General features: G+C 34.1%; 3 protein-coding genes and 1 long non-coding RNA gene across 5 annotated transcripts; 3 read left to right on the top strand and 1 right to left on the bottom strand.

The window, feature by feature from the left end:
- Nucleotides 1-30,158: 30,158 nt before the first annotated feature.
- On the top strand, nucleotides 30,159-31,833 carry LOC113500712. The gene is made up of 2 exons (XM_026881595.1): nucleotides 30,159-30,940; nucleotides 31,275-31,833. The coding sequence occupies exons 1-2, from the start codon at nucleotides 30,614-30,616 to the stop codon at nucleotides 31,791-31,793; spliced, it is 846 nt and encodes a 281-aa protein (XP_026737396.1). The 5' UTR covers nucleotides 30,159-30,613; the 3' UTR covers nucleotides 31,794-31,833.
- Nucleotides 31,834-41,662: 9,829 nt separating this feature from the next.
- Nucleotides 41,663-45,623, top strand: LOC113500603. Its single transcript, XR_003401220.1, has 2 exons — nucleotides 41,663-42,177; nucleotides 44,427-45,623. It is a non-coding gene; the product is annotated as an uncharacterized LOC113500603 (long non-coding RNA).
- A 3,137-nt stretch (nucleotides 45,624-48,760) lies between these two features.
- Nucleotides 48,761-53,466, top strand: LOC113500602 (peptidoglycan recognition protein). The gene is made up of 4 exons (XM_026881456.1): nucleotides 48,761-48,865; nucleotides 49,731-49,929; nucleotides 51,710-51,828; nucleotides 52,861-53,466. The coding sequence occupies exons 1-4, from the start codon at nucleotides 48,808-48,810 to the stop codon at nucleotides 53,058-53,060; spliced, it is 576 nt and encodes a 191-aa protein (XP_026737257.1). The 5' UTR covers nucleotides 48,761-48,807; the 3' UTR covers nucleotides 53,061-53,466.
- Nucleotides 53,467-54,143: 677 nt separating this feature from the next.
- LOC113500601 lies at nucleotides 54,144-57,582 on the bottom strand. 2 transcript variants are annotated; one of them, XM_026881454.1, is made up of 4 exons: nucleotides 57,373-57,582; nucleotides 55,983-56,790; nucleotides 54,978-55,151; nucleotides 54,144-54,346 (listed from the first exon to the last, which is right to left on the bottom strand). In XM_026881454.1, the coding sequence occupies exons 1-4, from the start codon at nucleotides 57,456-57,458 to the stop codon at nucleotides 54,233-54,235; spliced, it is 1,182 nt and encodes a 393-aa protein (XP_026737255.1). In that variant the 5' UTR covers nucleotides 57,459-57,582; the 3' UTR covers nucleotides 54,144-54,232. The 2 variants fall into 2 exon arrangements, with proteins under 2 accessions (XP_026737255.1, XP_026737256.1); XM_026881455.1 differs by having other exon boundaries at nucleotides 54,978-55,133.
- Nucleotides 57,583-72,089: the final 14,507 nt, after the last annotated feature.

Below are 72,089 nucleotides of genomic sequence, written 5' to 3'. Positions count from 1 at the left end.
TGAAAAATCTATAAAAATAAAAAAAAAACCTAACATACAAAAGCAAAATTCAGATACTTGCGAAGTTACGCTTGTAACGTCATACGCTTCATGTATAACGTCACAAGCGTAACTTTAAGATGCCTATCAAATTTTGTAATCATTTCTGCAGGTGTATGGAAAATTTCAACAACAACCAGTAAAATTACTTCGAATGGAATGAGATTAAACGTCAAACTTTCAATATCAGTCATTCATTTGTTTTGGGAATATTGATATTTGTGTTCATTGTATAAACGCTTTTTGATTTACATACTTCACATGATATGGAAGGCTAAGGTTAAAATAACGCCTGCAAAGAATTAAAAAAATATCATTTTGTAAGAAGTGTGGTTAATAATTTATACTAATATTTTAAGGACGTATTTTTTTTAGTATGTGTCGAAGTAGGAAGTTCTGACCAATTTTGGAAATAATTTAATTTAATGAAAGCCACAATTTTGTGAGTTGCATTAACCTTAAAAAGACGTCCCAGCAAAATGAGCGTGGATCAGTTAGTTTATTTTTCATCGTTTTCACACACTTTTGACTGCCAATATCAGTTAGGTACCTCTCTCACAAGGGTTTGCTTGTACCTAGAGATTTTTTGAAATAAAAAAGAAACCTTTATTATTTGAAATTCATTGCTCCAAAAGCACAATAACAAAATTCAAAGACACGAATAATGTTTCCAAGGAAATATTTCCTACTTAATTTAAATACATACGCAATAGATTACAGGGGTCCCAAATGTACAATTAAATTCAAAACAATGTCAGCCAACTAAATCTTATCAAAAAGACGAATGTGCAAACCTGTTTCCGTATTTATAACGTATGTGAGATAGTAGGATAAAAGCTATAATTTACCAATGGTAAGTTCATTTTATTCACCACATTCTAATTTAGACTTTAACACTTTAAGTTAGGCTCCAATTTACAATACACAATGTTCAATCTTGGGAGAGTAAATATTCCAAGTAAGTAAAACGCTTGAAAGCTGTAAGATATTAGACATATTATATTTATTTTCGATACTCAATTTAAAGTTGTTCTAAGTTATGAAAATACCTTTGCTATACAGGGAGCATTATGAAAAAGTAAATAATAAGATATATGTGAGAAACACCATCGTTAGGTCCCACTAATTGGCACAGTTTTCTTCACTTAAACATACAACTTGATGAATAGGGTGATAAAAAGGTTATTATTTTAAGAGTAATGTCATTGTAATCATGCCTTTTAAATCACTCAGCTGCTTTGGCATTCTTATAGACATTAACAACTTATACAATTATCATACATGTTACACACATTTGTCAATTTTACTAAATTTAAATGCAGTATCTAAGTCCTTAACTCTAACTAACTTAAATAAGATATTTTTTATATAGCCTGTGTAAGCTCTTCACACCCTTCCGAACTTTTCTGTCCACGTGACCCCTCAACTCAATGCAACCTATAAATAGTCAGAATTCAATTAAATTCATTCATTTCAAAATTCATAATCCTAAAACAATTATCTCTCGGCTTTGTTTCAACATTTCAATAAAACCTTTTTATCGAGTTAACTTTAAATACGCTCATAATTAATCCACATTAATATACTGTTAAATAGAGTTTCTGAAAATTTTAAACAAAGGCTAGAGCTAGTTCAGAATATATTAGTTATAGTTTTGTAAAATTTTGTACCAAATTGTATTAATAAATATCTCTTAACTGCAAAAATAAAATTCACGATGTCGACGTATCAAAGATATCATAACAACAGGAGGCTTACTCCTGATAGAATCGATATAGAGTTTGAGTAAAATTAAATTAAAATAGAGTTGGAAATTTGCTACTCAACACTTGGCCCTAAATTCTAATCCTAAATCCGTGCAATGTCACTAGTTGAAACGCTAATATCACTTCGTCGTCACGGTACGATTCGGAAGAGAGCCAGTCAACAGCAGTATCTATCTAACGCTGTAGGTGACCAATAGCTTTAATAGATCCATGAACCACCCTCAATGGCCTATATACTACATGAGCAGTGACTCTATTGTATGAAGTCTCAGTACCCTTACCCATTTCCTATCGATTTAAGTCATTGAATAATGAAAGGCTCTATCTACCATCCTTTATAGAGCCTTCTAATGGACAGCGTACTGATTAATTGATGAGGGTATATTGGTTTAACAATACACAACAACATCTCTGATGATAACAATATGAGCAGAGATAGAGAGATATCAAATACCCGATAGATGCCAGTTTGGTATATTTAATATCCCGCGTAAATGTTTAGCATTTTGCACACCCTATGGTGTAGGAAGCCGCCAAACATACTATGCACGAAGAGTCGCTTGTTAGACAAAATATTGTGTGATCCATGCACAGTGCACACTAATTCTGTGTTTTCGTGTCTATGTGTCTAAGGAATAAATTTATTTAAATACTGACACCTTACGAATTCATCTGCACTATCCAGTCTTCCGAAATTCGGAATTATGTGTTTCAACTCCAACAGTTACCAGTGAATCATTGTTTAAATTTTGATTTAATCTAATCATTTTTCTAGTTAACGCTCTTTGAATTATTGAAATGTAATGAGTACAAAATAAAAGTCACGTGACTTAATACCAGGGACCGGACAACCCCACTTTAGAGTTAAGCCGTTTGACAGGGTAACCCGTACGCGGGGTAACTCATATCGCAGTGTTACCTTTTGTTCGAGTTACATCCTCGAAACCCAGCGAAATGGTTAACACCTTCATTATGGTAACCACGTGAAGGGGTTAACCCCTTCAATAACTTAACCCTTTGAAGTGGTTACCTTTACGAAAGGCTTTTATTCGTGTTACCCTGAATTACCCACTAAACTTGAGCTGCATACTTGCACCCTAGCGGCCCCTCATTGCTTTACTAAGACTACAACTGATTTTCTTCTATCGCCGAGGCGTCGCGCCTCGACTCGCGCCTCTCGGACAAACTACCTACGCGCGAAACGTCGCGTCATGTCAGCATGATAAGAAAACCAGCCATATAGGTAACTAGCTGATGCCCGCGACTTCGTCCGCGTGGTTAGAAGATATAAGTTAGGAATATTTGAACGAATGCCCTCGAAGATTAATATTTTTCCCCGTATTTGCCACATTTTCCATTAAATCTTCGCTCCTATTAGTTGCAGCGTAATTTTATATAAATAGCCTTAAACCTTCCTCAATTATTGGTCTATTGAACACAAAATGAGATAAAATTTTTAGATGAAATTATTTATAATAATTTTAAAAAAAATCGAGTACAAGTTTTTTTTCATTTTTTGCATTTTCTGAGAAGATTTGACGGGTGAATTTTCGATTGAAAATTAGAGTGTTTTTTTATATTAATTCAAAATAAGGTGAAAAATAAATATTTTTAATCAAATAAATTACAGCGTATTTGGGACACAAAAAAGTAAGTTTTCACCAAATTTCGTTACAAAAATAAATTTGGTAAAATAAAAGGTTTTTTGGATTTTTCACATAAATTTTGAGGTTATGTGAAAAAAATGTAAACACAAAAGTTTTAGATCTTTTTATTACCTACAACTTTGCCATTTGACTTTTTTCGATACGAATTTTAGTTTTGCCGGAAATCGAGAAAAACCGTTTTTTACTCTTCAAACGTCACTCCCACCCCCTTCCCGACCTCAGATCGCCCGTAAATTATTTTTCCTTTCATATTTATAATATTCCCCTCCTTTTCTAATGGGTTTTAAAAATTATCGACCCTGGTCTACAAGTATAGACACGAAAAATATATATCACAACGTTTGAAATGTGCGACAAGCAAAATTAAACTGTAAGATCATATCCACAATGATTTTTATTCCATGTTTACAAGTCGCTCGGTAAATGCAACAATGTCGCCGCTGGGCGGTAAGATGTCACGTGCGCTCGTGGTTATACTATTTTCAAACTAATGTCTATGATAAAGAGTGCATATTACACTGTCTTAGGTTGGAGTGGGTTACCCTGTTACAGTGTTACAGGGTAGTGAAAGGGTAACCTGTTCGAAACAGGGTTCCAGTAATCCGTTCGAAGGTGTAACATATGTCATAGGGTTTTTTCTTGAAGCGCTTAAAAAAACCCCTTCAAAAACCCTTTCAATGAGTATCCGGCCGGTCCCTGCTTAATACAGAAAAATGTTATGTTTAATGTTATTGCCATGTATTAGAATTCCTATCATAGAACTGAAGAAATATCAATGGCCTGCGGAAATATGATGACGTTGTTAATTTTCATCATAACATCAAATGCGCGTAAAAACCTCTAACGACCTTTAATATAGTACAAGACGTGTATGCAAACAACTGTTCATAGTGTAATCGTGTGAAATTCCATACAGATGTGCATATTTTTCTAAGCACGCCCCATTGATGGGAAACATCGTGGGAATGACTTGAAGCTCCGTTATAAACTTAGCGTATTCTGAGTCATCAGGTCAGGTTTATTCATTCAAGATTTTCCATGGATAGTACTAAATAGTATTTAATCTGGTAAATATTTTGAAATAGTAATTAACCTACCGCTACTAGTTTTCTTTGTAGCGTTCTGTTACAAAAATACTTTTCCGATTTTAGGTATATGAACGACTTGGTAAGGTATTCCTAGGGGTATTGTATCTATCGCTTAGATACCAAGAATTGGTCTGTCAGTATTTTGATATAACGTTCAAGAAGTTCCTTTGTATTGTCAGTATCAAGATTTATGGTTTATTTGTATGCAAAGTACTTTAATCGGAGGTATCGACATGGGAAGTCGTAGCGTTGTTATTAACAATAGAAGATAAATGATTGATGATCCATGAGTACATTTATGTCATTTGTAATTGTTGAACGGTTACTTTCATTTTCATTGAATGAAACATGTTTTAACATGAATTATTGCATCTGTTACCTGTTAGGTATAGGGTGAAACTGACATCACTTAAGAAATTAATTTGTTAATCAAAGTAATCAATAACATTATGACTATTGATAAGAGAGTTCTGAGACCTCAAATCCTTCTTATATCGGTAAAAGAAAATATTTTCTGAGACTAAAAAAAGCTGTTCGCTATTCTAAGATCACAAAAAACCCCATAAAATTTTCGATACTAGGTTAAAGAATCAATCTCGTTTATATTATTTCTTAGGGTTAAGGACATCCTAAATCCTAGAAACACAGATCATAGACGTGCTCTTAACCCTATAAATATAACAAAAATTACTATATCTTGATAGTAATTTTTCAAAACCTTACACTCGCGGGTCGTGGCCAGCTATTTACATTTGCAATTCCACTTTAATTAAACGATTTGTAACGTATAGGCGGCAAGGTATTCAAGTTTTGCTTGTACCTATAAATATTCAGATAGGTTTCAAGCCATACTAATTTCAGAGATTTATTCATCAATTTAATATTCCTATATCTCAAGAAAACGATTACGGAGCATTCGTTACACGCACTTTGAGATAACGCTGACAGAAATGTTAGCGATATTTCTCAGAAAAAGTGTATAGAGAAAAATTACAAACTATTTAACTTTTTTTTGGTTATTTCACCCATATTTTTGGAATTCTTGATGCTCTAGGTTCTTCAATGGGACTATTACTTTCATTCCATTTTGCATCCAGCGCCCGTACTATGAAACTTAAAATTACATCATTATTATTATCATTATAGAAGGCTAATTATAGTACAGGGTCTCTAAATCCACTGCCGGTACTATAAGCTTTTATGACTATTATCGACATTATACACAAATTATAGTACGGGGGATTCTACATACATCAAGCAGGTAGCACTTTCAACCTTAAAACCGGGTTACTACTACTTACATATATTCCGTAGGATAATAAATAACGTGAAGGTATAGGTACTACAAAGCGGCCGCCTACCGAGCAGTGCAATGTTGTACAACATTTTTGTATGTGATAAAAAGCGGTGCTACAGCAATTGTTTATTGGGGTCGTCATGGACAGGTGTTGTGACCAGTTGTTGGTTGAAGTAATGGCAATATAGGTAGGTATGTTACGTGGTAAAATTTTTAGCAATTTAAAAAATCAACCAAAAGAAATAATGTGTTAAGCAGGTGACTTTGATGATTAACATATTATAGGTAATAATACATAATTATATAGCTAGCATACACCCCACTGCTGGGAACAGGCCTCTAACCGTATAGGGAAGGATTGTGATCAGTTTCACCGTTTTCTGAGTAGTGCTTTAGAATACACAAGAAAAATCCAATAACTTTTAAAAAGTCACATTGGCACTTTGCCTATGTTGAGATCGAACCTGCACCTCGCGAATCCATGCAAGCCGCAAGGCCATGACCTAATGTTTTCATACATTAAGATTTTTAGAGAAAATGCATTGAAATTGTACCCTGTTAGCAACATCATAGAGAAGAACATTTAATTTGATTATCAAATAAACATTCAAGGTCCACCTACAATGGGCAGCATCTATAATGGCCTACCCTTCACAACTCCTAAAGTGCTCATGCTGCGGAACAATAAACACAATTTCTAACAGACTTGAAAATCAAATCTTGTTGCCATGACAACAAAATAAACAACGTCTAAATAGTTGTCCAAACTATTTCTCACGAAGACCAAACTTCACGAATATTAAAATCAATCGCTTCTTTTTTGAAACTTTAATAAACTGTTAGAGGAAGAAAATAATATCAAAAAATTTAGATTTTATTTTAAATATTACAACCAATTACCCAATATTTTAAAGCCGTGGGTTCTCAACTGTTAAATTAGACAAATAGCTATTTAAGCGTGTCTATTAGATATTGTCAATTCTGAAGGAAAATTAGTTTGATGAAAGTTTACGATGAGACAAACAGCCTAACCCAGTTAGTTTTGTTCCCAAGATAATGCTACCAAAGATAAAAATGCTGTACTTAGTTTTGGTAATATCGGATAAACTGCCGTCTTTTAGGTATCTAAGGAAAAGTAATATGGATGCGACATTTTCTTTTCATATCCATTGATTTCCCTAAAAAAATCTATACTCTCTACTAATATATAAAGCTGAAGAGTTTGTTTGTTTGAACGCGCTAATCTCAGGAACTTCTGGTTTAAATTGAAAAAATATTTTTGTGTTGAATAGACCATTCATCGAGGAAGGTTTTAGGCTATATACCATCACGCTGCGACTAATAGGAGCGAAGATACAATGGAAAATATGGAAAAAACAGGGCAGGTATAAACCATAACTTATATCTTCTAACCACGCGGACGACGTCGCGGGCAACAGTTATAATTGATAAAATTACAATTAATAAAAATTACTCATGACATCACTTATTCATATCTTTCCTTATATTGTAACCTTAAATTTATTTGTCACCCAATCCATTTGCTTCAAATCGTCCAAATAAAAATAATCTAAATTTTACGAGTCGATCTTGCACATGTCCAGTTACTTAATAATTATGACCACGATATTTCTTACGTGTGGTCAACAGTACAATATTGAGCAGAAGTCAATGTTCTAAGAGAGATATTAATTAATTTCTCGTGTTCCATGAGTTAAGATTCAATGACCTCAATGTATTTGTGATGGTAAGAGATCTCTTGAAGCGTTTCATCGCGTTTTTTAACGCTTTAGCCGTAGCGGTATATAGGAAATTGGATCAAGATTAGCTGTTATGTTATTGCATATACTTTAGATTGTGGTTAAAGGTAGATAATAGATAATTGAAATTTGGTTGTGAAGTCAAAATCTTTGTAAGCAAACGTAAATGATTAAATGTTTCCAAGTTTTAAGGTGTATGGTATGGTGTATATGTGCGAATCCCTGCGCTATTTTTCTTTCTCTCATGTTGAATTACCATGTGGCATTTGACATTTTATCAAAAATAAATTTTTCCCTCGAAAACTTCAAAAGTACTGGTTTCCTAACGACCATGTCTTTCTTTTAATAAGATTTTAAGCAGAGGCAAGTACTTTGTTATAAATACTTGAATGCGAAGAGATATAGGTGCGCTTTGGTCGTTAAACTTACAACTTTTGATTCGTAAGTCCAATGACTATATCAATAGGCATTCTGCTTACAGTGCTTTTTCATCTAAACTAAATTAATCGTCATCCACAAAAACACTTTTGTACATAATTGTACTTTTTCTTTAGCAATAATATAGCTAAATTTTTTACGCCCTGTCATAATCAAATAAAACAAGTTTAAATATATCAAAGAGCAAGTCTAGACATCTGTTTATGAAATAATAATGTCCTAATTATTATATTAGGTTTTATTTTCATTTTATTATAAACTCTTAAATAATATACACATAATATGTTAAATATATCAGACCAAACAGGTATAAATCAGTTGCTAGTCGACCTTTGTGGTTACAAAATGATTTTTTTGGCCATTTTCGAAGCGTAATATTTTTTATAAGCGTATATGTCACTGAATTTCAACTAAAAGGTTGGATTTTTGGTAGTTATTTTTAATTAACTTGTAAATCAACCTGATCAGCTTGTATCATCATTATTCTAGCCTTGTCTGATCTATGTTGGGGTCGGCTTCCAGTCTAACCGGATGCAGCTAAATATCCTGTGTTTTACATGGAGCAATTGAATATCGGACCTCCTCAACCCAGTTACCTGGGCAACATGATATCCCTTAGTCAGACTCTGATTATAATAAATAATAATAAATGCGGACAACATCACATACATTGTTCTGAACCCAAAGTAAGTTGCTAAAGCACTTGTGTTATGGAATTCAGATACAACGAAGGTACCACAAAGGCACAAACACCCAGACCCGAGACAATGTAGAAATGTAAATTTTTACATTGACTCGACCGGGGATCGAACCCGGGACCTCAGAGCTACCGACACCTTGAAACTGGTGCGTGCGCCACTCGACCACGGAGGTCGTCGATTGTCAGACTCCCAAATTTGTTTAAATAACGGCCGGGACCCAAAATGTAAAGTGTCTTCCAGAACACGGGGGAACCAATCCAGGGACCAACTGCATCAAGTGTAGCTTAACCTGTGATGGTGTGCAGTTTCAGTTTAGTCTCCTCCCAGATATATACATTATACAATTTCAGCGTTATCTTAAATATATTCTAGTATATATAAAGTTTCAGTAGCTATCTCGGTTTATATTTAAGCCACTAATTGCAAATTAAAGTTACCCACTTTACTTAATTAATAGAGTGATTAATACCGCTAATAAACAAAGGATATTATGAACACAGGATATTTGGGACTTTAGGTAGCCTAAAACTAATTGCTTTAGGCTACCTAAAGTACCGAATAAGATACTGATTTCTGATCAAGTAAACTATGATACCTACTACACTAAAATCTACAAAAACCAGTCAAGGTCGATCCAAACTCACGACATAATATGAAGCTAAAACAAAATTTTGCTACTGGATTTGGAGTATTTGTGCATGTGACTTGAATTTTTGTGAACTAACCATTTCTTTTAAGATTTTTTTTTCATATTTCTTTTTAGCAGCAACAGAAACGCGTCATCTGCGTAAATATTCAATGTTTAGAAATCACGCTTCATGAGATACAGACGGTAAAATAAGCGTTTAAACATTAAAAACATTTTTTTTTGTATCGAACAAGGGGAGATTGTACCAATTTGTGTAAAATCATAAGATGTTATGTTTTTAATTTTCTTATATATTTTCAGTCTCGGTAATTTTCCCAATTTTGTAACATACTTCAATCAGAAATCAAAACCATTCCACGGTTCTTCGAAGTGAACATACATACATGATTTATTTTCCAATAAATACAAATTTAGTAATACATTTGAACAAACATTTGTTTTGGACAAATACGTAGTAATTAATTAATAGGTAGGTGAAAAGCTTTACAAATATTCGAAGTACTAGGGAAAACAGGTTTTCAAGAATAAAATTAAACATTCACGGCTCTTACTAAACTGGACCTTAATAACTAACAAGTATGTCATAATTTCAAATTATGTCACGAAAGTTTATGTAAATAATAAGTACGGATAAACGGAAATGTTTTCTTTATACTATCATTGCCATTCAACGTGGCAATGCTACCAGCCCTCAAGCCATGTTTGATGACTTTGACAGGGAAAAGGGCAGGGAGGGAGATGACTTTGAAGAAGTCCACCCAGCGTTCGGATATGTCAGTCATCATTCCCCTGCCATTATCCCAATTATTCTTGTTTGGAGTCTGCGCTACCTGTCTTCTTCTTCCATTCCTTTCTATCGTTATTTCACAAGAAACACTCTTTTCAGCCATGTCGTCTTTCACACAATCCATCCATCGTTTCTTTGGTCGTCCTCTTCCTCTATATCCATCCACATCCATGCTCAACGCATTCCTTATCACATGATTTTCATTCCTCCGTTCGTATATGTTGGTCTCTCATCTGATAAAAACACCCAAGTTTAACTGCAGCAGCCAGAGTTTCTGCTCCAGTGCTCTGCGTGACTCTAGCTGGCATCCATCATGTTAATTTTATTTTAAAACGGAAAATAAAACATGTGTTATGACAAGCTAACAGAACTTTAGTAATTTATGTATCAGTAAAAACCTGTAGGAAGCCTTAATAGATTTAGTTTTTTTGACAGTTTAAGTTTAAAATACCAGTTTTTACGTTTCTCAAGAACTAAAATATTTCTATCCATCAACTCACTATTCAAGTTCCATGTTCTATCGATTACCTCATCGATCTTCAGTCTAGTCGTTTCCATCCATCATAAATCTATCTCTTAACACAAAACCATTATATTTTGTCGATAAAACCTGATTTTTGGTGTTCCGTAAAAAGTAAAAGAGTGTTAAGATGTAAATCTTATTACTGTTAATAATGGCCAACTAGTGTGATTAAACTTTAATATTAAAAATTACGGAAAACTCAATAGGTATATAGTTTTACCATAGAATTTGAGATTGTTCGGAACCTGCCTGACGAAGCATGGCAATCTCTGCCTAAAGTATTCCTCTTTGAAATTCTCCTGTGAAATTTGTATGTATGGATGTTTGTTCCTCTTTTACGCAAAAACCACTGAACGGATTTAGATGAAATTTGGTACAAAGATAGTTTATAACCTCGACTAACACATAGAATAGTTTCATCCCGATTTTATGGTTCCCGTGGGATCATTTACGATTTGTAGCGGGCGGACTCACGGGCTACAGCTAGTATGTTTATATACGAGACTCTTCTTTGCAAGTCTGACTCACGCTTGACTGGTTTTTAATCACATCCAAAGCATTCGATGATCGGCGTTAGGAATGTCGTATCGACAACGACTTTGGAATCTTGTTCACCTTCCGTTACGTACCCAGGTAGCACGATTACATTTGGTACCTGTTGCTTGCCTTTAATGTATGTTGTTGTAGGCGGATTATTATAATCGTGGATGATAATATTGCTGTAGTTTCAATAGTGATAAGATGATAAAAAAAATGGAAGAGATTTTAAGGTTCATGTTTAAAACGCGAATTTCATTTTTTTTATTGCGTCCTTAGTTCTTATTCCAAATTGTTTTATGCTTATATGTACATCGAAACACACGACTAAATATTACTCGCTATTAAAAATATGCTAATAGAAGTTTAATTTACTCTGAAACAAAACAATAACAAAATTAGTTTTGATGCAAAATATCAACACCGCAAGGGAATGAATTCTCGATTCTCAAAAATGTTAATTGGTTCCTGTGCATACACTTTGAGCCCACATTTTAGCGGTACAGTGCAGGTAAATACAAAATAATTAAACGCAAATATTTGAGTTGGTGCTAACTATAACGCCAGAGTACAAGTTGGGCAAATATTGGTGCTAATATTTATGATTTTTCATCAGAAGCAGACCACAAATATCGGGCTCGTGTACGCGTAAAAATACAAAAATACGAACACAATGCATGACATAATGTCACAGCCTGTTTATTAGTGTTCTTAGTTAAGATACTAATTACTCTTATGTGCTTTAAGATTGTGTTATTTATTTGTTTACTTAGAAGTTTTTTCAGACTTCTAATATTCTAGGCATTTGCTATCAGTCAACCATAGGGTGATAGCGATAACCGGTTCAATCCCCGGTTGGGTCAATGTAAAAATTCACATTTCTACATTGTCTCGGGTCTGGGTGTTTGTGGTACCTCCGTTGTATCTAGATTCCATAACACAAGTGCTTTAGCAGCTTTCTTTGGATTCAGAAAAATGTATGTGATGTTGTCCGCATTATTTATATATTTATATTAACAAAAAGTGAGTGTATCAAGTAAGAGCTATCCAAATTCAAGAAAAGTACCATTCGCGTTCAGTTTATAGTCCATAATTTGTCATGGCATTTAGCTGTCGTTAATGCGTTGAGTATGTATTTTACTAGGAAAAATAACAAAATTTTATTCTGAAAAGTTTTTACACCGCTCTAAATAGATTCTTTAAAGTTTTCAAGTACTTTTGATTCTTGACGACCTTCAAACAACAAAAGTTGCGTTGTAATACTCAAGATCCCTTCTATCCGGACTTAACCTTCATTATATTACGCGGAAGACAAGTACTTACAACTGATATTGCTTGAGGTTCAATGGAGTGTTTTGTTTGAATTGTTATGTATTGGGGTCTGAATAAAATTGAAAGGAACTAGATAATTAGTATCCTGATGATTTAAACAGGGCTAAATTTGAGCATCTTGTACAAGAACTTAAGCAACAGGTTTCAAAATTTTGACACGTTCTTCATTTCATTTCCTTAATAGTTTTGAAGGAGCCGCTTTTTACATTAATAAATTTCCATTAAACCTGATAAAATATATTATTAGATTTGAAAACAACCAAAATTTTCAATAACTTACAACTTTCCAGCTACGAGATTCCTACCAATTTGCTGATGACAAAATCTCAGTAGACCCAGCAGCATTTGTAATAATTAATATGAACAACGTACAAGCTACTTAAGTTATTGTTTCCGAAACATCCCTATTAGTATCGGCATCCAGTCTGACCAGATGCGGCTCATAACATATTCTCAATGTAATTAGTTTTCCTGCCACATTAATTTCATCCTATTGCCTATTACATTAACTAACATATTTGCTAATTTTGTGCCTTTTTTACCCTAGTTTTTAGGACAAAAACCAAACCTGTAGAGTATTTCTTTGAAACTTTTTAATTAATTAATTTTAAAGTCTTGTATCGCGATTTCTTCCAAGGGTAAACCACCTCATCTTTATGTAAAAGTCACATTTGTGGAAGGGAAACGCCGTTATAACAGTGGAGTAAACCGTCTCGCTTTAACATCATCAAGTCTTCAAACAGCCCGTAATAAAGGCGCTGGATCTAGATCACTCGATAATGTACTTAATGTAACATTCTTACAAGAAGCACTAACATTTAGAATTATGCAAATTACTAAATCTGCATCGTCGAACGATGATCCCGGATCGACTATCAATTGACCCACAAGACTCGACGCAATGACGGATCTTACGTACAAGGTGACCTTGAACAATCTAATTTTTGAGACGGATGTTTGTAATGTTGCAAAAGGTTTTTGACACTTATTTACATTTAACAATGAAGTGTTGCAATACTGTTACGGAGTGTGATGTAAGTAAGAAACTGGTGATGTCTCTAAAACAAATAGTGATTATGCAACTCTTAGAAGTCTCTTTGAAGATTAACCTTATTTAATAAGTAGTTTGATGTTTGATCAGATTTTTTACAGTAATCTTAAGAATTCTTTGTAAAATAAATCTGCTTTCAGAAAACAGACTTGGAGCAAGTTCCCATTCCTCTTAAAAAACTTACAATCTGACTGTACTTTCTTTTCCATCATGAATTTGAAAAAAGGAAAATAATAGCATCAAGACAGTCGGTCTAAGTTCATTGCTTCGTCACGATATCGTGACGTTTTAGAAACCTACAATTTTCTACCACCACAGACTCACAAAACATTGTTTCCAGCCTTAAATGTTTTACTTGATAGTACATTCTTAATACTGTATCAGAAATTGTACGATTTAAAAAGAACATAACCGTTTCATTAGATTCATCCGATCCCTCGCTTTAATAAGGTGTTTATATATCCTGAAAAATAGCTCCCATAGTAACAAAGCCTCTTCAAGAATTACCACAACTGGGTTATACACAACTCGAGTAATAAATTCGAAAGTTTTAACCCAATCACTATCAGCTTCTTAAGTAAATACATTTACATTTTCAACTAAAACGTTAGAGACTTTCTCTAAATCAAACTTTATGTTCGTTGATAAGCAGACGGCACAATCATTCATCACTGGAGTGGCGGCTTCGTTTATACTGTATTACTACCGTCTGACACTACGACCTTTGTACGGAAACCTGTTTTAAAAATATGATGATATCATCCATGCAGATAGATGCTGTCGAACATGTCTCTTCTGTAACGTTTACAAATGTTGGTCTTCGAATTATTATTAAAAGGATGAAAACCGATAAAACCCTATTGAAATTAAAATGGTGGTAAAATGTTTTTGTTTGCTAGGTTTTATATCTGGTTCTGTTTCTACACAAAGTTGAAGTATTCGGATCTTTATCAGATGGCTGATTGCAGTTTATGATGATCATTATTATGTTCCACATATTATATTAATACTTCCCAAAGCGTTATCATTTGTTTAATTAAGCACCTCCGCTCAGTAGGCAGTCTGACTGCACAACATGGTTGCGGCAGCCAAAGTCTTTGTGCAGCAAGTTATATCGGCCAATAGACGTCGAGATTCTGTCGTCAAGCAATATTCTCAGATTGGTTTGAAAATCGTTTGGAAACAATACGAAATATATTCAGGGTATTAATACTACGTGCTCTTGTAACCCCTAAATGTACCTGGCTGCTAGGACACGTCAGCCACATATATTCGTCTACATGCTCTGGCAGCTAGCTAACAGCTGGTTACTATGCTTAGCTGCTTAACGCTCAGGCTCCTGTACTACGTCACGTTATACTGGCTGCTGCAGCTTGGCTGCCCAGTCATCGGATTGTCTAAGAGAGGCTATTGCTATGTAATTCATATCTATTCCATTTGATCTCCTTTCTTCCTAAATTCCATTCTTAAAAGGAAGAAGAGAAAGGTTTTTTGGATATTACAAATACTTTTTAAACAAAGCTCAAAGCTTGTTAAGAATTTTATAAAATAATTGGGTTTGTTGTTGAGTTTTTATCAATCTGATAATCAATGCTTGTTTTGGACTTATTAGTATTTTTATTTAAAGAGCAAGTTAGTTAAAAAACATTCCTATTTTTGTCGGCTTTCTGAATATAAATTCTGGTCGACTTCATTTTAAAATTCTACTGAATACTTAAAAGTTTCTGTTGAAACTTGTTTTGTTTATTTTTCTCTACTTTTTATTTACTTACCTAATTATTCTTCGTGATGTTTTTGTTTTTTCTACTGGCATCACAAGTGAATCAATATTGGAATTAAAAATCATGATTGGCATTTGTTCTGCGAATGATTAATTAAATGAATTGTTTTGAAAATATGAGATGGCGATCGTTTCTCTTTAAATGGACAGACGAGACAATTTACCAATTCTTTATTGTATTGTTTATTTAAAATTTCTATTTCCTTATAATGAACAACGTCAGTTTTCACCGAATTGATCAAGCTTGGAGTCAGGAGCCTACCTAACTGAATAGGTCCCATCTCAAATTGTACAAAGAAATAAAAAGAGAAAACCAAAACAAATTCAAAACATTTGACAAGAATTACAAATGTCAACCGTATCCCCTTCATAGAGAGATCAAATTAGCATGCACAAACAACAGTAGGTACTTTATAATTACACGGCGTACAGTTGACCAGTTTCGCGAACCAACATTCCTTCAATAATCGACGTGAAAAAAGGTGCTTGACAGTCTGACGAACGACGTTTTCTCTCGGCAAATGTACATAAAAAGATAGTTGTACGGAACCACTTGACCTACCGTAGCGTCATCCGAAGTTGTGCTCAATCACTGCACTGACTTGTATATCGATTATGCTTATCACACTATTTAAATCGATTAGACACTCAAACACAGCACGTGCTACACAACATCCTGACACTTTCACTCGAAAGCAGTTCTTTATCGATTTGATTTAGTTCGCAAACCGTTAAAACTGCTCGTGCACGACACGCCGGCGCTCGCGTCACACTGGCTGCGCTAGCGCAAAGCCTCCTTTCCCCCACTTTGAAATCATAACAAAGTCTTCACATACCAAAACCAACCTTATGTTTATTCAGTAAGGTTTAATTTGAATCGACCATTCTCCCCTAATGACTTTTTATGTAAACTTTTTAGTCTGTTATGTTTTTGCGTTCGCATGTGACTATTAAATTTTCTTTGCCATTGGTTACGGCTTACGTAAGTCCTGTTAAATACAAATGGTCATAACAATACGTCATAACAGTATATTTATAAACCGTTCCTAAACAAAGCTAGCTAGAAATAGAGAGACAAAAAAACAAAAACGAAACAAAAAGTGAAGACCAAAAAGATACCGAGATACTGACAGTGTAATTGTGCCCTAATTCCGTCAGAACCCCGATCTTCGCATAGGAAAAATATTTGTATGATCGATAAAAGCTTGTCTTGAGTCTAGATCTATTAAAAAGAAGAAGAAAATAAATGATTAGGTCATTACTTCTATAGACGTGAAGTACTCAAGCAACTAACATTCCATTCCAAATTCAATTCTGGCAACAAAACCGCAAAGTCCCTGTTTGCGACATTTTGCACTACTTTCCAAAGATGTATCGATTTAAAGTCACACACAACTTTCTACTAAAAGTTCCTGACACGGCTATAAGCACGGTAGTTCAAGCCATAATAATACGATGCTGGCGTTGCAGCAGATGTTTGTAAACGACATACAAAGTACTTTGTAAAACTTACAAGTTAAGCTGAGCGCAAATCAGAATCTCGCACTTGTAAAAACGAAAAAAAAATTGCGTAATGGCGGACGGACAACAAGTAGAGTCTTGGTATTTTCAACCTTTTTATATATAACCTTTTTAGCAGGACCTGCGGTTGTAGAGCAGCGTAACGCTTCTAAAACCTTAACAATTATAGTTCAAGACGTGATGGTTTGTGCTCTACACTCAATTTGTTCACAAAACAGTTGTGGTAAACAAACTTGGTGGCCTCCCTTTTATCTAAAATCGAGGTTTATCAGAAAATGCGTCTAAACGAATGAGCTGTAGGCCCTCTATCATGGGATTTTTCACCTTTTTAAGTACCTAAGAAAATGTAGTATAGTATACTTTAACACGCCACAATCTTCTCGATGGTAGAAATCCGGAAATTTCAGGGATTTGACTGAAATATCTTACCAAAGTTTTACGAAACCCGCTCCTATTTGTCCCATATTTCTCTTAAACTTTCAGTCTCTCTTTGGTATTCTATTGAAACATTAAATGGGCAATAGATGGCTCAGAATTATGTTTTAATCATTTATTCGAGATCCACTTGGATTAATTAAACATCGAAGTGTATATTACTCTGATTTCATTCACGCTCTTGAATACAAATTTAATTAAAAGTTTGTTTATTTTGTTATAATTAACGACGTCTTATGAATTATAGAATTTGAATAAAAACGGTGTACGTGGGGGGCTTTTACTTACGGTTTTGCCTTCCAAGGTGCATACTGGCATGCCTTAAAGTAATGTTATTGCGGATTTTTAAGAGTTGCCACTATATGCCCTGTATTTCGCTGTCTCGCTACCACAACCATAACAACAGTAGACTCTGGATTCCAGAGTCTGGAGGTAAGATTTCGCAGTAAAACTGTTCTCATCACTTTTCATCACATTTCACCGTGAGATAGCTAACTCAATGCGCATTGATAATATCAAAAAGGATTTCATAATTTGTGTTTTTTTCTGTATCGCGTGATTTTTTATACCTAAGGAGACTGAAGGATAATTATAAGATTAGAATACATATGATACATTGAATTATAACTACTTCCGTGAGAATTTAGCAAACAATAGCAATTAACTCTACGTCATTATACATTATTCTTGTGTCGATAGATGTTTTCACTATTAATAAAACGATTTACCTTAGAGCAAACGAAGTGTTAGTAATTGGATGGGTATTAACTTTACTGATAACTTTAAAGTCCTTCTAAAATACGTTTCAAATGACTTCACACACGTGCCTATATAGTAATTTATAATCAAAGTTTTTAATGAATTACATCGCGGTTTCAGGATTGTTTTAGTTTGTTTCACAATGTTGATGTACTAATGAGTGATAATGAATATTCCCTATTATACCTTATCATAAAAAACGGAGGATGAAAAATGGATGTTGTCCGATTATCAGACCTACCCAATATGCACATGAGAATTAGTTGACCCGTTTCGGAGTTTAATTACGTACATCGTGAACGGGAATTTGTATATGTAAGATTACATATGTATTTAATTATTATTTTTTTACCGTAAGATTTTTATTAAAATATTGGCATCACATTTTAATTTGCTGTGGCGTTGCAAACCTCTTTCTACCAAAATAAACCTATGGTAAGACGACGCCTTTTCTCTGTTCTAATATTAAGCCGTGTTTTGGTAGGCTTACATACATCCTTAATTAATTTCTCGGATTCCTTGTGTAGCATTTGACCCATATAACCTCAAAGTTAGTTTCGTAATTAAGTGCTAGTAGAATAACTGACCTCAAAGTTTTTTTATTACGTGTTATTTTGAAGTGTTTTCAGACCGAATTATATTTTAAGGGCAAGAACTATTATAATTAATTCTTTTGTAATGATTTACAAAAGACTATTTTTAGCATTTCATAAATGCTTATAATTCAATCTAGTTCGTTGATTTCTAAAGATGCTATTTTTTGTGCGAATGTATTCAACACTTAAGTCACTCAATTAATTTACTAGTCCTCTGATCTTTTAAAAGTGTTTTATATAAAATCAAATATAATGCTTTAGAACCTTCTCAGTTATATTAGACTCTCCTATAAACAGAGTAATACCCTGAATGCCTCTTTTATAACTCAAAGAAAACAATGTGTAATAATAAGTATTTACGGACGTCAAATCCAAAGGTTTTTTGACTATGTTAAACATTGTGATACGTCGTACTATTCTATATTCTTTAGTTCTGATTACTGAAAGAGAAAATATAAGTATATTTATTTATTTGAAAGGCTTTAAGGTTAAGATACCCATACTTAAAAGTTGTATCCATTCATCCAACGAGTCAAACTCGTGACCAATGCCGCAAACAGACACAGGCACGTCAAGCTCAAAACAAACCGTAGTTTTTCAGGCATTTAAAAATATGATCGAATGTACTACGTCATTGCTTTTCTCATATTAAGTATTGATTGAAAAGTTCAAAAGGTCGTATAAAGTAAATCACAAAGCAATTTCATTTTTAAGCGCATTGCTCACATTTTTCTTTAAGGAGGTTAACACACGAGTGAAAACTTCACTCTCTTATTCCTTTTCTCTGTTGCTCTTAAGGATATCTTAATATTTTTAAACACATTAGAATTAACTCTTTTACTAGTTTTACTCGGAATTCTTGCAATTATCAAAATCATAATTATCTTGTTCTAAACTTACTTAATAATATTTTAAAAGCTCAAAAAGATCTAGTCAAAAGATCACAAATCACTTTAATTAAAAAAAACCATGTGAATCGACATTGTTACAACATACGGATCCTTATTCAATCTAGCACTGATTCAATTAAATGTGTGGTTACCTAAAACTGATCACACAAATCAAGAAAACTTTTACGAGAACGATTGAACTAAAACCTCAATACCTGTACTATGGAAGCTTCATGCATTACAGTTGCCATTGTTAAAGGGAGAATGAAACTGCGAATGAAACTGGACATAGCAGCATCTCGCTCCCACTGCAAAATAGGTCTTGTATAAAAAGTTCATGGTACAGGCTAGGCCAGGAAAAGTTTAACCACTCTTGTTAATTCCATTCAATTCAGGAATTAGGAAATGTTTCAAGCTTTACTAGTATCTAATGCCTAACTTCCGGCACTAGGGTAAAATAGAACGTAGTTAATATACAGTACTGTGCATTTGTTTATTTTTGAAGACGTCAAAAAAAATTTTGACGTGAAAATATAATGGGACTTTTATTCAGGAACATTGCGAAGTGTCAAGGCTTATTTTCTATTTGTTAATATCTCTAATTATCATTTTCAACAGTGAAAACTTTAGAAACAAAAAATTCAAATATCCGACAATTTGCTTTACAAAAATATATATACGAGGTCCTCAAAAATGAGAGTACAGTTAAGAAACAACAGAATTATTCAATCGATAATAACCAGAAGGTTATACACCTTTAGCAAATTCATAACAAATAGGGTCAAAACTTAAGTAATCAGAGGGAAATGACCTCAATATTGGGCCCGAACAGCCCAAAGTTGAAACACCTCAAACCTCCGTTTATTCATATATTCCGAAATTAATGGCTTTGGGATTCGATAACAGAGGTTGTAATACACTTCGTTTAGAATAAATGTTAGCTTTGGATTCGGATAGCTAGGGATCGAACATGAGGTAAGTCTCCAATCAATACAAGAAGGTTTTGTTCTCTTCTTCAATGAACTTTTGTACCATTTTAGCCGAATTTTGTGTATTTCCACTGATAATTAACTTAAATTTTAATCAACCAGTTCCGCCTATCGGGGTTTCCCTATTAGACATATTATGCCTCCCCCTAATGTTTATAATCTGTTCCACATTTGGCACATCAAAAAGTCCTGATATCCCCATACGATGAATTCCCTTTAAGAATAATTTATTTTTTCGGCAGAGTCCAAGTAGTTCCTAAACTAGGTACATAAATTCGTAGTGATCAGAAATTTCTTGTGTCAGTGATTGATCTTCAAACCACGATAGTTATGAACGCAGAACTTTCAAGGTCCACAACTATAAAATAAGTCATTGAACTCCAAATCCGAGGCACAAAGGTAATTCCAGTTCCGGAACTAAATTTTCCTGAGAATTTCTCAATTTGCGTGCAAACTTCAAGTAACGTGTCAGATACATAATTATGGCGAAGGTTATTAAACTGTTTGAAAATTAGGGATACCTGGTCCCGTTGAGGTGTGTAAAAAGAAAAAGGAAACACCTAAGTAAACAGACTATTTCACTGAAAATAAATCGTTTCGTCGGTTTCGTCTAACATTCAGTAGTTGCTTTGACTTAGATAAGAATGAAAACTGGCATCTAATAGTTAAAGTTTCGTCAAGTTTCGACTAAAGATACGAAAAAAAACTATACAAGATTAAGATGACTTTAGTATGGACATTAAGAAGATTATCAAACAATTTATAGCACGTACCGGTAAAAATAATTAGCAGATTAAAACCTTAATGAATAATATGAATAAAAATATAAAAACTCTCGTCTATCTAAATTCATATTTTATCTCTGAGCACGGGAAACAACAAGTCAGATTTATTTTGTAAAATATGAAAACATTAAGCGTTCAAAAGAGGTTTAATTTAATGTTTTCATAAACGTTCTGTTTACTTGCATTTTATCTATAAAAGTACCAGTTTTTAAAGACTCGAGAAAGTGCCTAAATCTGGTCTGAAAAAAGTAAACTTTTGCTGGATTAAGTGCCCGATGAATGGGAGATGTGGAATTCTAGCAAATATGTGAATTAAACAGAAATATATTTTTGCCCCGTTTAAATTTTTGAAGAAGACACTGACGCGGCGGGATCGCGAGTCAGTTCGACTCGCGATCCCAACTCGTCAGCTCATGATTAAGGACTCCGGTTGGATCCGAAAATAGTCGGGCTCCCCCGATAAATACGCGTGAGTAAACCGTTACATCATTAAATAAAGAATTTGTGGAGTTTTGCACATCGATATACTGCCAAAGACATCCTTAAGAAACTATAAAAAAAAATCCTACCAACAAAGCGAAAAGCGAATACAAAGACGAACACTTGAAATGGCAGAACCGATTTTATCAGAATATTTCCAAGAACCAACGTCAGAAAATCCTCAGTTTTCACAACTACTTATGTTATGTAAACAAATCGTAAGTTGCAGTATCTGCGGAAGTTTACTGCGTAGTAAACCGAAATAATTTGTACCATTCGGTGTTTTACGAGCTGTTGTTTCCGGAGGATCTGAACTGGTATCTTTACAGGCTTATCATAAGTCCAACTGACAAAGTTCATTCTTTAAGCTACGCTTGACGCGGTTGGTCCGTAGATGGGTGACCATCTTTGTCTTACGAGTTTCTCCGTGTTTCGGAAGTCATGTTAAATTGTGGGTCCCGGCTGTTATTCATACATCTTTGACAGTCGTTACAGGTAGTCAGAAGCTTCAAAGTCTGACAACCAGTCTAACCAAGGGGTATTGTGTTGCCCAGGTAACAGTTGAGGAGATCAGATAGGCAGTCACTCCTTGTATAACACTGGTACTTAGCTGAATCCGGTAAGACTCCGACACCAACATAGTTGAGAAAAGGCTAGGCCGATGATGCCTCGTGCAGTCAGTGCTATCTGTCACACCCTGACTCTGTAGCAAGTTCATGCAATAGGGAAACATCCTATGCGTTCGGATATAAAATATTTAGGGCACACTTGGGTGGAAGCCAGGATTCTGAGGGCGATGCCGTCATAAAATCTAACGGGCCTTTGTTTTATACTAATAAATATGTAGTTTCATCCGATAAAGATGTAGCAATGCTGTATACTGCTCTTAGAGTAATTGGAATGTTGTTTTATGATCTGCGAGTGTATTTGATGTGATGTGATAATGGTTTGTGGTGGTAAGGTTTGTTTTGTAAACAAATTTGTTAGTAGATAATAAATTTCAATTTATTTATAGCTTGATGGTTTTATAAAGGTATCCCTTTGACGTTTGTGACGTTGACGTTTGACGTTTTTTGAAGGAGATCAAATTTGCCTATAGTTCTTTATTAACATAACATCAAATAGTTCCGTCAGGTACCTACTTTAACGACAAAGACAATACAGCATGAGTAGTTTTGAAAAACAGCGGCCTTCGAATTCATAGCAAAAAAAATAAGAAATCTAAATCACAAAATCCATTGCCATTCTACCCACATTGTCGGAAATAAAGTGTGGAAGGTGAAAAATACTAAGCTCATCAATAATTTAGCGTTTACGACAGACTTACGTAGTTCCGGTCAGGGGCCACCAAAACACGTCCATTTTCCCCAAAAGCATTCCGCACGTGACTGAAATGTTGACGGTTGTATCAAAATAAATTAAACCTAGCAATTATGGAACCCAGAATAATACTCTTATTTTCCTCAGTCCCATAATTAGGAAAATTTTCCGTTAAAATGTTTTTGCCTCAGCTTAGTTTCTGCGAAGTTACTGAAATAGGAATGTAATACCTACACATATAATTTGATCTTATGGCAGGTGGACATTTTTAGAGTGAACAGGAAAAGTGAGGGCAAAAGGGAGTGTGATTCTATCAAAAAATACGTAAAGAGATTACAAATAACGGAAAAAAGACATTTCATATCAATTTTCTCCTTTTCCACACCAAAAAATACTACAGCGTATTAGGTACCCCCGTAATTCTTCCCTCGAGGGGATTCGATTAAAGCCTTCAAACAAACTCTTATCACTTAGCTACTAGCCTATTGCATTGTTAAAAGTAATAAAACATCAACGTGATCAGAATGTCACCATCAACAGATGCTACCGGACCTTTTTGACCAAGATACGTAAAGTTACAAGAGTCACATGTTGGGCGCCAATATAAATTTTGTTGTTTGTTTTTGTTCGTAGTAATGGGGACATGTTTAAAGCCTTGTACGAATCCCCTTTCTATTTAGTAGTAGTTTTGTATCTTGAATGTCTTCCAGTTATATCCCATCGCAGACAAAATACCAAAGTGACTTTTTCAAGTTTATGTACTCTCTAAGACAGCACTGATAAAACGGTGATGGAAAACACCGTACGAAAATCTATCGTCACGCCGCAGGCAACTAGCGTGGTAATCAATTCTGTAGACTTCTCTACAAGAGGAGAGGACTGCGCACAAAAGCGGGATGTTAATGATTTAATATTATTTAAACATTTTAATCGATTTTTTTTTGTTACTATGCCAAAATCACAAGGAGCTGTACTGCCTTGTGATTTTGGCATATATTTGGTAATATATGCCAAAATCACAATCATATATTTGGCCGGATACCAGTGGGCGATAAGAAATGCTACCTTCTTGTCTGACCTTTACATATTTGCATTGTTTCTTCTAACGAGTAAAATTAGTATTCATTATCCATTCACAATTTTGAATATTGTATTTTTAATAATTGTGACTAGCTGAAACAAAGGAAATACAAAATTAAAAACATACCTCGTGAGAGGCTTCAAACAAAGTTATTTAAAAACATCTAAAACCGTTGTAAGTTTAAGTATTGTACTATAAAAACAAGGGCTGATATAACAAAGAAAACTTTATATTTAAAAGGAGAAACGGGAGTTCAATGACACTTAGGGACCTACGACGGACCTAAATACGGTTAAAAAGCATTCCTCTTTCACTCAAAAACCACTGAACGGTTTTATATGAAACTTGGCCCACAGATAGTTTTTAACCAGGATTGAAAAGTAAAATAGTTTTTATCCCGATTTTATGTCCCCGTGGGTCGATTTTCAAGTTGTAGCAGGCGGGCCCGCTGGTAACAGCTAACTATAAGAGAGATTGGTAGGTTTTTCTAGTTCTAAACTATTTTATTAAATTAACAACGTACATGTTTGTTCTTGCTCAGGACATTGACTTCAAGGTTTTATTATTACACGATATAATATAATTTGTTTTCTCTTGTATTTTTGATACAAAGAGAAATATTCGCAATGAATTAACTGACAACTGGCAATAGAATTATGTTTCAAAGTCCACGATTTAACTAAATTAGCAATTTTCTCCCACAAACGATTTTACTTTATTTTTAAATTGAATCGAACATGTCGTTCTAACTCCGCAATACTCACATCCCTCTAATTAGGGAAATTATTGAAATGTGCAAGTCAAGTCGTGAAAGGAAGTTAATTTTACTCGGTATGGTAATTACTTTTACATTAAGTCTTTGTAACGTAACGTATGTACGTAGGATGGCGAATGCTTCTTCGTGAAGGAGAGTTTCCCTTCCACAGCGGTTAGTACAGCTTTAGATTGTGGTAGAGTTTCTGATCAGATTTCTACCGAATACGATTAAATTTGGTTCAAGCGAATCATTTTTGTAGAAAGTATATCTTTATTATTATTTTCAAGAGCAAACTTAGGAAGAAAGAAATAAACTAAAAATGGATAATGAAGGAGTCAAAAAAAGTATAGATAAAAGTTTTCAGTCTACCAGAATCAGCAAATTAATCAAAACTCTTCAACTTACTAATGGCGTGAATCTCAAAAATTATGTTCCATACATGTCAGATACATAACATCTGATTTCAACAAACAACCATTTTATACAACACCCAGATAAGGTTTCAAACTCACCAAGAACCATCCTTGACGTGCAAATCGCTTTTGAAGTTTGCCTATCAACCCACTTGGAGAAAATACTCTTAAGTTACTTTTGAATAGGCATTCAAACAAGACCTATAAAAGGATAATCCTAACAACCATACAAACAGTTTCAGTACTGTTTATTGTTCAAGCCACGTCCTATTTTATAGGTCAATTTGAAGTTTTTGTGTTTACTTTTTAGGGTTTCGTAAGAATGGAAGCCGATGAGGCTCCGATGTCCGTAAGTCCGTTATCTAATAAATTGTGATAGCTAAACAGTCCAAATATTCATATATGATGAATTTGTACTGTGTTTATTTGTGAAAAATAAAGAACGAGGTTAAATAAGGACGGTTTCGATAAAAAAAAAAATGACCCAAACCCACAAACTTATTTGTCGCCCAACCAACTTATTTATCATTAGCCTATGAGTAACTCTCTGGTTCCATAGTCCGACTCGCACTTGACTGGTTTTTATTACAGTTTTATAGATTCGAACTTTTTAGCAGATTACTGTTACAAAATTGACACGTGTTAAATTCTTTGTTGCGACAGATAATTATGTGAAACAGATACTAAAACTGCTTTATCTGATAGCTAAATAATATAATATTAACGAAGCAGTCGTGAGGTTAATTCATGATTATTTTATTATATTATGTTTGAAATCTCTTATTTTAAACAAAATCTTTATATCGCGTCTGGAATTTCGCAAAAGTTCTTAATCAACGCGAGGATTGAATCCGCGCCTGTTCGTGCAGAGAAGCTACAAGCGTGGCAGCCCACTCAACTGTCCTTACAGTCGACATAATAGTGACTTAACAACAGCAAATGCCATCGACCTCTTAACCTTGCCGCTAACTACGAATAACTCTCATACACCCAAATAGAAGTTCCGAACAAGAAGACAATTCAAAGCAAATTCCCAAGCAAGGCTAATAAAGTGGAAGTTTCAGCTAAATATGCCGGAAATAAACTTATTGTTCCTCATGATCAAAACAATGATAACAAAAGACTAAGTGAAGTTAAGCAGCAAACTATGTCTTGGAACCACTATGTCATGAATATTTTAAGGTTTACTTAACACAAATCAGTTGTCATATACTTCGCTTAGGAAATCCAATAAACTCGTACTTTTTTGCTTGAAGAAACATTTGTATTTCTTGCAGTTTTGTTTTAAATATATCGAAAAAAAAAAACCGTGGTCAAGTGACATTGAGACTTAGAGTGAGTGAGATGAGAGTATAGTTAGGAAAAAAGCGAAAAAAGTAGATCACCAATCAAAGTCATGACCGTAATAACCTCCACCTGGTGGCATACTACTACGGTCAGACATACAGATAGCAGAGTATTAGTCCCGATTTCATCGTTTGTATACGGAACAGTAGGTAAGTGGTATTATACGAAAATCCTACCATCCATGAAAACCCAAAAGCGAATCGCAAAAATATTCACGTCATTCTGAAAATAAGCTAGATAACAAATTTTCTCGTCATTATGTTAACAATAATGAGTACAACAACAAATACTACTTCAATGTCACGACGGATTGTTTCAGATAATATGTTTCAAGTTTACAAGATTAGATTGCCTGTGGGCCTACCACGTCTTGAACCAAAATTTAGGTGTGGAAAGTCGGCAATAACACAGCGTAGAGCTCCATTTCGTCCTACGACGAAAGAAGTTGATGTGAGTCTGAGAGATGAGTATCTACTGATGATGGTCAATACTAATTCTTATTTATTTGTTACATACCATCTACTTTTGAGTGATAGCAGTTATTTTTGTGCTGACTTAATCCTTTTAAACATTATAAACGGGTGAAACTGTAAGCATGGGGAACTGTTAGGTTAGTGGATCTATAATCTTGATATAATAATATAATCTTGAGGGGCTTCGCTATAGAGCAAAATGGATAGCAAGAAAAATCCTCCAGAATAGTTTTTCTTGGAAATAGTATTAATTGAAAAATTATTGCCATGATAAAATACTTGTTTAACTAGGCAATAATTTATTTTCAGAATTCTGTAGCGAACAGATTTTTAAGCTTTTCGCCTTTTCAGTAATGAAAGCAATTGAAGACTCAACAAAAATTATGATTAAACTTTAATGTTTGGCCTTTTAGGGTTTTAAACACTTAAAGACTTTCGCAGCAAGTATAATATATATATATATATATATAAGTATAAGATATTTGGCTTAGTAGTTGAGATCACCTCTTCAAACCCTCTGTGCACGACGTTCTCAGGTTCGATCCTCACGTGTGCTCTAAGTGCATAGCTAAGCTTGTCCTGAGTCTGGATTTCCTTGTACATGTGACTTGAATGTTTGTGAAACCCAACGCGACACGAGGATTAAATTACTTGGTACGAAAATCGTGTTTCGTTGTAATCATTATAAAATATATCGAAAACAGTTGTAGAAATGAGACATCTTTCTATACTACAGCAGCTAAGTCTGATACAAATCTCAATTCACGAGAGAATCCTTTCAAAATAATGTTACTTTAATCTTTATTGTTCACCCCAAACCGAACCTTTTTCAAAACAACCTTTTTTAAGCCTTATTGGAAACCTATCACTTAATATTAGCTTCGTCTATTGTTATTCAAAAATATGGCTGTCTGATCATGATGAAAAGAAGTCTCGGTAACTGGTTTCATTGAGGGATCCGAATAAAGGAAGTCGAGATAACGTGGATGTTTTCATTGTTTGCAGGGAAACAACCTAACTTTCCAATGTCGAATTTAATCAATGGAGTCTAAGATTTGTTCAAAGATATTTTTAAAGATTTTCCTGAATGTTTTGCTTTACAAATTGTACTTGTTGTCTTGTTTTTTTTACATACAAGTCATCATAGCTCAAATCAAATAAAGTGATCTGTGGTATGGTACAAGGTAATTTTTATTTTGACTTAATAAAAAGCGTGTCTGTTTACATTAGTCACGTGTTTTATTACAATGATAGAACAAATTCGTTGGTATACATTTGAGCGTTCCAAACAGCGCCAACGCTTCTAAAAATGTATTTTGCCAACTGGCAAAGGTCAAGTTCCCTCGGCAGTTTCGAAGCAAAATTTCTAGTAAACGTAAGCAGTATTTAACAAGTTGTCCGGGACCAGATTCCCACTAGTTAAGTTATTAGAATTTCAAAGTTAACGAGAAAAGTTAAGCGTTGTTCTAGACTCGATTTTATGACTCGGCGAAAGTAAAGTTCGTTAATTGATTGAGGGACAGCAATTGGGCAGTTAATAGGGTTAGATTTAAGAAAAAAAATGTTGACTGCCTCAAAAATATCTCAATGATTGTTTATGTACGTAAACATTGTTTTAAAAATATAAATTATATTAATTATTTTTGGTTTTTACCAGAAGGCGATGCTATAAATGGTGATGATTAACATAAAAAGAAAAATAAATGGTATTGGTAATGAAGGTGTTAGTATGTTTAGTTTAGTTTTGGTATGACTGACATGTTTAAAGTAATAGGATGTCTACGCAGTTTCTTAGTTTAAGGGTGCAATAATAGAAGGCGAACACATGCTTGCTGTGTAGGTAGATTTGTTCTAAAATGGTTAATTCAATGTCAGAAGAATGATGTCATATTCTACAAGATGCTCGTTATGACCTATTAACTTTTCAATTACTAAATAATTCTAAAACTGGTACTCATTTAAAATATATAAATAGTATTCTATCATAATGAAACCGATAAAATTTGTAAATACCGACCTTAATATATAAAAGCATTAGACACTATTCCGAACAAAGACTCAACAATGAAAAATAGAGCCTCATCCACATTTAACCAACGTGATTTTGTGAATAAATCGCTCGTCGTTTATTTTAAAGATAATATAATATAACAAATCGGCATCATATAAAGCGACACTTTTAGGCCTGTATCTTAGATTGCAGGCCTCATATATTTAAGACGAAAAACATTCAAGACACTGATCCTTTCATCGCATGCCATATATCTCTACGTGATTCTGAGCAAAGTACACAAACTCACCGAAAGCTTTATAATACTCTACCCATTTAATCATAACTACGAGTATATAGTGGTAAAAACAATTCTAAAGTCAACTTTTTAGCAACTCTTCCCACACTTAGGAATTTAATCCTTATATCGCGAGGGGTTACACTAACATTCAAGTCACGTGCATAAAAACACCTATACTTAGGGCAAGCATTCACACAGAATCACACAAATTGGCTAGTCCGGGATCGAAGCTGCGACACGTCGCGCATGATGGGTTGGGCGTGGTGACCTTTACCACTCGACCATCCGTATTTTTATTGAATGATTCTTATAGTGACAGCCTAATCTTCAACGAATCGTAAGTACGGAGTAAAAAAAGTAAGAGTAATATGGGTATACTATACAAGCAAAAAGTAAAATAAAAATTACGACCAAAACCACATGTTTTGTTACTAAATACTGCAGGAGATTAACTTTTTGTGTCACATGTTCAAAATGTGCACATCTGTTTCGTAATGTTCTGATAAAAACTATTAACGTAAACAACAATGCGTCAACATTAATTTGCTGTGTTAAACAATCTTAATCAATTATTTCCGTACAAATAACACTCAAGGACTTTGCAAATCTGTTTGCAAACATTACAAGGTTAAAGTTTGAAGCAGCGCGCAGCGGTATTAAATGCACTGTTGTCAAAAAAACAAAGACATTCCCCGTTTCCGAACGCCAGACGGCTATCAATAACAATCGCTCGCTCTCCGTCTAACGTGTGCATGCGTCACTGTCTCACGCGTGATTCATGTATCGACCTCACAGCGACAAGCATTCCACAAACAGAACGGAATATTTGAACAAAGAATAAACATTTATTCCGACCTTTGCAAATACACCGCTTCTAAGCATTTCTGTCTTTTACAAATATTTGGGTAATGTCTGCTGCCCGCATGTTTGCCGAGCCGGTCGGTTTTGTCGCACAAAACGACGCACGCGGGCCGTTGACCTCACATTTCTCGCCATCTTGTTTAGTTTTACGAAAGCAGCGTTGAAGTACGGACGTGTTGCTTTGCGCGTGACAAAAAGTCATGGATTGGAGTAACGACAAAGTGTTGAAGTTTATAGAGTTGTTGAAGGAAGAGCCTGCTATATGGGATCGCAATAGAGCATCAAATAATAATCGTCAAGAGACTATTGATGCGTGGGAGCGCATACAAGCACAATTCTCTGTCGAATACTCAGTTGAGGAGCTAAAACGAAAGAGAAATTGTTTGATGACAGCTTATAGAGATTACCTGAGGAAAATTAAAGAATCATCGTCAAATTTTGAAGACGTGTATAAACCTACATGGTTTGCGTTTGACGCGTTGCACAGTTTTTTGGGCTCGATGTACGAAATGGACATACAATTACTGGTAAGATCCAACGTTTATATTAATACATGTTTAATGATTAATTATTAGTATGCAGTTAGTATTCACTTATTATGTTTTGAACGTGTGTATTGCTGTACATTGTAACTTCAATAGTCTTTACGTACTTTATTTGTCACCTATGGTTCCGCTTCGTAATTACTATAATTAGTATGTGCAATCTGAATGTAAATTGTAACTTTTATATTTTTTTTTTTCAAAAACAGGTCAGGTACCTAAAACATGAGGACTAATAAATTATTATAAATTATTGAAGTATTTAGTAAGTTGTTCTATTGTTTCACTACCTGTTACTCGAAAGCATTATTTTTTACAGGAACCGACTACAAAGAGGCGTAAACGAGAACGATGGCTATCAAGAGATTACGACATCATGAATCAACAAGCAGAATCAGAGACTTCACAGCAATCAGAATACTCCCAAGATTCCAGTAGAAAACGGAGAAATTCGCAAGAGTCCCACTTCATTGCCAAGAATCGAATAAGTGACATACCATTCCAAAGAGAAAAACCAGCTCCACTCGAACCCAGCGAAGGGAACGAATACGACCTTTATGGTCAACTGCTAGCAGAGAAACTGAAGAAAATGCAGGATGCAGACAGACTGATGGTTATGAACGAGATAGACAATTTAGTTTTCAAATATGCGGTGAATGCTAGATCGAGGAAGGATAACCAATCTGTAGACACTATAGCTTTTATAACTCCGTCTCATCCAAGCTATTTAAAAGCATCAGGTACTGGTTCAATTAATAAGAAGAAAATGAAATTGTTGGCTTCACAGATTAAGGACGCGAATTGTGGTTCTAATGAAATGTCATCTGATGATGATTGAGATATGCTTTGATATTATTGAATAAAATGTTTGTAATCCAGTTTTGTTGTTTTATTTGATTGTTCTGTCGATGTCTGGGAGTCGTATCGGCAAGGACAGTGCGATCGTGACAATGCTCCCCATACTGGAATGTTCACGTATACATACATGCATGGTCCCCATAAGAGCCAGTTGGAAACAAGAAGTGATTGTAATATTTTTGCGGTTTGTTTTCAGTTCGCTGACAATGTTGCAATTGTTTTAAGTTAGATTTAGCTATGAGTACTTAGATGAATTTGTGGCTGAATTCGATACATCGTATGATGGTTATTAATTAGGATATAATTGAGCCGTTATTTTAATTCAGTCAGAATGAATAATACAAAAACTGTTTTTTTATTATTTGTGTTTTACATGGATACGAATTAAAATAAAATTAAATACTTTGAAATTATAAGAACTTCTGTTAGGTGTATCCAGTCTATATATCAGTGTATTTTCCCTCAGCTTCGCTAAGTCCAAATTTACCTTAAAACACATAAACAACTAGTCACAAAAGAAGTGTAGTAATCAAAGGAATTCGTTCGTTTTCATCGTTTTGGGGACGATTTATTCCCAACTTAACAGTTCCCAGCAGTTTCTTGTGGATATCCAATTACTATAAATAAGGATCTCAATAGTAACCGTTAGTTGAAAAACTATTACCGATTCCCATTTGTTTTTAAACAGTTTAATTAAAAACAAGTAATGCTGTGTATCTTATAAAGTATTGTCTTAGCCGTTTAATTGGGTTTTAGTATCCAATAGTTTTCGTAACACTATTATTAAATCAGTTAAAAATACGAAGATAAACGCATCAATGATAGTGAAACTTGAGTCTCTTGTCCTGAGTCTGGGTGTCTTTGTGCACGTGCCTTGCATTTGTGAATGTTTATGTAACCCTCCGCGACACGAGGATTAAATTTCTTAGTGTCGTTTTTATGAAGATAGAGACGAATGCATGTGGTTACTAATAACGTCACTTATGGTTAATATATACTCGGTAAAAGTAGTTACAATAGTTGGTTAGTTATAGTTACAGATTATTTTAGTTACACGCGATTAATAGTAATGTATCGGATATTCCTTTGAAATTGAAATCTAACTACCAAACCAATTCGATTTTTCAAATACATAATATTCATCTAAATATGCCTCTGAGCTGTTTGTCATTATTACCTAGAATCTCCTTTAAGAAGTCTGGGCACCAAAATTAATATAAAACACGTGTAACTTCTACAAAATTATTCAGTGAACCATCACCGCGTAAGGTAGCGATTGTGGAATCGTGACAACGAACGACCAGCACTCCGATTCTGCTATTTACAATGGCAAATAAATTAAATTGGCACTATTAAGTACGGACCGGAACAATCATGGTCAATATAACAAATTTCCAATTATTGTGTCGTCAAATGCTTAAGAGCGTGAGAATAGTTTCAAATTTAATCCAACTGCCATTCACTCATCGGCCGTTGTAAATAGCAGAATCGGGGCCAAGGTGTAGATCGGTGTCTTGCTTCCACACCGAGTCGAGGCAGTAGGCCCCCAGAAATGCCCATTCATTCTTGTTTAGTCCCAAACAAAGGAATGATCAACAAAAGACGGATATCAAAGGAATATACGATCAGTATTAAAAAGGTTAACAAAGCTCTTTTTTATGTCTGTTTCATAAAAACTTCCTTATGGTGCAAACATAAGGACTATTTTATCGCTCAATGAAAAGAAGCTAAAGGAATATCCTTGTTTATGTGGAAATTGTGCTGATGATGTAAATTGCACTCCTCTTAAATTGCTTAAGTCGTCTTACGAAAAAGAAATATAAAAATTTTAATTGCTTGTTTGCTTAATATTGAGCAAAAAAGGCAAATAAAAATTAAACACTGACGGACTCATTTTGCCGTCTGCCGTCTCATAGCCGAGAAGTCACCATTCCAAACCTGCTCCGTTATAAACGCATTCAATTAATAAATTAATACAATTCATATTTAGTACACACTTACATATTACAAAGTAGTAAACATATCACGTCGAGCAAAAGAAAGTGAATTGTTAAGACATCCTAAACTATTACGTCATTGTACACAATAGAATGTCAACCGTCGTATAAAAATAAGTGACATAAAAGGAGAATCAGATTATTACATAATATCTAACCTAAATCTGGCAATACCTCATCGAGTTCCGTTGCTAAGCTGTCGCTATCCTGGCATAATGCCCTTCACTTTTCTTCGTGCTCTCATTGAAGGATCTTGAATGATTCATGTTTCTACTAACAGACACAATCATGGAATGTGGAGAAATAGAGGAAATCTTCTCAATTGCTGATATTCTAGAAACAACTCTTAGTGAAAAATTATTGTTGTATACACACATTAAGCAGATTCAAGTCGTGTCTGAGGTTTAAGTTGTTCGTCGCATTATTTTTACTTTATACTGTGAGTTTAGTAACAAAGAAAAAAACATACCAAGTTTTAATGGCGGCAGTAAAAAAATGTGTCCTAATCTTCTTGAATTATATAACTCCTTTCAAAGCTTTAAGCTTAGGCTAAGGTTGATCGTTACCTCCTAATAGTGACACATAAACTTACACTATGTTACAATTCGGTTCTACTTCTATGTTCCACTTTTCTTACTATTTCTTTACATAAGTGTAGACCTATTTCAAGATTCTGGATGAAGATACGTGACAGCTATAGAACATGTAGAGCACTTCATAATGTTTGTGAATGTATGTCTAGCAGGTGGATTTGTACGTGACATGTCACATTCTTCATGAGAACTATTTGTTATTGTGTAAGTTGTTAGTTAAATACTTTTAAAATATACACTAGAGCAAGAGAGAGGGCAGAATAATATGATTATTGTTTATTCTGAAAATTTCGAATCTTTCACTTTTTGTTTTGAGTCTTTAGTGGTACGTTGAAAAGAGAAAAAATACAAATTATTCAAGTATTTTTATTTATTACATCAATTAAAAATTACTAGGATAAAAAGCATCAAGAATGAAAGTGGGGAGTCAGTAGAGATAAGACAAAAAAATATGAAGGCAATAATTTGGACAAGTAACTGACACACAATTATCAAGGTTTCTAAAATTTAATAATCACAGTTTGTAGGCACTGCGACAGTTTGAAATCACGTATCTATTATATAGGACCCGAAGGAATTCCTTTGACAATTTTGTACTCAGAGTATTTGTGGAGTACATTTATCACACTAAGGCTATGAAGCCACTATCTAAATAATATATGTAGATAATATAAGTCTATAACATTCACACCCTACTCTGAATACGAAATAACCATCACAAACAGACTTATTCTTTATAAAATATTCCTTGAGATAAGGAACTACCCTTATTCACACTATAAGGAAAAGGAATTTCAAATATACGTTATCAGAAATAAATACTATTATAAAAATATTATTCAACTTTCGGGTATCAATATTATTACGTAACATGTATTTATTATTTTTACTGTTCACTAGCTGTTGCCCACAGGCCCGCCCACTGCAGATTGAAAATGATCCAATGAGAACCTAAAATCGGGGTAAAAGCTATTCTATGAGTTAATCCTTCAACTCAAGTAAATTTTCCTTTGATTTTCGCTGTTGATACATTTATATATAAAACCTATCACCAATAAATAACAAGCATACCGAGCAAACAAAAAAATATAAAATAATAACAATTGAATGAAATTTTTTACTCACAGTAAATAGTCCTAGTCAAATCCTTAGTAGGAATGTCAAGGCCAGTCAATGTTCTTATATCAATAAAGGCTGTGAGGTTGAGACACTAATAGTAACAAACAAGCCATCGGTAATCTCTTTACTGTACCCTTATTTGATTGAAATTTAATTACCGAACTGGGAATTCAACGCTTAATATCCATATTTAGAACAATGAATGTTGGTTTTAATGCCTTAAGGGTTTTCTGGTTGTTTTAAATTGAATTGACCCACTTCGCGACAATTTGACTAATGAAAGTAATCAAGTTAGATTATTTCGATGTCTAGACCTAATTCTAAGCGAAATGGATTATGATGTTTGAGACTGTATCTTGGATTTTAACATAATAATATAATTATACCCCTTATAAGAGAATTTAATCCTCGTATCGCGGGGGTTTCACAGACATTCAAATTACATGCACAAAGACATCCAGAATTCAGTACAAGCATTCGTGGATCATATAATCGCTTGTCGGGGATCGAACCTGCAACTCCGAACTGAGAGTGTATCCCCTGTAATACTAGCAAGCCTACTGGTGTCTTACGACACTAACCGCCGTGGCTAAAATAGGTCAGGACATGTTTATAGGACTGCACGCATACATGGGCTGTCTAGAACTGCCTGTAAGGAAACTATATTAATTGAGAGAAGTTTTTAACAATTCATCTGTTCGCGGAAAAGAGGCCAAATATAGTAAAAATACTAAACATTATGGACGATATTTATGATGTTTACACGGCAGTTAAGTTATTCCTTGAACAGGAAATTTCCTCGCACGAGATATTCTTAAATCATTTCCAAGAGAATGGTTTCAAAACATTGATCTATTACGTCATATGATTTTAATTCAAGGGAACGCGGAAGGAGAGTAAGGGGGATTCTGTTGATATAGGTATTGGAATATTGCTGGGTTTCACAAACATACATATCACGCTGCACAAAGACTCCCAGACTCACAACAAGCATTCGTGGATCACACGAATGCTTGTAATACGCCGGGATCGCAACCGCGACATGACGCGCACAGTGGGCGTTTTAACCTCAACACGGCCATCCGTGCAGTCGTGTCCATTGTAGGCAAACTGTTGCAGGACTCCAATTTGGTCAAAACTAGTCGAGCAATACCGATAAATACGCGTGAGTAACCCGTTGCATCATAAAAGCTAACTGCTAGCGGCCGACTGAGTTTGCGGAGTACCGATTTCGGACGCCCTGCAATATCTCTGAAATGGAGTGTCGAGTACGCGCAAAACTAGCAACAGTTTGCACTCTGGGGACACGGCCTTATTCTTGGTTCAAAAATACTAACTATTATGAATAAGCTCTTGATATGCTCCTAAGATTTGAGTTGAAGTAAGCTAATACTATCCTACTCAAAATCAATCTTATACTGATTTTTTAATCGATAAATCACTTGGGGAATGATTTTCGTTTCACTGTTTTTAATATTTACTCATTGCCTTTTTATATCAAAAAGACGTAACTTTGAAGTGGATATAAATTCCAGAAACTTCTAGATTAATAAAACGTAAGTCAAGTGGATTTGATTATACCTAATACTACCTAATAATTCTTTCCTGAGCAAGACTCGTAAGAATTTCTTTTTTCGATTGTAATAAAGATATTTTAGGTACAAAGAAAATGTATTACCTACAGAGACCTAATGTTGGAATCAAAGGCAGAAATACTTATTTTGTATGACAGAGAACTTGAGGCCGGCTGACTGTAAAGGTCACTGGGCGCGACGTGTTGTGGGTTTGATATCCGATTAGGACCATTTGTGTGATATGCGAATGTTTGGATTCTGAATGTCTCGGGCATGTGACTTGAATGTTTTTGATACGTATTGCAACTGAAGGATATAATTTATAACGAGAATCGCTTAAACTTAGGTACATACTTATCCTTCATCAAAAATATTGATAGAGGTTTGATGAACCAAATTAATGAAGTAATAAATATGAAACTTGTTGAATAAACAAAATTTGTCTATTGCAACTCGCGAGATAGGGTTTCGAACAAATAGGCTGAAGATAAACAAATCGGTTGGCTCAAGTTGGTTGCTAATTTAGTTAGCCCTTAAATTTATTTGTTAAAAGCAATAAATTTATGATCGCAACAACATTTGTTTAACTTCGATCTTTTTGTTATAGCGGCGGCAAAAAACATCATCTTCGCAGATAGCCAAGTGGAGCTTGATTAAATGTAATTAGTATAAAGTATTATTTTTTAATAGATACACTCGATTTAAATGGTAAATATTGTGTGCAGTACAATAAATATCAATTCTGTAAACCTAGTTAATCGAATTACCTGCAACTGACGTTATATTAGACAAGCAATTCATGAATTATACAGACAAAGTTATGCCGTTGACAATGTATTAAAAAATATTTCAATTTTACAAAAATTGAATATATCAATAAATATTATTTATCCAGAATAAAAGTTTTCAATTTCACTCAAATTTAAGCATGCTTACTGTTTAAGATTCGTATTGATAAGTCTGACATAAAGATATTTCATAAAACTACATTTTTATTTTATTACAAGAAAATTAACAGTTTATTTTACCTTAGAGTACCCTGTAAAAAGCGTGAAAGCCCAGAAGGCTGGCAGCATAGAAACGTTGAATGGCAATGGAAATAAAAAAAAGGTCAACCTTCTATCACGGGTGAAGTCGACCAAGCGCTTTGCGAGTACTTCATAAAGAACTAAAAACATAAATAGCTAATAGACTTCATCAAAAACATTTTCTATGATGAGATAGACTGCCTTGCTTTTCCCTGACTTATTAATTTGTCAAACTTCTAGGTAATACATATGTAAAAGATACACCAGATACATACAGGGAGAAATTGGTAGATTCCACGTGTTTGCCATGAATCATATATGTACGACCATAAACCATACAATAAATTACAGTTATTAACAATATTCGATACGTGTCATACCCATAATTGTGGGAAAAAAGAAAACAATCCAAAGAGAATATTAAAAAGGCCATTTTAATGAAAACATTGATTACTCCTACAATTTGCAAATATTTCAAAATGTCATTTTTTTTCATATTGAGAGATTTTTGGGTTCCTAAAGGTTAACAACGGATCCCTATTGAGCTACCGTTCTCTGATCGTCTAACCGCCAGTATGTCAGCGGGCTCATGAACCGTGGTAGCCAGGCAGTAGATATATTTCCAGACGTATTAATTATTGGCGTTAAAACTAAAAAGGTTAAGTCATGCGTATTTATCGGGATTGCCTAAATGCTGCCGGTTAGGCCGTCGTCATAGTCATCGTTCGTGCTCCCGTACAGGCTGAGTCGATATTATGCTGACCGCGTCGACCCACACTTAGCTTCGTATGGTAAGACGTAGCATTCAGTGCTGATTTTCCGATAAATCAGGTGAGTAAACCGTTGCATCGGTTAATAACGAATCATTCTCACGATAGTTACTATCAGCTGATTACTACTATAATTTGATTGGTTAAAAAAAATTGTTTGCGTTTTCTTTATACCATTTGTACAGAACCCCCAATATCGCTCGAGTCTGATGTACACTTGACCGATGGTTTTTTGTTGCCAGTGTATAATAGAATGGAGGAAACACATTCTACGGGATTAATATAATCCCTCGTGTTTTGTTGATGGCATTTTTTATTTGAGTGCTTTGGAATAAGCTTCATCGTTTGTGAATTGCAATGAATTTGGTACTAAGCTATAACATATGACAATACATATGTTTGGATGCTTCGAATTGGGTATTCCTTTTCAAATAAATGAGAATGTGATGAGGAAGCTGTTGATCTGGCCATTTACGCGGAGCTCACGTGCCCGAAATCGCATAGGATGATACCTTTGCCCAGCAGAGGGATCTAAAACAGGCTATATAAAAATATGAGAATGTCATTTAGATAAACCTCTTCCTTGCTCATTCAACTGCTACATTGTTCTTCTAGTTTAGTATCAGTCTGTGTTGCTGGCTGCTAGCAGTCATTCCACACTTTTCGTTTGCCAAAAAGAGATTTAGCAAATTGAACGTGGTAGAAGAATCAAATGTGCACAGGTTCGTGACAGCTACTATTACATAAAAAAACAAACGCGTGCACGAACATTCGCCATTTTAACTTGAATGAGTTTCGTTTAAATATAGCCGAGTGGTTGATTTCATCACGCCAAATAGGCGCAACATGCCGCAGGTTCGATCCCTGCGAAGCGTTTTAATGTCGTGTTTGTTCCGAGTCTGGATGCCTCTGTGAATTTGACTTGAATATTTGTAAACCTAATTTACTACCAGTTTTTTTAAACTAAATTAGCACCCGCTTTATTCATATTTGTTATAAACAGTAATAAAATATTAAAATACAAGCATTTATTTCAATTAGGTCAAATAGCTGCCTATAATATGAATTAAGAATACCGAGAATCGAAGCTCGAGAATTATTTAAATTCATATTTCTTGAGCTTTCCAATAATTCAAAGAAATTTATATAAACTCTAAAACAAAGAAACATTTAATTTTTAAACATCAACGATAAATGAGAATAAATTAGAATAAAAAAAATATATCGTTTCTTTATTCTTTGTACTACGGAAATAGCCTAATTTATTAGAATAATACTGTAATTATTATAAAACTGATCAATTGAAATTATTTTCTTTCAACTGCCCTGTTATACCTATCGGAGGTTGTGGCTTCGATTCCCACCCAGGACAATGTGTGATGAACATGATTATTAGTTTAGTGTCTGAACGTAATTAATCTGTACATATTATTATAATCTAAGTAAGTTTATCAGATGTCTAGTAATTGTAAAACAAGCTATGCTTAGTTTAAGACTAGATGGCGTTGAGTGAAAGTAAAAAATCAAAATAACAAGATACATTTAAAAATAACAGTTAAAATATACTACAGTTTATTAATCGTCTACTTGTAATAAATGTCTTATGTTTCACGTTATCTAATATTAAAGTGTTAAGCTGATAAATATTAGTACAAGTGATTGTGAAATCATTTAATAATTGACCTTAATCCCAATAATTCTCGTTATCTTGAGGCCAGACTTAGGCCGTTATCTGTCTATATCTAAAACTAAACTACAATAAAACTAAAATTACAATAATAACAAAATGTGGATTCGACAGACCTAGTACACATAATTGTAGTGCTGAATTAATGAACTTTTCTTGGACATTCAGTGTAATAACCGTCTTTCTGTAAATTCTTGAGACTGAAATTTTAAATTATCATCTATATCTATACTAATATATAAAGCTGAAGAGTTTGTTTGTTTGTTTGAATGCGCTAATCTCAGGAACTACTGGTCCAAATTCAAAAAATCTTTTTGTGTTGAATAGACCATTCATCGAGGAAGGCTTTAGGCTATAAACCTTCACGCTGCGACTAATAGGAGCGAAACCCACGGGGACGAAGTCGCGGGCAACAGCTAGTCTACAATAAGTTGTTCTGCACTCAGTGGGTATTGACCTCAATGTCAGTCTTTTGAAAGAGTCAGTAGCTGTGATGTTGACAGATCTTTAAGATCTAGACACTACAGTGGTCATAGATAACCTCCTTTTTCCGATGGGAAATCATCAAAAAGTCTTTCCACTTTGGATTGAGCTGAAGGGAGTGCCAGACTTCCACTGATCCACCCATGTTCCTTCTTGCCCTTCGTGTACCGGGGCAACGGTAACCCTTTCGGACTAATGATAGATAAAATCCTTATAATTAAATATCGTATTTAAAATAGTAGTTTGCCAAGTTTTGATGATGGCACGGAGAATGCCAAAAGTGCAATCTAATTGGTTGGATACCAGGTCAAGATACCGTCCGATAAGGTAGCCAGATAATTTCAGTTCAAATGCATTTATTTTGTGTTGTTTGGTTGTTTATTGTTTCGTGCTTCATAAAGTCTACTATTTTTTGTCGCATCAACATATTCTGCCAGCGTAATTTGGACTGGTTCCTTGGATTGTGTTACGTATGTTGTCTTCTATGCGGATCCATTAAGAGGTTATCTTTGCCTATAGCGAACTACTGTACAAGGGCTCCCTACATCTTTGCAAGCGATCCAATTAGTAGTTTAAAATATTTCTACGAAGTAATTTCTGAAAGCAATATTCTCGTCACATTTGTTTAAAAACACATCTAGTATACCTGCCTGTCTTTATCTTCCTACAAATTCCTAATGGTCCAGTTTCATCCGGTCCAGTCCAATCCAGTTCCATTCATCTTTTCGTGATCAACTGACCCCTGTTCATTACGGGGCGTCAAAGTAGGTTAATATAAAACACAATCTCACATCCCTTTCTCCTGACTTCCCGACACACTTTTATCTGTGTCGCAAACTATGAAACATATAACAATTTTATATACATATCTCTTATCAATTACCCGGGTGACTGACATATGCCCTTAGTTTATTGTCTCACAAAACGTATGCGGGCGACGTCGTCTGTTAATTTAATTTTAAATTAAAATAATTTTATAATGTATCCCAATCCTTTTGAGAGACGACACTCGATTGTTTGGCAAATGTTTGAGAGATTGTTCTTGAAAGATGTGCGTTGCCGACGAAAAAGGAAGCTTGGTTGACGGTGCCTAGTTACTATTGTATATAGCAGGTGCGTATGTCAATATTATTTATAGACCGTGGTTTTAATTTCAATGCCATCATAAAGTTTGACTCATATTAATAACTGATCCATCTCGACTATTTTCTAGTGTAAACGCAGCATGTCTTTGTTTGTCCGTCTGAATGTTAAAACTTTAAATTTTCACCAGCCAGGTTCCTAATTATCTTAGTACTGTAGAACTGTTATAACTACGTACTTTTTATCAAATTGTAATAGAGGCTATACAGATATAGACTTTCCTGAAACAGGTTAGTCACAACTTTTGAAATTAGTTAGGGGACTACCTGAAGCAGATTATACCTTCTGAGTCATGCATTCATGAGGGCTTAGTTTTAATATGAACAATTTGAAATCTTATAAACGTTATTCATTTTTAAGACTTCAATAAGTCTTAAGGTGTGCTTCCACTGCAGGTACGCTACGTAGAATTAAGCGGACCAGAATGAATTGCATCTACCTAGATTATTTGGCCAATTCACTTTGTTTATTTTTGGGGAGAAAAGTTAGACAAACAGACACTTCAGAATGACTAGAATTTAAACGGTATCTAGCTAATGTGGTTGAGAAAATCAGTAAATCACCTGTTGATTCCAATTCAGATAATAACACCAAGTACTCTAATTTCGAACACTAACGCCACCCATTATTGTAGGTTATATTCATAGCCTTAAACTTGCCAAATGTCTTTTTGTGAACAGACATTGAAAGTAATAAACAAAATAAGCGTTGTATCCTTACAATACTTCGAGTTTCACGTTTAATGGCAACAGTGGTCCTACTACTACGTAAAACTAAAGATGATGTACTTGTATAAGTGAGATAGAGTGGCCACGGCTTATAGTCCCGTCTCGCTTCCACTCCAGGAATCTACCTACAAGTTGTTTAGTAGTCAACCTGATATATCGTGCTTGTTTACATGCAAATACAGCGTGTGAGATATTATACTCTTTATTTAAATAAACAGAGATGAATATGGTTGTAATTTAAACTTTGTAGTTTAGAGAAAATAGGTCTGTGGATATGTTTTCTGACAAATTGTTTGTTAGTAAAAGATCAGCTTACATTTATTCTTTGCTCGCAAATACGCTATCCTCCCAATGTTTTCTTTCATTTCTTGTCTCTTCTCAATAGGTATTTGTTTTTGTATTTATGTTAGTTCAACGTGAGATGTGTAAAGTTCTGATAAAAATTGAACGGTGATTATGATCACACATAAAAAACGTTTTTCATTTTTATTGTTAGTGTTTGTCAAAAGTAAAACGCACTTACCTATATATACTAATATATAAAGCTAAAGAGTTTGTTTGTTTGCTTGTTTGAACGCGCTAATCTCAGGAACTACTGGTCCAAAGTGAAAAATTCTTTTTGTGTTGAATAGACCATTCTTTGAGGAAGGCTTTAGGCTATAAACCATCACGCTGCGACTAAAAGGAGCGAACATACATAAATCATAACTTATATCTTCTACCAACGGGGACGAAGTCGCGGGCAACAGCTAGTGTTTAATATTAGTGTGTGCTAACGAACATCAAAAATAATTAAAAAAATTACAGCAGGCCAAAAAATAAAAAAAAACCTTTAAAGTATTAAACATTGATGATTTTCTAACTAAATTCACTTTGTAAATTCTATGTTAACCCTTTAAAACATAGGCTAGATCTAGGGATTAACCTTTTTGGTATTTACAGAGAATGGTCTCGGTATTGTGGTAGGGGAAAGGGTGTTTAGATGCAGACTATCTTAATCCTAAGCTCACAGTGGTTTTATAGGTCTCTGGGTTAAAACTAGAATTAGGTAAATGTTTGAACTAATATAATTCTTCGAATTCGATTAAGACCTTGTTTTTGTCCGCGACTTCGCCCGTTTTAACTTTTAAAACGTCGTTTGTCTCGGCAAGTAGTTTTGGAGTTATTTCTAGGACTAGAAAGACATTTTTACGACTTTTAGACGTTCTTTATTTTGTTCATCTTTTTTGTTGCGTGACTACTTCAAGGATAAAAATCCAGTACCTTTAAAGGATTGACACAGGCCTTGTTAAAAATTTTGTTTAAAATCTTTCACTTATGTTTATTTTATAGTAGACAAAATATATTTGAATATTTACCTGCGCATGAAAGCAAGCATGATTCTCTATACATAATAATTGGCCTTTGCCAATTAAGACCTGTTTCATAATATTCAGACGAACGAGTATTCACATAATTTTGTGTCTAACAATTTCTTCGTATTCTTTTCAGGTAAAATAATATAAAATCACGTGCTCCACGTGTCGATCCAATTAGTGTAATGAACCACATCAAATTGTTTGCCTCCAAGACTGAAATATAAGACTATTCTGTGAAATAGGAATAAAGAAACATATGAACTTTGTTAAATATACTTACTTACTCCGCTGGCTCAGCGACCTAAATTGTGTCTGGACCCTGTTACGAGAGAGCTCTACTTTAAACGATCCTTGGCCACTTCTCGCCAGTCATCGACGTGAAGCGCCCGAAGGTCCGTCAACTGTATCACTTGAGCAATGCCTGGGTCGGACAGCGCGCCTACCTATTGGTTATCGTAAAAACGCTCTCTTAACACCGCGATCTTCTCCCATCCTTTCGATGTGGCCGAGCCAACGGAGTAAAATATAATTATGTATGTGTAATCACTAAAAGCTCCAGTGTTTTTTTCATGTTCTAACTGTACGTTGTTTGTGAAGTAGTTAGTCCTACCCAGGATAAATATTTATGTGATGAGCATGATCATTTGTCTACGTCTCCGAGTAATTTATCTACAGTGTATTAATGTATATATTTAGCAGTGTAAGTATGTTTATCAGATGTCTGGTTTAGTACTTACAGTACACGTTTTATTGTAAAGTGTGAAAGTTGATGAATAACATATTATTATTTTAGCCAGTATCATTTGTCTATGTGTAGGTTTTTATACCGATGTTTCAACTACTATAACTTGTAAATGACTAAACCAATTTTGATGGAATATGCCCAAAACATTTAGTAAAAAAGCTGGGTTCCTAATAATAAAACTACATTCGAAATAGATCACCAGTTTTACTACAACAATGTCACAGACCGACAAACAGCGATCAAACATAGATTATATTATTATGTTTCAGCTCCTTTAAAATTGAGTGTCATAGTCAAACCTAATTAGCAATCATCTTTCTATTCTTCCACTTAATACTTTTATAGAAGTATATTTCAAATCAGACCAATTTAATAAACGAATACCTTTTTACTGAAAGAACAATTCCTTGAAAGGATTTTGCGTGGGTTGTATTTAACCTAACAACCTCTAGACCGGCTTTCACAATCATTGGTCTATTGTGACCTAATACAGGTAGGGTTACAAAGAACAAAGACTATTCATATAATAAGAGAAAATAAAATGTTTTGTTTGTTCGGTCACTGAAATAAATCTTTGGTTTATTATATTGTGTTTTATTCGAACCTTGGAACCTCGAAACAATGGGCATGACGGCAGACGTAAATGATCAAATTTCAGTGAATAGACACTTACAGGTGACATCAAATAGGTAGTCGTTACGTCACAAGCCTTGAATGTGCTTAAACATTTAATCATTTTTTTTTTGTCATTATTATTGTCTACCTAAAGCAAAAATGGTAATTTAATGGTAAAGATTTAAAAAAATCTACTTTTTTACACAGTCGTCATCCCTATGGAACCATATTTTGTCAAGTATAGAAAACGCTGAAATGATGTCTTCTTTTGTCGCATGTCAGATAATCGTCAAATAATACCCCCCGCTTTGGGTTGAGCGAAAGGGTGTGTCAGATTTCTACCGACTAAAACCCATCCATTTTTTTTGCTAGCTTCCAAAAGAGCTTCGATATATCCAATTATTCGAAGATTTTTTTATACTTGACGTAACATTCGCCATTCACTAAAATTTTATTTATATATTTACCACAACAATATTACAGAATATCACTTGGCTAGGCACGGGATTATAGGTAAAGTGTAGTTAATCTAAGCTTGCATAATAACTTACTTCACAGGTTGGACATCATGCTGATCTACATATTTATAAACATTAAGTTGGAGGATCGAAGGAGGTATGAAACTTTAATCAAGGCACCTGCAGGCGTTGAAACTTTGGTAGTTAATATTAAACTTACAGCTCTTTTAAAGTGAAATAAATTATTGAGATCATCATCGGCCTAGCATTCTTCCAACTAGGATTCAGATAATTGCCAGTGTTTTACAAGGAGCGACTGCCTATCTGACCTCCTCAACCCAGTTACCTGGGCAACACGATACCACTTGGTTAGACTTTTCAAGCTTCTGACTACTTGTAACAGCTGTGAATGCTGTAGGAATAACAGCTGTGACCCACAATTCAACGTGCCTTCCGAAAAACGAAGGAACTTAGTTTAGAGTTATAATAAAGATGGTCATCATCTACGGACCAAATAAATTATTGAGATATAGATGACAAATTTGTTTACTATAAGGCACCGCTGCCCAATGGTGAGAATAAGAGACTGTCGGAAACAATGCATAGAGAATATTGGCACCTGGAATCGACTATAATAGCTGTGCGAATGAACTGAGTCATTGCTCAATCCATTTCTGTATGGAAATGAGCTTCTGACGAATTGTGATATTTACAGTCTGATATTGTTATTAAATAAGAAAGAAAATCAAGCTAAAATCCATTTGCGAACATAACTATTGTAGGCATATGTTTTATTGAACGAAATTCCCTAACCGTCAGCATTCATTAGTTCATATTTCCCGCTGTTTTCTTGAGTGGCCCGCCACTAAGTACTCCGGTGTAGTACACCACCCTTGGTGAGCTAGGCAAAGAAATTAATGCCTTAATATATTTCTGACTTTTTGGTACAGAACTCTAAGATTTAATACATGTTAAACAATCGTGATAATACATAAAGTTTTAGGGTTCCGGTGTCCTATCTTTTGTCCTACAAATAAAGGGATGTCCAAACTTTTAAGACCGTAATAGATATCTTTAACGAAACCTACATTCGATTTTAGTTTTAAAAATTCCTTACATAAAGCTTAGTTTTGCTTGTGATGCAGATATATAGTGATTTTGTTCTCAATATCGTTATGCTATTTGTTGACCTTTTGACCGGAAAATGTATGATAACACTCAAATCAGTCATATTATTATGTAGGAGATTATTCACAGACAAAATAAAAATACGATTCAAGATTTGAGAAAGGCATTATCATACAGATTTAAGTATAGAACTGATTACTGGTTTACTATTGGGGATATTTTTGGCTGTATGGCGGATACACCCACATACACGTTTAGAGAAACTTATTATTTAATCACATCGTGACTTCATGTGAAATGTTGTGATAGCTGTGGTTGTTTATGTTATTCTATGCAAAAGGTAAAACAACACTTTAAAAAGTCGAACCTTTTTTTAATGTGACTAAAACTCGAGAGCTTGTCACTAGTCACAGTAAAAAGTTTCTTAAAAAAAACTCTCTTGAAATTTAGTACTTTTGAAACTAATTGAAGATATTTTTCATCGGGAGAACTATTCACTATGAAATGATGTATCATTATGATATTAGGATTGCTTGACTAGTTTCGGACCTAACTCGAGTCCTTAATCATCATCAATTATTGTCAGCATTATGGCCGTTATGAACAGAAACGTTGCTCTATGCATGATAATATTACTTTAACACAAAATAGCAGGTTCTTGTACTTCAATATTTTACAAGAGATCGTCATTTTCACAAGCTAGCTTTGTTTTCACCGCAAAGAAACATTTTTCCAGCCGTGAGTCATTAACAGGCGACGCAGAAAACTGATAAATTTTCACATCACATCTTATAGGTATTGCTATTTGTTTTGTTTAACCATCTTAGTCAACAATGTGTAGAGTAGATAACATTAGGTTTAAGTTCACCGAGGAATCCCCTTTTCCATACATACATTTGCATCGCTGTAAGAGTTCGTGTTATTTGGGTTACGTAAGCAATTAAATAAAACCTCATTATTTTTTTGCAGTTATAAAAAAACACGTGTCATTAAACGGGTATATATTCCGTGAATTAAAAATAAACAAAATTATGCTAGTCTACTTTCTATATCACGAAATATTTCAAGTTATATTCAAATACAAGATTTTTTGATTCCATTTTGTGTACTTAAAGATACTGTAACGAACGTAAAATTGAAAATCGTAAATTATTCAAATGCAATTAAAAAAATATATGATTTATGTAACTTTATTTGAACGCCACAAAGTAGGTAGCTTAAGTAGATAAATCCTCAAAAACCTGTTTCCAAATCAGTTTTAATCTTACTTATTAACCTACTAATATACCATTTATTCGTTAATGAGTATACTAATATTGATTACCTATAATTTAAATAACATAAAATATTTTATTATTATTCTAGAACTATATGGAACCAGTATTATTAAAATCGTCTCCGTTATTGTTTTGTATTTACAAGAAGTTCGCATGTTTATCTCTGTTTCTCTGTTTTGAACTGCACAGAAAGAGACAGAATGAGGATTCTGCAAAGTTTATTTATGTTCAGTGCATAGCTCTGCCAATATTATTAGTTTGTGCCTTTGGGTGGAAGTGTGTGTGTTCAAAATGGAAATACTATTTAATATATTTGTGCTATTTTTTGTTTTCGTGACTGTGAGTGGAGGTAAGATGTTTTTTTTTTAAATACAGTTTTTTTTTATTCTAATTAGTGTGACTTACAAAATCAGTAACGATATTTAAAAAAATAACAACATAAAACGAATTAATTTACAAACACAGTTTTTATACAAAGTTAAATTGTTTGAACTTTAAATAGTGTTTGTATGTTATAATTTTTTATGAATTCAATAACCTTTTTAATTCCGATACCAGATATTATTTTCCTATCAAACTCGTTCTTTTAAAAAACGTCCACGTCGACGACGAAAGTGTCACTAATTATTTTGAAACGCTAACACAGAATCTCATAATAGAAAAGTTTGTAATAATTAATCACCGTTTATGATTCATACTGACTTTTAAAAGTGATAGATTCTTACGTATTTGTTGGTAGGAAACACATGTACGAAGTAGTTATCATGCAAAAATATCAGTTGCGGTTAGGATTAATCAATAATAATTAATTGTCTACCAATAATTTATCGAGCCGTTAAGCCAAGTCAGAAGAAATAAACAAGTTAATTTATTGAACGCCTTATTGTTATTGAATAGCAACTTGTTGATTCTCAAACATTACTTGCTAACTTATTTTCCTTTTTATTTAGTCGTTTTACATGTTTACCCGACCTTCTACAAAAGGAAATTAAAACACAGTTTTTATGTTGTAAAACATGTTTTTTTTTGGGATTGAAGTAATAATCTGTTCAGTCATAAAAAAATCTTAATCTTGATAGATTAGCATATAGTTTGCTATTTTAAATCCAAATAAAAAATTATGTTATTTGTATCCACTTGCAACACTATGCGTATTGTTTTATTTTTCCATTCATCATCTTCATTTATCACCATAATACCATTCATTTTTCCAGATTGCGGGGTAATCACCAAAGACGAATGGGATGGTTTAACCCCAATCCATGTGGAGTACCTCGCAAGACCAGTAGAGCTGGTCATCATTCAGCACACTGTGACGTCAACGTGTAATACTGACGCCGCCTGCGCCCAGATCGTGAGGAATATACAAAGCTATCACATGGATAACTTGAACTATTGGGATATTGGGTCTTCGTAAGTTTTGTTTGAGCATTCTTTACTTATTAAATATCTCAGTTATGGCAGTCTAGTGGTATGACATTTGGATTGCCAATTTTAGGGTCCTAAGTTCTGTTTGAACATACTTTTTGAAAGCTTAGTGTATGAAGGATTGCAACGCATTGCCATACCTATACTAACACAAAAAACGCGGATGTCGTGGCACGGCGGTTCAGGTTTAGTCAAAGTCTGACACTACCCCCAAGAGAGTTGGAGTCCAAGAGGATTTCCCTGCCTGACCAAAAAAAAGGTATGATAGCCTAGTGTCAAGTTCGTACGTTGTTGGTTCAAATCCCAGTTTCAAATTTATTTTTCCTAATAATGCTGCTTTACAAATTTTAATATAAAAGTTATTAATGTTGTAAAAAGTTAGCTAGGTAACTTTCAAAATAAAATGTGCTTATTACAAATATCATCTTTCTAAAACGGCGAAATATTTCAAACACTGCAATTATTACCACATAGCAAAGTTGAAAAATGTTGAGACGTGCCGCCTATCACACTTCATTGTTTAAAGGATGTGTAAAGCCACTTAGCTGCCTACAGGCGTAGTAAACTGTTCCCAAGTTGTACATCAACTATACGATAAGAAGGAGGTTCTATTACCCACCTGAGGCCTATTATTACGAAAAGATACACTTCTCTACTACGTGCAATACTCGCTTCCGCAAGTTTTACTTTCAATGGTAACAGTAGGATCCCATTCCAGTTGTATACTAAACCCGGTTCTTTTAGTGTGTATTTGATATACTTACCGTAATCGCGATCTTTGTTTGCGTCTGTGTCGAAAAGTTGTCATGAATGCGATTAATACGTTTTTGAGACAAACAATAACGGTACTCTTTAACAAAACTGGTGTGAGACTATTACCCTACTATGTTGGGGTCAGCTTCGAGTAGTGCCGGATGCAGCTAAGTACCAGTGTTTTGACTTCCTCAACCCAGTTACTTAGGCAACACGATGTCTTCTAATAAGACTGGTTTAAGTTGGTGTGTTGTTGATGTTGGTGACTGGTCAAAGGTGTATGAATAACCCACAATTTAATGTAAATGGCCACCTATCTACGTATGTACCGTGTCAAGCGTAGCTTAACCTGTGTTCGTCCAATTTATGCAACTTGTTTATGCAGCAGTTAATAATTTACTACATTATGTTACGAATGTTACTTTAAAAGAAATAAAATCTTGTACGGGTATGTTCAACACATTTTATATCATCGCGGTCCGGAGGAAAATCTAGTGAAAATGAAATTTGCCTCGGGCTGCAGGTAACCGGGTAGTAGAAAATGTCGTTAGAATAACGAGTACACCATTAAACAGTATCAAAATTGTTATATGAGTATTTTTTATTTAAATATCGCGTATAAAACGTTATATATACGCGTATATAGTTTGATTTTTAAAAGGGCTTTAGAAGAAAATTGTACCTAGCTCAAGACATGATCACGTTTACAATATCAAAATGTGTTTTCGTTTATTAAAATTTCTTAAGGATTTAAAAATCTAAGTCGTTATATAACACAACACAAATTATAAACGATTCAACCTTTTAATATAAGGTAATCCTCACACTATAACTCAGCATTATATCCTCACTTCAGACAAACATACCGAATGCTGCTTTCAATGAGGTTTCATACACAAACCATACCAGAATACTAGGCTCTGTATTACAAATTGTCATAAACATTTCCATTCATAAATTCCCTTTCGTTAAGAGAAAAAAAATGAAAATCATATTTTTCCTTAAATTCCAGGTTCATTATTGGTGGTAACGGGAAAGTTTATGAAGGAGCTGGATGGCTACACGTCGGCGCTCACACGTACGGATATAATAGAAAATCAATCGGAATCACTTTCATTGGAAACTACAACAGTCAGTATATTGTCACCTTAATTTTAATTATTTTTTTATACCCTGACGCAAAAAGTGGGGAGTGCGACTGATAACGTGTCTTAGCCGAATTTTATTTTCGATTTTACGTGTTGGACTATGTATAAAGTTATTCTACGTAAACTGTGTGTTATAAACCTCTCTACAGCTTACTGCTAATCTTCTTACACTTAGGCGGACGGCAAACTAATCGCTGCTTTAGAACTTATAAAACGATTTCCATTACTCTGAAATTCCAAGATCTAAATAATATATAACAATAGGTACTTCAAAAACAACAATTTAAGTATTTTTCCTCTCATTTCCGTCCACTTTATATTCATAGCTAGCTACACTATAACCATAAGAGTTCATCAACTATTAACAAAATGGAAGTTAGTTTGAGGCGCGAATGTTATGAAAACTGAAACGTATGCTCAGTTACACGTTTATTTTCAACTGCAGTAGAAACTACTCGTACTATTTCTAGAATCTTAAAAGTTTTGCAAGTTATTCGAACCAGAAAGGTTCCATTTTAAATTTTATTATGCACTAACAAACGCCAGATGAATATTCTGATTCTTTAAAATATTATTGTTGGATCAAAGATTTGTACTTCCGACATTTTCTTTTCCAAGAAAACTTTTCAAGTCGAGTTCTTTAAAACAGATATAAATTATATCTGTTTGAAGAACGAACTTTTTATTGATTTATCGGGATACCTCGATACGTTTATACCGGCCTGTTATTCTACTTTGTAAATTCGAAACAAACAAATTGAAGGCAAAAAAGCACATGTTATATTTGCAATCTAAGGACAACCTCATTATAAAATTTGATTAGTCCATCCTCTCATCCTCTATTACTCCAGCATATAGATAATAAGGACTTTTATGTCAATAAGTCACTTTTTCACTAATTTCTTACAGAATACTCTACTACGAGAAACCAAAACAGCCTTAATAGTTTTAAGAGATACCTATCATTTCATCACTTATCTTGACTATCAAAATTATTAACAAAAAATCTTTTCAGATGACAAGCCAACTCAGAAGTCCTTGGATGCCCTGAGAGCATTGCTTAGATGTGGTGTGGAGCGAGGTCATCTCACCGCCAACTACCACATCGTTGGGCACCGACAGCTCATCAGCACCGAGAGTCCTGGCAGAAAACTGTACAACGAGATTAGAAGATGGGACCATTTCCTCGATAACGTAGAATCTATTAAAAACTAAAGTTGTTTTCTGCTTTATTTACGAGATTAGATTTAATTTTTGGCATTTACTTAACTATTAAAGACGTTAATGGTGAAATAGAAAAAACATAGTTTTATAATCACAAACGTTTCAATTATTTGCCTCTACATCTTAATACGAAGAAAACTATTCAAAAGGTAGTAAATAGTGCCACGTCAAAGATGCAAAATGCTAACACACAAATAAAACACTTCAATTCTTTTGAAAGTTCATAGAACAATGAAAAGTGTAAAACATTTTGCAGGAAATAACTGCAACTAGTTGATTAGAAAATCATGAAGCTGGACCGAGTCTTCAGTGGAAATAAAGCTTTTATGTTACAGGATAGGAAATTAAAATACAATTTTCTTTATTTAACATGGAAAAATATACATTTTCATATGGCTTTTACTATAAATTATTTCAGTAACCACTAAAGCTATTTTGACACGTTACACAGGTATTTAACAAGCCAAAGTTAGATCCTTGTTTCATTAATCTATAAATAGACAAGAAAGGGTTGAACCGCAAAACCTAATTCCAGTGATTCCCTTATCAGCACCTGTTACGCTTACCCTTTCCTAAATGTATCCGGCGTTAATAGTACCTGTTATAATTACTTCCAAAGGTATATGTGAGATCTGAACAGGCACCAACAACGTTTGACTGGAGATCCAAGTTTGCAAATTATTTGGAGTAAGTCTATGGTATTCTTGGAAACTTGGAAGATTCTGCTACAAAGTCCAAAATTTTCCGTTTAATACCAGTCGATGAGCAAAATTCTTGTTTCGCAATGAAGCAGTGGCAATTACTTAAATTAGGTTAAAAACGTTGCACAGGTCAAGGTGACCAAAGGAAGAGCATTTTTATTTAATCGACTCGCTCTCAAAAGAATTCCCTTTTTGTGGCTTAGAAAATCTTAGAAAACTTTAGTCACTTACAAAGACACCCAGCCTTGGAAAAGCCTTCGTGAATCACACAAATGGTGGAAACGCGATGATCGTCTCACGACACGTCGAGCATAGCGCCTATACAATAAGTCATTGCAAAAATCTAATGAAATAAATGAAAAAACGTTTTGAATTTCTGTGTGACAATATATATTATAAAGTTAAAACATATTTGGGGTACGTATTGACTATTATAAATAATTTAAGTGTTGCGAACGAGGTTTATTCCTCGCTATCTTGAAGCTGAAGCCTGACTTCGTACTGGGATCGATACCATATCCACCAGCCGAGCGCGTGACGGGTTGCAGCTGATACTATCCAGCAGTAGTAGCAGACCTGGAAAGATAAGATAAGAATATTCATTATAGCCCTTTTCCACGTAAATGACAAATTAGAATTGTTCCAGCAGAATATTTTCTAAATGCAACCGACAAGAATTGATTTTTGCGGTTTGCACTACACTGAAGATCCGTCAATGAATGTCCAAAGTGTAACATTTTTTGATGAAGTATAGAATTTTGTCTAGTTGTGTTCTCCATTTTTCTCTACATGACGTTATGTAGGTAGCTTTGTAAAGCCTAACTATATAAAAGAACGCGTAACGAAAGTCCACATTCCTCGTCTAGGTGTGTGACAAAACCCGAAAAACATAAATACCGAGTTCAGGCCTCTCCTTCGAGCGTTCACGCCACGTCGTCGACACGCAGTCCATTCACGGTAATTTAGGCACTAAAAGCAACCAAACACGGACGTGGTAGAATCAAACCTAACGCGTACGACTTTATTACGATCGGTGACGTCACCAATGGACTATTCGAGTTCCAATTATTTTTCGTCCATGATACTTTAGTTCCATATGAAATGGACGATAAAGAATCGTGAGGAAAATTTATCCGTATTTGATTTGGATTCCCATTGTTAGTCTCTTTGCCTATGTTTAAGGTTGTAATGTTGGTATGTTACTTACAAGCGTCATGCAAGCTAGTACGAAGGTCGAGGCTAAGGGCCAAGGCGTCACATGGCTCTCCTGCGTCATCAGGCCGGCTAGCGTGCGTCCTGACAGCCACGCGGCCAGCACGGCGAGCGGCGACATCAGCATTATGCCGAGACTGTCCACCATCAACTGTAAGTCAAGGAAGGTCTTCATTAACTTCCCAGCTTGAAGCCAGGTCCAGTTCATTTAGAAGGGAAATATATTTTACCACTCTAGGCAAGGTATTGTAATATTTTATCTTCTGATACAATTCATTTTCTTGATTTCAAATACTCATCTCTCTTTTGCATCACAAGCCTTGAATAGAGCTCTATTTCCCTGATATAACTAAAGGTGCTATTACGGTGCGCACGACTAAACTTGGGTCAGGATTGTGGAAAATACTGTATTGTTTTGAGGACATGGTTTAATGGGTTGGGTACTTTAAGTATCACAAGTTCTAAAAGAAATACAATTTCAGCAAAGTGATAGTGTCCGAATTTCATAAATATACATGGTTCCTTTTTGGTACTCTTGGCAAAGAAATGTTTTTGCAGGAGTCTACGTGCTGTTTTATTATTTTAATGAGCATCCTATTTAATTTTCCTTATAATAACATGCTTACCCTTTGCGTGAGCAAGAAACGTAAAACTAAGTAATTATAATAGCACCAGGTTATAATAACGGACCCGAAATTTGTTCTGTAACCTCATTTAAATCGTTGTAAACATAAATTGTGTGACTACTAAAATATGTAGCGTAAGTCCTTTGAAATATCTATTTAAATTTGGACCAAATATTGTACTAATAAATATTCATCATTTCAGATTTTCTCAGTTTTATATTACATTTTGTGGGACTATCGAACATTAGAAGACCTATACGTGTTTCGTGTTTTATATTGTCTTGGTTCGTTTTCTCTAAATCAAAATTGTCTATTCAAATAGCTGAACAATATTACAAACGTCATGATCTTTCCATTTCATATTACATTCATACCTGTTTAGCATTTTGGCTCAACACCCACATAACCAGTGCTCTCGGTACGCCGTATCTATGCACGCGTCTCGTCGCATAACGGGTCCCACACAGCTCGCATCTAGATTTTCCCGATTCAGTCAACCATCGCTCCAAACACTTCACGTGGACCCTACCAACGGTTCCGCGGCAAGAGCATGCCGATATCAAGCGCCCGAGTTCTGGCGATAGTGCATCTCCTCCGTGACAAATGCGACACATATCATCTAAAGAATGCGTACTCGTCCTTTCTTCATCTTCTGTCGTGTCAATTATATTAGTCACGTTCTCTGAACTGTAAATCTCATACTCTTGTTCCCAATTTATAGCACCGGTAGCAGTATTACGTCGATTCGTATCAACGGCTTTATTCTGCTCTATGATTGGCATTCGACGTTTGGGACTTCTCACTTTGATACGATGTTGGCGCGGGTGTTTGTCTCGCCTCAGGGGTGTCCTTTCTCTATTTAATTGTCTGTCATCTCTTTTTTTCAGCGGTTCGATCGTAGTAGAAACTGGTCCCTTTATCCGATCAGCAGATAATTCCTCTGTAGCAGTTAGCATGTTGAAAAGGTCTATGTTACTTGAACTAGCTGTTACGTCTTTGTCCATTGTTGATGTGGAACGTTTTTTGACCGTCATCACTGATGATGCACTCTCACATTCAGCGACTATTTCTAGGGTAGAGTTTTTTGAACTGTTCGGATACATTTTATGTTTTGTTTTAGAAGATTTTGTTGCAACGAAGTTATTGGTCATCACTTTTATCTCTGAATCGGAGTCGGAGTGGCTAAAAAAAACGATATCATTAAACTTTACGAGAGCATGAATGATACACTTATTCTCGCAAAAAGAGGTAACGGTGGATCTTATCTGGTAATCTAATAAACCTTTTTGAAGTCTTATACAAGGCAGCATAACAAAGTAATTTCTATAGTTTGTGCATTACTTTTAATTCAATAAAGAATATAACACTATGAATTAAAATTTGTTTGCCAAGTCTTATGATCATAAATTGAAATAAAGCTAAATAATTAAGTAAAATGTATTATAAAATGAACACATAAAACAGTAGGTAAACGTTGGAAATCAAATACAGTTTTTGACGTCTAATTTCGGTTTGTTTACTGTGTACCTACCACCGACCGAAATATATCACTATACTGGCCTTAACAACAACGAATCCTGTTCAAAATTCAAGATAAGCATATACGATTATTTCCTATATAAGCACTTTTATTGTACCAGCTTAATCTGCATAAAGGTCGGCTTAAGGCAAAGAGGGTGCGGCAAATATCAACATTAGTGAAACTAATGCAATTGGACCTCTAGAACTAAACAATTATGTTATTTCTACACGAAAACTTTGTACCTGGATTGCAAGCCATTTTGCAATTTTGCGTCCCTACCGGCGATCTCATTCTGAACAGAGAACCTCCGACGCCTCGTATTGGGCATTTCACTGAAAATTTAAGAGAATTTTTAGTTTTGTAATTTCTAAAATTTTTTTGTTACAACATTTGACGCATCATTTTTGATGTCTGTCAATGTTCGTAGCCGGCCCAAGTATGATAACTTTTTAAAGGACTAATGGCGTTAAGCGCGGGTTTTTTTTTCAAAAAGAGGTAAATTTAATTTAGTCTAAATTATTGCTATCGGAACTTTTCATTCGTACAAGCAATTTTTGACCATATCGAAATATGTATGTTTCAAAAATTATTAACTGTTTAGATAATGACATTGATAATTAAATATTTCACAAGAAATCTTTTATTAATTTGTAGCCAATATTTGGCTAGGTTTTGTTGCATTTCTACAATAAATTACAGCGCAAATTTAAAAAAAAACGACTTAAATTCTTAAATAATTGGCTCGAGAAACTTGGCTGCAAGCCAGCTAAAGTTTTCACTCCAGAAAATGTTATGTCAACTAGATTAGAGGTTCAGAATTCTGTATTAGGTCAAAATAAAAGTATTTTCGAGCGAAAATGTAACAGGGTAAATTCAAAGCTGTTCATTGCTTTTTGCTAAAGAATAAAGACTATAATATTATTGAAAGAATGCACCAATATCCTATGAAACCTAACCTGTCCTTATGAAAAAAAAATAACATTAATAAGTATTTACATAACATAAGACTTTTTATATGTAGCCTGTTTTTAATCCCAATGCAGGGTAAAGGCGTCCCCAGACACTATAGTTTTTGCAATATCAGGCCACGTGCCCCCTGCGTATTTGTGTAGATCATCACACCACCTTTGCAACAGACGACCCTGGCGACGATGTCCATCCTCCGGTGTATAGTGGGTGAAGAATTTTGCCCATTATTCAGACTGCATTCACGCGACATGACGAGGTCACTCCCTTTTTAGCCTGGCAATATAAAAAATAACAGTATATTGTTTTTTATGGTAAAACTAAAGTATTTGGTCAACAACCGACCTTATCGGGCACTACACAAGGTTCAAGTGAAAATTCATAATTATCATTTCCTGTTATTACGATTTGATTTCAGCACGTATTCATGTGTAAGCATTGCTCTCAGGAATTTAATAAAACGTTACGTAAAGATAGGTAACAAACTATTTCAATATTAGAATGGAACAAATTGACTTTTCTGTTATGTGGACATGTTTCTGTTTTGTAAAAATATCTAAATATATGACTCTAATGCTTCAAAGCTTTACAATTGTCATTGTGTAAAAGAGATGCCGCTCTATTTTGTGTATGTTTTATCTCGCTTTCACAATTACGCCAGTCTTACTTTTAAAAATGGCAGCTTAAGGTATCGGTTTGGCTAACATTTTGAAGTCTTATTAATCACAGTACTTAATCAAGTCCTAAATTTTAATCAGTTGTGAAGCGTTTGAAGATAAATCGGAGGATATTTATTGAAAGAAGAAGTTGAAGTCCATGACCTTATAAAATGTATTTTTATCTTCTATTTAAAAAGCTATGGCTGGTACGGTTACCGTGAAAAGAAAAAAAAGTAGCCTATATGGTTTTTTGCGGATCAAAATTACTCTATCATTCCATCAAAGTTTAATAAAGATCGGTTCAGTGATTAAGCAGCTATTATGTAACAAACACGGAAAGAATCAGCACTTGGCATAAGAGGATGGAGGTAAGAAGAGGCACATGTCTGTTTTAACAACAAAACTCATAATATATTCAACATGAATAATGCTAAATACATTGTGACATCGACTTCACTGTCCTTTGAACGACTGTGAAGCGAGCTATCAAAGCTTTGACTCGCTCCATCCCTAGAGACAACCAAAATCATATTTTGAATTGCAATATTTACAATAGACTATAATGTGAAAATACCTTAATATGTTTATTTTGACTAAGAAATTATAATTTGATTTTTTTATTGGTTTTATGCCGTTTCTCTCTTTTATAAGAATGACAAATACTAGATATGTTTTATAGCAGAAATACTAAGGTAGTTTTTTTTTATTTATTTTATGACATCATTTGTAAATACTCAACTGTTCGTTAGATACATTTTACAAATCGCCTAAAGTCAAGAGAGTATGAATAAGAAAAAATAATATGATTCTGCAAAACGACCGCATAAGCACATTTGTTGGAACATTTTCGAATAAAACCGGTTTTATTTGGTGTCAACCAAGCATTAAAGGAATTTTGGCGTGAAAACCGACCTCTTTTGAGAAATAAGAAGTTTCCAGATTAAATGCAATGCAGTCCGAAAGTGTCTTAGCGCTTTGTTATCATCGTGAGTAGTTCGTGGGTTCTCTGCCAACAAACCTTCTCTTGGGAGCGAAGTTAGAAATAATTGCCCGTGGGCTATGTGTACGTATTTTGTTACTACGTGATATTGTCATGTGTGTATAGTAACAAACAAATTAGGGCTGTATGAGTTATCAACGTCACGGTATATTACAAAGGTACAGAAACATATATTATGCTGAGTGCAAAGATTATTTGGATTGACTGAACCGAGGCTAGAACACCGTGGTAACGTTTGTTTGAGAGTGAACTGTGGTTGTAAAACAATTATAGTTCCATACGGTTTATTGACGCGTAGTTACCGGGATAACCCCATCAGTTTCGGAACCAGCCGGAGTCCAAATGCCTAACTGATGTCTGACTGACAGACGATCAGAAGGACTGACGAACAGCGTAGCCTCAGAAACAAGGCCCTATTATCCAACGTTTTTATACACTCAGTTTTCATGTCTGTGTGTTCGTCGTTCCCGTTGGATTTTTGTAACTAAATTTCGAGGCACTTCTCGATAAGCTAGCAGGCTGAATTTTCAGGGTAGCTTCAAACCCTGTAACCCAATAAGTACGGTTGGACTAATTTTGATGGAATTTAAATGGAGTAACATTGAAAATCCCTTTGATACACGATATAGAACTGAACAAACACTTCTTAAGGAGAATCGGGAAATTATTATAAAAAACACGCCAAAGAATCTTCGTAATAGTTCTATATCTGATTTGTATTAAGAAACTTAGTTCTACTATTACCTGAACTTATTATTATTTCCTTGTTTGTCCGAATCGGTTATGGCATTGCTTTGATTCCAAATGACTGTAACTTTTCTATTCCCGGAGAAGCCTTTGAATTATAAAAGAGATCGCCTTTGTTTCATTTATGGATACTCTTGAATGGGCAAGAAAACTACGCATGGAGGATAAATATAATATAATTTTGTGTAGGATGAGTTACTTATAAAAAAATGAATATATAATTGAAAAGGGAAAGAATTTCTGTGACGTGTTTTATTCATATTTTGGATTTTATACTCAAAGGGAAAAATGGATCCCTGTGTCTGAGTCACCTCTGTCGATGTCGTTGCTTTTTCCGTTTTCCTTCCGTCTATCAACTGGCTGATGCATGGCATAAACAGTGATAATTACAATATTGAAATTTTCTCTCAACTTTACTTATTTCATTTAAGTTAGGCTAAATTATTAAGGCCTGTATCAAATAGCCAATTAAAGACGGCGAAACGTCTAGAACTAAAATCAAAATCAATAATAGTATCTGCTAAAACCAGTTTTAGTTTAGTACAGACCTATCTTTAATAATAATAAAATTACCGGAGAAATGTTGGTTTTACTCGAGTATCTGAGAGTTCTGAACAAAATAATCAAACAAAAAACTACTCGGTGAGGTTTTGTTATGGGGACAACTGAAATACATCACCTGTAAATAAATCCGCCTAGCTTCCGTAGTTCATGAGATACAGCCTGAAGATAAACAGACCGTAGTGCCTTTGTAATAGAGTTCACGTTTTGGTTACTGAACGGTAAAAATCTTTTTCAACCCAAAATAGATAAGCGGTACTTCGGGTATTAAATACGGGAAATAGTTGGGTATCTGTTTACATAGATTAACAGGAAACCCTGAAACGGACCTTTACACCCTTAAGGTTTTAAGGGCGTTAATTTTTACCCTTTATAATATTATTATTACTTTCGATCTTTGTTGGTAGGTAAATGTTTTTATTTTTCTTCAAAACAGCAAATAAAAGTATGTACCTTATATACATGTACAGTAGAGTCTGTTTTTGTCTATCTAAAAAACCAATCCAAAGAGGAATTAATGATTTTCAGTTTTTTAAAGAGTTCTTGATCGGCTCTTGTCATTTTAATTAAGTTTCTCACAAAAACGCCTGATTTACAAGCGACATTTCAAATTATTGTGCCTCTATCTTTTGGCTGGATCATTTCATTTTTATCAGATCATTCTCTGTAAGATAAGGTTATGGAACTTGGTACATAGGTAGTTCAAAACCAGGATTAACATAATTATAGTACAGACTACAGTTTTTATCACGATTTTATAGTTGTAGCGAGCGGGCCCGCGGGCTACAGCTAGTATTTTAATAAAGAAACAATGTTATTGGAATAGCGTATGATGCTAGTTTCTGACAGTGTGTTGCTGTTGTGTTCATTTGGCAATTTGCATAATATCCCTGCCGTTCTCATTTCTCATACGCGTCGTGATCACTCCAACGATCCGTAATGAGTTGAAGACTAAAGCTCCTTCGTTTTGATAAATTGAATCGAATTAATCAGACATCGAGAAAGAGGTGAAAAAAGACTGTGGGTAATGACAATGATGAATCAGACATTGCATAAACAACTAAACTTACTTATGTTAATGAATTCAACACTTAGTGGGTAAAAACATAGTTTTAAACCTGATTAAAAAAAAAGGTGAAATAAAATAGAAACTCCCGAAAACTTTAACGAAGGCTGTATAATATACATAGCTTATTGCTAAATGAAAATTGATGAGAAAGCTGTGAAAAATGCCCATGAAAAAGATCGGCTGGTTCATTTACAAGTTACGCTCATACTAGTAATGTACAATCTCCCAAAAATTCGCTACCGCAAAATATTACTCTTTTTTCACCAATTCAAGCCTCCTTTGAATAAAAAATTCCCTTTAGTAACCTAATTTTGGTAAAAAAAATTCAATACAGAAATAAAACACACGTTTGTAGTAACCAGAAATTCTAATACGCAAACAGCTGACCCGATGAGAAATCAAATAGCGCTCGGATGTACCTTCGAGTTATACGTACGGTCAGTAAGAAAAGTCATAGAACAACTAACAGGCTGGCTGACATGGCTCTCGAAAGCAGTAACTGTGCTTGGAGTTCGATTGTTCAGGCGATGGTTTTCCAGTCCAATTGCTTAAAACGAAAAAAAAACAACCTATGGAAAATTAATTTAAAAGAACATTCTATCTAATTATGGACTTTTAGAAATTTGCCTTTGTTTTACATGATTATGAGGTTTCATAATATTGATGTATAGTAAGCATATACAATGAAGGGATAAACTGATAATGATTTTGTTTTTAATGTGTACTTGTTTATAATTGTCAAATTTCAAGTCCAAGAGCGTCGTGGGATGAACTTGAGTTCGTAAATTGACTTACGTTGGTGACCGTACATATGAAACGTTCATATGATGGATTTGGATAGAGCGGAAAAAATACGATAGGACAGATGTTTTATCACTGCCAAATGTTAGAAAACTTGGGAAACGACATGCAAATTCAATCATACATCCATTACCGAGTATTGACTTTCTATCCTATTCGTAGTTTAAAATATTTGGATGGATAAGAAAGTATTTAAGGCACTGTTGTCAAGCTAATGGTTTTAACCTATAACAGGTTGATGCAAACTAAATATAATATTGCGCGCATAAATATTTGTGTTACATCTTTATCCTAATAGGGGCTCAAGTTTGAAATTACATTTTTTTATCATAAGTATTTCGAATGACATAAAACCTTCATTTAAGAGTACGAGATCGCCGAGTGACTTGTTTTTTTTTTAAATCGTCAATGAGGTTCTTTTGAAAATGTATAACGTTATGTTATGTAAAGACTCGAATGCTGGATCCAACTATGACGTGATGAAAATAGATTATAAGCTGCAGCAGTGTGAAATGTTCGTTAGTTTCAGCATGGTGACATTTACCGTAGCTTTCTCTGATCCCGTCAAGCAATAACGGCAGATAACAACTGTGCCACACTCCGAACAATGGAAACAAAACTAGTAGTGATACAGCCCGACTCATAAATCGCCTCCGCCATATTTGCTTCATGACAACGCGAGAAACGGTTTTAACTCTGCAGGAACTGCAATTAGAAACCATTTTTCATCTTCCGTATTTGCCAGACCTTGCTTCACCGGGTCAACATTTTTAACGTATTTCGAACAATTTTCTATTTCATAAAATGTTTTGGTCCCACGAGGCAGTACAAAATGATCTCATTCAATTCGTCGAATGTAAATCACGGGAGTTCTTCGTTCGCAAAGGCATAAATGATGTTTCTTTTAGATAAATATTTTGTAATACATTGAGGGAGTACTAAAGTGAAATTAAATAAAAAAATAAATATGAAAATCTTAATTTTGAATTTAAAACTTATTTTAATATCAGGCAGTATCATAAGATAACGATGACATAAACAGGAAAATTTTAATAATAATCACTTTGTAAACTCAATAAATAAGTTGCCATTGTTATACAGGGATTCATTATATTTTGATGAGAAAAGTTACGAGTAATTAATTAGTCTATACATAAAATGTGCATGAAAGTGTTTGTTGAACGAATTTTCGACGCGGTCACCCCATCTGATTTATTGGCGCCCAACATGGGGCTTTCAAGTTTCATTGTTAAGTAACGAAAGAATTACGAATAGCTACAGTTTTATTGGAAATTAGAAGTTTTTTAAAGTTCCATACCCAAAGGTTTAATATATAACATTATTACTATGGCTCTAATTCTGCCCATCTGTCAACAATCTGTGATCGATCAAAACCTGAAATTATCATAGACACCTGATGAAAATTGACCAGCGTAAACAACAATCAATGAAAAAAAAACATCAAAGTTAGGTAATCGGGTAATTTTATTACGGTGATGAATTTGATGGGTGACCACCTTTATGGAAATCTTGTATTTTTTTAAGCCTATTTATACTAAACGATCAGTGAGTGCCACTGTTAATTTCGAATTAAAAGAATTCTATTGAATAGTATACAATATTACTCATTACACACCATAGAATTACAGCTGATAAACTTTCGTATACAGTATCAGGTTTTCTTAGAAAAATACATGAAGCATCAATAACTTACAAGAAAGTCGGATACAGCACAGTTTGCACTTAACAATTAACCATTTATTCGATTTTGGCATCAACAAATTAAGTGGCATAGAAACCACAATTTACATTCGAAAGCCTAACACACAATTTTGCCGTTATTTGCGGTTTACTGAAATATATTGTCAGTTACGGGATTAGGAAACTGACATCAGATTATTCAATGAAACACATAAATGACCCACATCTGAAAATATCATTTATTCCTAGTGGAATCATCTCTTTGGTCATTTTACAATAACGCGTCTACACTTGCTAAGCGGGAGAGAACAAGCGGCTGACGAACTCCCAAGCGTAGCGCTGTACATTCCTTACATATTTTCCAATCGGTTCATTCAAAACAATGTTCCTTTTGCAAATGCTAGTTACACACTGCCGGTCACGTCCGACCCACATTTTTAGAATAAAATACAAAACTCTTTATTGTACACCATAAGGACAAAACCAAATATGATGATGAACTTTTTTATTCAAACTATTAATAACATCTAGTATCTACTCCTATTACCAACGAGGTAGCATCCTATTTATGAGTTCATTAGGCGATGAGGGTCAAATGCTAAATCAATTGACCCTCATCGTCGTCTCCAACATTATCCCTTGGCTATTAATAATAATACGATACAAAACTCACAATAAGAAAACAAACGGAAAAAATATTGCAGAAATAGAGTGATCAAGGCTAGTCCAATAATTTATATCCCTCCGACTTCAGTTTTCAATTTTGTTTGAAACAATCGATCTCAAACTACGCTATGCCAGTAGGTACCTATAGTCAAAATTACCTAACGAACTTTCAAGATATTACTACAATTGGATGATTGCCACATCGTCCCCTAAAAGATTTTCCCACGTTATTGCGACAATATTATAGACAGCTATAGAATAAACAGCACGTTGACGTATAATTGGCACCCAGCGTGGGACCTGAAATCGATCGCTTCACAATACTGTCACTGGGCGGTAGAGAGGATGTATCGAAAAATACTCCTACCAAAAAATGTTACCAATATAAAAATACCTAATAAACAATTACGTCATTTACGTGATGTAAATCAAAAATGCCATTAAGGAAGTAAAAAACCTTCATACAAATTAGGAGGCATTTCACTTCCACGTTTTTTCTCCTAATTTAAGTGGGAAAATGACCCTAATTGCATTTATCGTTAATGAGGAGGCAGTTTTGTGAATGAACGATGATTTAAACGGTTCGGTTTTTTTGAAAGATACCGTATTTCGACCGCTGAATCTTAAACCGTTTCTGCGGAGTTAATTTACAAGCTACAAGATTGAGGGATATTGTTTATAACAGAAATGAACTTAACAAAATACCTGAGGCTTTCTCAAACTAGCCAACATCATCTAAATCGATCTAAATAATATAACAAATCAAATAATTTTATTAACAAGTGACGAAATTAACGTTTTACCGAAAATTATTGAAGAAATTACAAAAGTCAATTTTAAACAAAACTTTTATCTCCCTAATGACACTCAAATCAAAACTAACATGTAAATTTGTTTGTTAAGTCAATACATATCTGGACTCTTATCAGATGTGTCTGAAAATATTAAAATCTTATTAACAAAATTCTATGAAAAAAATATTCTTGCGGTTGTTTGCAAGTCCCGTTACATAATTCCAATAAAAAACAAAAAATTATCACCTTATTTCAATTGCATACGGCAATTCTAAAATTGATTTACCCGATCATCGGTTTTTTTTAAGAAGAAGGTTGGCACAGGATACGTTTCTAGTCAGTCAGTGCGCGGGTCATGATAGGGACGGTCGTCTCGACGCCAACCTACGACGCGAGAACTTTGCAAAGGCACGAACTACGAATAAATGAAGGAATAATATTAATATTTTGATTGTATTGTGGTACAATAAATAAAAATATATTTAATACTGTGCTAGTGTGTGAAACTAAAGTTTTTTGTTAGTTGGAGGAGTTTTTGGTTGAGAATAGTTTGGAAATTCTTTTTTTTGGAAGTAAGTATAATTTTTTGGATTATTTTAATTCTATTTGTTCTGAGATCGGACATTTGTTAAATTTAGACTTTAATTAGTACCTATAAAAATAGTTGTGTTCGTTCAGAATAAATTAAATATACCATGATTTTTGTTTATAAATAAATAAAGTTCTAATAATTTTAAAATGTTATAAGATATTTTAAACGGTTTTGCTGTTTAAGGGTGTACGAGTAGGAAAAATATATGATTCTATTGCAAAGATTATATTAATTTATTTCTGTGAATTTGTAATTATATAATCATTTTATTAGTTTACCTTCGTTATGATTTTGAAAAGGAACGAGAACGGTTTCCTACTATTTATTTTTTCTTATCTAATTCAATGTACATTATTTAACGACCTATAAAAGACCTAATATTGCAGGTGTACTACCTGCAATATTAGGTCAATATTACTACGAACCACATACCTACAAGTAAGAACAAAATTAAATGTATTGTTACAGAATGCATAAAATGATTACAAAATATATTATCTATCTTTACAGAAAAGTATTGTAATAATGGCAGAAGATTATCTCAATCGCCAATATTGTTTGTCGGTATTAATCATTGAAAGGTATCTCTGATAGATAGCCTTTGGCGCGGAGCTTCTGATTGAACATTTTTATTACGACCTTTCAGATAGATAGGAAATAAATAATAAATACCTTTTTTCTTTCATTTCAAATTTTCAGTGCCATTATAATATGAATGCAATACGATTTTTATTTAAAGTGTTTCCTATGGAGTTCTAGTACTATATCTGCGGAACTAGGGTCATTAGAATTTAGACTCCAGCGTTCTCAAAAAAATAAGAAGACATGTAAAAGTGATGATATATCCTACTTACAGAATGAATGATTTCATTTCATTTAAAAAGTACCTGAAAAAGGCTTACTTCAAGTTAGCCTTTTTCAGGCATTTTTTATGAGAATATTATATTGAATGAGAAATTTTACATTTCATTTTCTTAAGTTGACTATTTGTGTTAGGTGTACTTACCCGTCCATATGATTATTATTACCCTACGAACAGGTGATTGAAATTAACAAGATTTTTTGATTATAACTGAAATTAAGGTTAGTTAGGTGCCAAATAATAATTGGGCTGTTTGACTTCAACAGAGAGTATTTTTTTTTGTTAAGCATTAAGAAAGGCATATCACAGAATATATAACACAGAATTTAGTATTTTTTTGATGCTCCTTTTCCGAAGCAGCATTTAGAATTTTATATAAGATATTTAAATGGGCTTCAATCTCATCCGACAAATACTTAACGATACAGCAAATAATTTTCATTGTCTCAAGTCATAAGTGTTTTGAGTAATTAGTTTGAGCTCTAAGATGAACGCTTAAGAAAAGAGTATTTATATCGAAAGGTCAATACTTGTTCACGAATGAAACTCAAACAATAAAACCTCCATACTTTTAACATTTAAAAATGTTTGATTGACAGCTTTGTATTTGGACCTCTTTAGATTTATTTTTAAGCGAACAAAGATAAAAAGGTATTCGACGATATTTATAATCGTTACTTTATTTTTAAAACAAGCCGTGCCCCCAGCTTCGTTCTCGTGTTTGTCGAAAACAAAACAGCGTCGTTTAGATAAGAGTAGGCTACATAAATAACTCATAATTATACATACTTCACTGAGAAGGTGGTATATTAAATGATGCAACGGTTTATCGGGATTTCCAGACTAGTTTTGGACCCAACCGGACTCTTTAATCATGAGCTGCCGCGGCGGGGTCGCGATTCATTTAAGAATTAATCATTCTCATGATAGCTACTATAAAAAAAAACACTACCGTATACATTTTTTTGTAAAGTAAAGAATTTGCGAATAGTTTTTGAAATAAAACCTTTTTCTAACTAATGGACATAGTATGTTCAAGACGAGCAGTAATGATGTGGTTACTTCCTCCCAAACCGCATAACATATCGTTAGCTATTTCCTATTGTACTACTTCTACAAGGATAAAAATATGTGTTTTGTGGAATTCTATGTTAGTACTAGCCGGCTGAATGGGAACAAAAGAGGGATTATTTTTCTTTCAGGACCTATGTAATGTAAGATCATGAACGGACAGTTTCTTTTGACACTTGTATTATGTTGGTTTTATGTTAAACTCTTCGGCTTCATGCGCATAGCAACTGTTTGAATATATATCTTTGAGACACATCTTCATTAGTTTTTTGTATCGTAATTGATTATACACACGATTTTTTTGTGTCGTGCTCATACAAACGTATGTTCTTTTGGTGTAGGAATTCTTATTTAAATATATTTAAAGCGAGAAAATCTTGTAAATAACAAAGCTTTCTATTAGTAAATGGTTTTCGTTTAGTAGTTACCTATAACTGTCTGTAGTATGAATTCAGTGTAAATATAAAAGGTCCTTAGTAACATAAAATCATTTTAACAATACATACTCGGGTAATATAAATCAAAATCAAAATCAAAAGTCATTTATTCAAATTAGGCTACTAAGTAGCACTTTTTGAAGGTCAAATTACATTGACAGCACCCAGTTTTGCCCACCCGTCACCGCTTCCTAAGTGCTTTTGCTGTGAGAGAAGAAACGGCGCAACAAACTCCCCAGCAGCACGCTGTCTTTCCATTTACAATATAATTATTAAAAAATATATCAAAATAAGTGTGTAGGTGCCGTGCCAAATAAACAAAAATTTGAGGTCATGGTACCTAAGCCACTATGAACTTAAACTGTCAACTACTCGGCCAAGGTCAGCAGACCGACCAGCCACCATTTGGTATATAATAATGATACCAACCTATTTGCGCAACAGAGCTGGGCACAGGCCTCTTCCCATGTTGGCGATTTCAGATTCCAATATTTGCAATCCATATTTTCTAACAGTTTTTTTCAACGTTAGTCAGTAGTGTCTTAAAATCTATACTCTATACTAGTATATCGCTAATCTCAGGAACTACTGGTTCAAATACTTTTTGTATTGAATAGACCATTCATCGAGGAAGGTTTTAGGCTATATAACATCACGCTGCAACTAATAGGAGCCAAGATACAATTGAAAATGTGGCAAAAACGGGGAAAATTATTCAAAAATTATAAAGTTCGCTTAATTAAAAACAAAGTTACATGGGTACTTTTCCTGCGTTGCGTTGTTGAAAATGCATATAAATCCACACATATTATAAAAATAAATGAATTAAAATTATCAAACGAACTCGCCCGTTCAATAAACCACAAACTCTTAAGCTCTTCTCTTGTAATACTAGTATAGATAAAGACATTAATTACAAACAGTGATTAAACAGTCGTGTCGAATAACTTAACCGACGTTATCTAGTAACAATAACGCGCTTTGAACACTTTGAAGTATCAATTTCGTTTTGTGAAGTGACACGGAGTTATCGTTTCCTTGAAGTGGTATTAATCTGAAACTGTTATCTTTAGACTAAGGGCTTAGTAAGATTGAGCGATTATTGTATTAATTGTTCGGGCTTCAAAATAATATATGCAAAACTGTCTTTTTTGTCACAAATTAACGTCTTATATCATATTGTTTAATTTGCAAACTGGTGTTATGGTTTAAACCGAATATTTGGCTTTTGAAGAGGCTCAAAAAGCTTAGATATTCTAGTTTATTGACGATGTTTTGTGAAAGTTACATGTGAAGTGGAAGTTAATTTATCGTACGCATAGGAATTAGTAAAGACATTGGTGCGGGCAGGTTCGAACCTGTGACCTATGACTTAGCAGTCCAGTGGTCGAGAGGTCGAGAGGAGAGTGGTGGCATGAGATTATGCATGTTGTTTTAAACGGTTATTTAATTATACATAATCTTGAGGAAACCTGGATTAATAATAACGGAATTTAAAATTGTTAATTCACAGGACTCGCAGTCATGGCAAGAGATCTTTGCCTAGCTGTGGAACGTATAATTCTATTTTATAAACATTATAATTCCACGGATCATCTCTTTCTCATGCTAACCAAATAATATTCAGTAAATAAACCAACAATGTTCCAAACTCGTGTTAAAGTTCATCCAACAATGGGAACAAAATGTAGTCAGCAGTTTATTTGCAAGAGTTACCGTAGCGAAAACATGAGTTATTACATCTGGGGCTTGAGTTGGCGCTGTAAACTAATTAATTGGTATTACAGTTGAACACTATGACGTGTTCATGCATTGACACTCTTATTGAGAGGCAATAAGGTTTAAATTTCCACTTAATTTTTACTATATAAAATTTATGCGCATTTTGCAGTAGTTTCCTTTTTAAAATGGAATATCAACAAAATTTAATTTTAGTACGAACACTAAAAAAAACGTATGCTTTCAGGACTCATGCATCGATAAGAGAATTTCTTCATTACAATATAATTGCAAGGTTTCATTTTTTTATTTTACACTTTTTTACATACCAGTTTTAATTTGTTGAACACTCATGAATTTCTTTTCAAAGCCCATGTTTAGAAATCTTTTTATTATTCATTTTATTTCAACACAATTTATTTATTTGAGTAGGTTTCTGAAAGACAAATTGTATGATAGCACTGGCGGAATCGTTGTATATATAGAGTTAGACAGCTCTTTAAAAATAGTTGACCAGCATAAGCTATTCTAGGCTGGTCTTTCTCAGATTGATCTGGCTCTTTCTTCTTAAGGTCAGTTTAGGAACGACAATGCATTTATTTACTCAAATAATACAACATTAAGAAATCATCAAATGACTCCTCCCACCCAATTAAGTGAAGAGAATTTCAAACTTTTACTGACTAAAACCCATTCACGTTCCTTCCTTATCCCTTTGTATAACGTAATGGTAGTAACCCTTCCGTACAGCCCGCTTGCCCAGCAGTCATCAGTTTGCTGACATCTCTTTGAGGCGCGCGTGGAACACAGCCGTCCGGCACCTGCCTGGTCGTGATCGGGCGGTGAGTTTGTTTTGACTCTTGTTCTCGCGACTCAAGCTATGTAAAAACGATATCTGATTTCCCATATTTATGCAGAATAAACAATTTTATTTTAAGTTTAGTCTCAGACTGATTCAAGATTCCCGTGTCACGATGTTAGTTACCGTACTCCTCCGAAACGGTTCGATTGATTTTTATGAAATTTTGTGTACATATTGGGTAGATCTGAGAATAGAACAACATATATTTTTCATATCCCTTAGTGATAAGGGTTGCTCACATTAAAAAAATATATTTTATTTTTTGGACGAAATGTTTTGTTTTTATTTTTTTTATAATGTGGCATTAAAAATACATACAACTAGAAAAAATATATTCGGCAAAACAACGTTTGCTGGGTCAGGTAGTAACTTATAATAATTAGTAAATAATTTATCTAATCCTAAAAAGGAGAGAGAAAATTAGAGAAGAAATTGAGATTTCCCTACATTGC

Source organism: Trichoplusia ni, chromosome 14, assembly GCF_003590095.1.
Source record: "Trichoplusia ni isolate ovarian cell line Hi5 chromosome 14, tn1, whole genome shotgun sequence".
Classification (NCBI taxonomy): Eukaryota; Metazoa; Arthropoda; class Insecta; order Lepidoptera; family Noctuidae; genus Trichoplusia; species Trichoplusia ni.
Note: the sequence above shows the minus strand (reverse complement) of the source record. Positions and strands in the feature narration are given on the sequence as shown.

Bases quoted from the DNA above. Each gene is read 5' to 3' on its own strand.
- LOC113500601 (XM_026881454.1), bottom strand. From the start codon at position 57,458: ATGCCCAATACGAGGCGTCGGAGGTTCTCTGTTCAGAATGAGATCGCC. The intron at 56,791-57,372 runs GTACAAAGTTTT...CGTTTTTTTTAG, and splicing joins CAAAATGGCTTGCAATCCAG to CCACTCCGACTCCGATTCAG. The intron at 54,347-54,977 runs GTAAGTAACATA...TTATCTTTCCAG, and splicing joins TACTAGCTTGCATGACGCTT to GTCTGCTACTACTGCTGGAT.
- LOC113500602 (XM_026881456.1), top strand. From the start codon at position 48,808: ATGGAAATACTATTTAATATATTTGTGCTATTTTTTGTTTTCGTGACT. The intron at 49,930-51,709 runs GTAAGTTTTGTT...CTTAAATTCCAG, and splicing joins TATTGGGATATTGGGTCTTC to GTTCATTATTGGTGGTAACG. The intron at 51,829-52,860 runs GTCAGTATATTG...AAATCTTTTCAG, and splicing joins TTTCATTGGAAACTACAACA to ATGACAAGCCAACTCAGAAG.
- LOC113500712 (XM_026881595.1), top strand. From the start codon at position 30,614: ATGGATTGGAGTAACGACAAAGTGTTGAAGTTTATAGAGTTGTTGAAG. The intron at 30,941-31,274 runs GTAAGATCCAAC...TATTTTTTACAG, and splicing joins AAATGGACATACAATTACTG to GAACCGACTACAAAGAGGCG.